Raw genomic sequence first — 72,089 nt, 5'->3', positions numbered from 1 at the left:
AGCCTTCGGTCAATGCACATTCACTAAAATAGTATGAACGGTTTCTTTAAAAGATCACGAAAATAAACAAGGGAGATAATTCTCACGATGCACAACGTGCCGAAGGAGTTACTGTCGGTCATTCATTGTCAGTCATACAAACTAAATTCAAGTGATAAAATACAAAACAGTCGAAGGGCGATATCACAATTGTATGCAAATCACGACTGTATATTGGAGGTGTCTTTATGGAAAGCACTGAACACATGACAGAAGGTAGAGGGGCACCTTGCAATATGTTACATCCATGCGTAACAAATAAACGGTGACATTTTTAAGACTTAAGAGTCACTTATCTGTTTCTGTATCCCACATGGTGGAGAATCAGGGCATAGAAGCAAGCCACAGTTGGAAAAGTTACACCGAGCAAAAGAACGTACAGTGCAGTGCAGTGCATGGAGTCAAGAATGAAGGTAAAAGTGAGGCTCAGTGGCAAACAGTTCATCCGTGAATTTCAAAGAAATTGTAATTAGTAGTGGGAGAACCCGACGTGTATAAAGCAAACTTCACGAAGACGCATGTAAAATTACGGACACAAGCAGCTCCGACAACGTGGCAACGAAATGAGATAGCTGATCAGCGCTAGCGTAAACCAGACAACGAAAACAGGTCGGGTTCAGCAAGGTGTGTACATCATTGACCTCTTCAGAAAAGGTAACAGTGAGTATCGTATCGGAGTTAGAAGTGTAGGACTTTGTGCAGGTATTGACTGACGAACTCTCGATGAAGTCTAACAATGATCTAGCGACGAACACTACCTTTAATTGATTCATACGACGATATCTTAGCGATTTGTAATATTATATAGGGCTCAGCCCTTGGTGTCGCGCCAGCGGTTAAGATTGGCAATGTTATTTGTATTGATTCATGATAAACTGTAATTGTTTCTTCATAAACTTTTACTGATATATATGACAACTATGCACAGTTTCCCTCTGATGAAAGCAGTTCACGTACGTACACGACGTCAAACCCTGCAGCAGGGCAGGTATAGATTTTCTGTAGCGTGTAAAAATTTTGGAAAAAAATTGGCAATTTTTACAATGATAACAGCCTATTGAGTTAAACAAGGGACGTATTATGCAATCATTATCATTGCAATGGTAACCGCACTGCCCAATTTCCACTTGCAAGCTGAAAACTACACGGAAACTATAGTGTTCCGTCTAAAAACTGGCTAATTATTGACACAGGGGGCGCTCTTCTATAATTCAATCCCAGCATTCTTTGCGTATGTCCCCGTTCATATGCACGACAGTTTCTCCCCTTATCTATATTAACGATATTTTGTATAAGCGACAAGGTGCATAATAACATTTACTGGCTAATAAAAGAGGTATATTTTATAAAAGGCATGTTATATAATAGTAATTTGTTTCGTATTTGTTTATTTACGAGTATTCAAAAAAAAACATGGCGGCGCCCATGAAAGAAGGGTACACTTCCGGTTACTCGCATAGTATATTATGAATAAGCGCATGCGTAGTCAGTAAGCCGCTGGCGCGACTATTAATGTTTCATGGTTACGGTATGTGAACTCTCATTCAGCCGAACATTCGGTTTACCATGGTCATTGGTATGTCATGTAAGAATAATCATTTCCAGCGTTCAGCCAATTGTGACAAAATAATTAAAATTCAATAAAGACTTATCTTTGCTTTTGTAATCTATCTTGTAGCAAATTTACTAACGTTTTTAACTTTCAAACCAAATAAATAACGTCTCTATTATGTCATAAGATAGAAGGACTCACATGTGTGAATGCAATGAGGCTGGCTCAGTATAAATGTTGTGTGTGCGTAATCATATCAGTCGAATTAATCAGGATTTCTTCGGTTGTAATTCGCTGTTTTGCTTTAGGCTGCATTCGAAAAAATGGCGAGGGGCAGAGGAATTCAGGGGGGATTTGAAAACTCTAGGGGTAGTGGAGAAGGGGGGACTTCAAAGTTTTGCTCTGCCGATAGGGGGGAGACCTGAAAATATTTTGGTTCCCAACATTGTGACGTCATTCATTGGTTCTAATGTTAGTAATAATTAAACAAAATCTAGAAGTGTTTTGTTGCATTTTATGACTTTAATCTCGAAAAATCTAAAAATGTATGAATGCCATTAAATTTCGTAAAAACAACAAGTTGGCCTTGTAACGGGGCAGGAGCTGCAACTGTTGATAATTTTTTCAATATTTCTATGCAATGTTACAACACAGTTTCTTGGTGTCTCTCTACAGCATGCTGAAAAACACAATATTCAGTTTGTCAACAAAGCCTGTTTGTCTAAATATTGGTGATAATTGAATTAGAGTTCAGACTGAAAGTTATTTGTCAATGATACAAATGCACGGTACACGTAGGCTGTGTTGGCAAGCTGAATACTGGACAGCTCAGCATGCTGTAGGGAGTAGAACAAGAACGCAGTTTTATACTGGTAAACTGAACAAAATATTGTCAAAATATAAAGTTTATGCAGCTACTGCCCTGCTGGCCTACAGGCATAGTCACTGTCACTGCATGCTGGCAGTGACAGTGATAGCTTTGAATCTGATGTAGTTTAAGAAGAGTTTGGGTCACAGGACACTCAATTGACAGTGAAACATAAATGTACGCAAGATCAGGCAAGACAACAATAGATAGAAGACTAGGAGACTTAAAAGTCGGCATTTATTTTTGAATTCTGGCATATGAGAAATAGATAATAATCAAATATTTAAGCCGAACAAAAAAAATTGTGCTGTTCCGATAACCCGACCTACCTATTTTTTACCTGCCGACCCTAAACTTTTTAGGGCTACGTAAACACGGAAGTAAAAAAAATGAAAGAAAAAACCGTAAAATCAAGGTACTTCGGCCGATAATTCTAAAGATATTGCTGAACTCTTCAACAATTATTTTCAGTCTATTTTTATTAAAGATGTGGTGACAAATTCACTTGAATGTCATCAATACCCATGCGATGTTCTTAACACTGTCATCATATCAGCTGATCAAGTACTAGCTACATTGAAGGAGATTGATCCGACAAAAGCGTGTGGTGCTGATGGCATTTCAGGAGTTATATAAAGAGGTGTGCTGAAGAACTGTCTGTTCCACTCACAATAATATTTAACAAGTCTTTACAAGAGGGTGTTTGTCCAGCTACGTTAAAGCGGGTAAACTTTGTTCCTATTTTTAAATCTGGGGACCGAACAGAGGCTGCAAATTATAAGCCAATCTCACTTCTGCCTTTATTTAGTAAGATTTTTGAGAAACTATTTAACAATGAGATTTTTAATCATGTTAAATGCTTCATCAGTAAAAGTCAGCATTGGTTTGTCAGCGGCCGACGACAAATTTTATATCATACACTAATCAACTCAGTTGTGGACAAAGTTAATTCATAAACTTCAGTCATATGGGATAGGTGGTACTCTATTGACCTGGTTCTCCTCATATCTTAACTATAGATTACAGAGGGTAGCTTTGACGGGGAACTGTCATTATGGGGACATGTTACATCAGGTGTACCCCAAGGATCTATTTTTGGCCGACTCCTTCTTGTACTGTCAATTAATGACATGTCTGAATTCTGAGCCATGCTGATTTGTGTTCGTATGCTGACGATTCTATGTTATTTATGTCCATTACTGATACGTCTGATTGCGTCAGACTGCAACGAGATATCAAAAAAGTTGTTAAGTGGACAAGCAAATGGAAGTTATCATTAAATGTTCAAAAGTGTGCCTGTATTTCATTTACGATGCAACGAAATGTCAATATATTTGCTTACAAATATGGTAAACAAACATTCTTGAATCGTAGAAACTGTGTGAAAGACCTTGGTGTATTTTTAACAAGTAAACTTAACTGGAGTATGCATATAAATCACGTGGTTTCAAAGGCTTTTTAAAATGCTTGGATTTATAAAGCGTACTTCTAAATATTTTAACAGTATCAAAGTTTTAAGAACATTATATGTCTCGTTCAGAAGCCAGGTTGAATATTGCTCATCAATCTGGTCCTCATCAATCATATTTAATACGGAAACTAGGAAGAGTCCAAATTAAATTTATCAAGTATCTTTGCATCCGTTCATCGCAGGCTTATTCAAAGGATATGTGTAGTAATTTGTGTTATCAATTTTGCCTTCCTACACTGGAGAACAGGCGAAAATTTATACACAGTGTTATTTTTTTTTAAAAACCTACACTCTTATTATAGTGTACCAGATGTGCTTGCACGAATTAATTTTAGCGTTCCTACCTTTACATTGCGTCGTACAGTTCTTTTTAGACCAGTGTCAGCACGTACGAATATTTGACACACTCTTTTATCAAGATCTCAGACATATTTAACTTCATCTGTGACATGCAAACTTCAGATATTTTCAATAACTTTATTAATTTCCGACATGCATTACGCATAATACTGTTTACTGAATAATTGCTTTATTTTATATGGATGTTTCTTTGTCTTTTTGTCACGGTTCTGTTGATTTTTTATCTCATGTGACATGTCTGTTCGTCTTTGTTTCTTTTAGTTGTATACTTTGTATTATATTTTATTTCAAACGAACCTGTTATTAGAGCGACCTGTTGGTTCGTGAGTAAATAAATAAATCGTAACAATTTATGTTCAATGCATTGAACATTCTGTGTTCATTCAGTTCATTGTTAATATAATAAGGTTCTCAAAACACACATTAGATCCTAACATATAGGATTTCATGTTTGAATTCAAAAAACATGTAAAAAGTGGATGAATGACAACTTCTGTGTAATTCTTATCAGAATAAATAGTTGAGAAACAATGAACATTTCAGTGCAGGTGCACTCCACTCTAGACTGGAATGTATGCATATCAAAGTTCACCAAAGGACAGCCAAAATCAATTACAGCGGCATTATCATTTGTCTATAACGTTAGCTAAAGTCTCACCTAGCAATTCAGTCTCATTCGGGAGATAGATCCTAGTCCTACACCATGTAAAGTTGGCCAAATCCCGGAAAATTGTAGAGTTGTCCCATTCAATCCGTACAAAGAGGTACAAATACAGACGTCAACCTGTCACAGTTCGTGTATGTAATGTAGGCGGGCCGGGTTCAGTAATTTAGGTCAAGTGATCAGCTTTTTTGGACAGAAGTTAGTTTCGGTCTCAAATGTGTTTGACACATACTCTATTTATGTTCGCAGGCAAGGTTCAACAAGGACTTTTGTAAATATGTGATGATGAAACACATCAACACTGTAATACACTACAGTATTAAATGAAACAAAAACTTGAAAACATGGGTTCTGTGTACCTCTGTTGTCTTTCTTGCCATAAATTTAAACAATAAAAAGAGAAATGGAGGCTTGATTCATCCAATAGTATGTGTTTGTTTATTTGGGTTTGCATGTTTATTTAAATCAAAAAATGCTCTACAGTCTGTCAACTTTCTTACAACAGAAAATTAAAACCAAAGTTTTTAACGATAATGAGTAAAAGGGTGGGGTTCTAATGAAATTTTCATTCATCATTCTGTAGGGAAGCCAGTCTGTAGAGGCAAATCTACAGAAAGAGTGCAGAACATTATGCTTACAACTACAGGTCTTACAAACATTACTTGTCATCACTCTCTATTATATTCTGCTGTCTCTTGTATCAGGTGCTAAACCTACAGAGGACACATTACACCAGGAGTACAAATGCAAATTTTGATATAATGTAGTAGCAGTAACCCCATACTATAATAATCAGACAGGTATACACTGAGTATACACTCAATTTGGGTACACCTCACTCCATGTAACATTCTCCCAGCAGCTTGGGCTGATTGTACCCAAGTCTTGTAATCTTGATGTATAACCAAACGGTTATACTTCAAATCACTAATCCAGCATGTAGATTCCAATCACCATAAAGTAAATACAAAAAAAACATAAAGCACAGTTGTTCTACACTTGTATAGATATTTTTTATATAATTTAGAGATCAGAAGTAGTTGCTAATATTTTTACAATTCTTCAGTGAACTAATATATTTCTGGGTTTATTTCCAAAACTATGTAGGATAGTCTACTTTCAACCTCGAGTTTGTTAATACAACCAGCCAATGTACATAGCCCACATTAGGACTTGACAACTGAGACAACTGTATTTAAGGTTGTATTTAAATTTATTTCGTAATGAATTAAAATTGCAGGATTCATGTCAACTGTCTAAAAAACAATACTTAGTCTACAAAGTGTATTCACAAATCAATTGATTTACATTTCAACATAGACAAGGGTCACATTCACTGCAAAAGCCAAAGTCTAGAACACCTTTTTCATATAAAGCTCAAGGCTTTCTTTCTTAAAATGTCTGGTTACCATACAAAATATTGACTTTACAGGAAGAGCCAAATTTTCTTATACAACTAAGTGGCCACAAATCTCTGTGTCAATCTTTTTGATTTTCATAAAAGATTGATTGTGATAACCCTACTTCCTTCTTTGTTGTCAAAAACACTCCTCACATATTTGAAGATTCAGGACAATCATTTCTCTTCAATTGTCCCTAAATTTTGTGCAAACTTGAAAAGGAGTGAAAAAGAATTCGTAGTTGAAGTACAGAACAAAATAACAACAGAGATCTACCAAAGTTTGACAGTTTTAAGTTGCTAAGTGAATTGAACCATCTGCCTGCACTGATGTAATGCACTAATTATCCCCAAGCAATGAAATTCGGTACATACAACAAATTCTGCCAAATCCCTGGGCAATGTATTTAATTAATAAGAATGTAATTTAGGTGACCTCACCTAAGAGATTTTGTGAGTTTTTAAATTTGATGATAACTTTGACAAAGGGTTTAATTCAAGCACCATAAAAGTAAACATTCACACTTAGCCCAGCTTTAGTCAGTACAAGAACTTCATATCACACAGTACATACAACTACGGCATATCAACCATTTTGATGTCACAAGGAGGTACAGCAAGAGGGGAAGGCCTCAGACTAATTGAATGATAAGGATACTTGAAAATTTTTCTGAGGTGTCAAGTTGAATCGGAAAAAAATCTGGGATCTATTTCAACACCTCCCCCTTTGGGGTCTCCTCGTAACTTTTGGAAAGAATACCATTGAATGATGATAAAGAGTTTTTCAAAATGTTCTGAAATCAGAATAATCCTACTTATCAACATATGAAGCTTATCTGTGCAAATATAAATGCAGCTGTCATAAAATATATCTCACTCTGTAATGCTTAACTATATCTGCTGGCAACAGATTTAAGTAGATGAAAATAAAACATCATTATTGATGACAAATCATCTTCGTTGTTATTACACAATACGGAACAAGTGACCTAACAGTCAATAGAGCTTCGCTGTATATGTACAGACAATAAACAATTTGTGACACATGTTTGATGATGGTGGAAATCTTTGATAGCTCACTTCAGAATGGCCAGACAAGAAATGCAAAAATAGCTGCAAAAATAAACACAAGTGAAGATTTCATAATAATATGAACATACCACATCAAGATTATCCCTAGGAACATGTCTACCAAATATCCAGGCTATCAGATGAGAAATTTTTAGAAACAAATTTGTTGACCAGAAATGGCAAAAATTGCCCTAAAAATACAAAATTGAGGAAAAGAGGGCAAGCTTGTGGACACTTTATCATGTACTTATAACTGCAACATAGAAAAACAGTGTGCTTTATATTGGTAACAACACTGTATGGTCCAAGAACAATCACTTGATCAGTTTTACTGACTTTGCCTGAATAGGGACTTCAACCCAAAGCTGTGATTAATGTTTTTACTTGTAAACCAACAATATCATGAAACGCATAATGTTAATGGGCTACCTAATATGAATGAAGAAAACAATTGGCTATTGAATTTTATTCCAAATATGCAAATGAGCTTAAAATCTGTAAGCCACACCTACCAAACTTTTAGCATAATTAGACCAGAAAACATTTGAATATCTGCATAGTGTTATCAAATTTGGTGATGTATACCTTGAAATATAGCCTATTGCATAAATTCATTCAATTCATAAATTCTAATCAGATCTACATCTCTCTGTGATGATGCTACTGACCAAATTGCATGCATGACATCCTAATCAATGGTTGTTAAGTTATGATTGGAACAAAACCTGTCTATGGACAGACAGACACTGTGACAATGTAGTATATAAAGGACATTATCTACTTCCAAAGACACAGGTAGCACTAAGTTAATGTAGTGGCACTGCAAGTTGACATAAACTGATCCTGCAGCTTGGTTATAGATGGGCATAGTGGGGGTCAAAGCCTCAAGAAACACTCTTGGTCGGCAAGTTTGTTCAAGAAACTACTGATAAGTTTGTGACTCTTTTGTCTTCACTTCATGAATTATACTGGCTTGCACATTTCATGCCTATCACAAGTTTTAAGTTTACCATTATACTTGCACCAGCTCTGAACTATATAACATTTTCAAAGCAGCAGGAGGAAATAGAAATTAACATTCTCTCCGTATACTATCCCACCTTTTTGATGACACAGTTTATATGGTCAGACTAAACTATGTCAAAAACAAAAAGCCTGAACCAGGAAAAATTTAGAGCTCACATTGAAAAATAATGATGTAAAACCTATCACTTGTTGCTTGGAGAAGCTATAAACATTAGAACAGTACTGTCTACAGAAGTTTGGGACATTAGAACTAAACCCTATTGTGTACGGAAGAGTAAATATTTTAATCATTTTTTCAACATATAGTTAAAAGTTGGTTGAAAGTGAAACACATGAGATAAGCTGGCGTTTGTACCTTGCTTCTGACTACAATCTCATGTAATTCTGCTTAGTCAGATTCTACGTTTGGTTAACTTTCAAAAATGTTCACTGCTACATGATTTATTGCCATGTGTAAAAAGGTTTAAGATCAATTGCCTGGTTTTGAATGAATGTCAAATCTACAAGAGCTAGTTGAAATTTCCATGGAATATACAGATGCACATACTGACACAAAGGAGTTTGATTTTAATGCATTTGCCAAGTTAGGTAGGTGTCAGGCTGGGTTGTTTTTTTGTAAACTAAGTTGATTTTAAGTCGAGTTGACCTTTTATCAATGTCACATGATAGTTTTAGATCGATGTAGTTTCGGATCCACCTTGTCAGGTAATCAACAGCACCGGTAGCACTTTGTTGACTGTGTTAATGGTAACTTGTGTTGATAAATTCTCACAGACAATCAGAATGTCACAGGGTAAGCACAGGTCAACGAAACAGGGACACAAGTATTACTATATTTATTTATAATAACTTTCAGTACCTTCTCTGTAATATAAATTAGAATTTCTGAAAAAAATTCTTCGCAGTCTTGCCCTAGCATAAGTTAAGTCATATGTGTAACTTTTTCATAGTTCATCATCAAGATGTCAGTTGGAATGCTCAAAACATTCTTGCAATCACAACGGAAATAGTTAGGACCAAATTTGCCACATGATAAGGACAGAGTTAGAGTTCCAATGTAAATGAAAAGTTTGCCATAACTATAACATACTCTTGATAAAACAACAACAGTGCCACTAATGCAGTACAAATAGGAGTACAAGGTAACATAGGATACCAATACAATTCACTGATTTATGATTTTCTCGTCTTTCTTCCAGTAAATCATATTACATTATCAAATTATAATGGCACACTAATGCTACCAAATGAACACCCTGTGAAATGAAGGGTTTCTATACCTTTAGCTATTAATTAAACTATCATTTCAAAAAGAGTACTTTTCAATTCTTGCAATAAAACTATTTCTTAACTTCCTTCTGAATTTTTTGTGGATACTTATAGAAAATATCATGTGATTACTTATTTAAAAAATTAATTTTAAAATGTTCATAACATAACATAATAAGACAGTACTGCAAGTTTAGGTTCTCTATTTAACGTCACATATCAACATGCAATTTATTTCTAGATACCAACTTTGTACACAATAGTTAAACCATGATATTAAAATTATGATGATTATATTTTTATAACTCAGAAATTATGATGATTATATTTTTATAAGTAAACTCAGCTCACCAATCTGTTATCTTATAATCACAATATTTTACAGGAGATTCAGCGAAAAAAATATAAATATTAAGATGTGTAAAATTTTGAATGTAGCAAATTTTTACTTCTTGAGTCATGTGTGTTAGGTACGCTGCACCTAACACACCGTATTTTGCTCAAAAATCCCTTTTTTTGCAAATATTCATTCAATTTTCATTAATTTGTTACCCCAAGATTAAATATTGGGTGGGCTCACCTTTAAGCTTGTCAAGAAGTCATAAGTTGCATGATAAAGAAGTGTTAATCTATGCAAATGTATGCAAATCACATGATTTACTGGGTTATTTTTCCTCCCAATTTCAGAATTTCCAAAGAATTTAATTCCACTTTGGCTGGGTCAATTTTCTGAAATTTTCACGTAATGTTCTTTAAATGCTATATAACAAAACGACTATTTTATTTGACAGTACAGTTACTACATTTTGAATAAGAGGCATTTTAATTTTGCTAAGTATGATTGTAAGCACTTTTTTGAATGTCAGCCTTTCATCCCTTGCCATTTTAGAATGAGGATAGATAATGCAAAATAAAAGTAGTTTTTTTCTACATATACTCTTCTTTCAAGTGAAATATTCAGTTTAGAAAATAGCGTCAAGTTTTTTACTTAAATTAATTTTTATCTTTAATACCAAAATTTAGGTTTTATACCCCAAATAAACATCCACTTCATCCTTGAGTAAACTACTGCTGCCATACTAAACTTAGAGTCTCTGCTTTTTGAAAATATACAGTATTAATGGGTTTCCTTGTTATCTTTGATGAGAAATATTGTTTTGAAAAAGACTGTGTTGGCAACATGCAGCTCCACCTTTAAAAAGCTGAAATTATTCTTAGAGAACTTTTGAGAGAAAGCCTTCTGTGATGTTACCGTGACAACATGAATGCTTGTAATCACAATGTTTTCATCACATTCCATTGACCATAATGTCACTGGATCTACATCACAGCAGGAATTTTGTACTTTTCATCAAGTTTAACAAAATTTTCACTGATTTTCCAAAATCCTATTGCAATCTCTTTGTCATAGGATTCCTTTGAACTTTCCTTCTCTTCAGTATTTACGTAATACTTTCCGCTCACACCTGGAATGGAAAACATAGGTTTGGTGAAATTGTGATCAACAAATTACTTCCTAGCTGGCGTGATTCTGGCACGTGATTCATGTTTGCTGCAACCCTTATACTGCAAGTTACTATTTCAATATTTGGTCAAGTTTGTTAAAACTAGTGAAGTACAACATTTTCCATGGCATTCATTTTAACAATAACTTGAAGTTCTGTAGGCCCCTTAAAACATAGATACTGTAAATATAATTTTTACCAACGAAAGCTGCTGTAACAGACAAATCTAAGTGAGTGAAATGCATAATAGTTCTTGCTCAATGGCACATTTTACTGACTTGGCAGATGGGAAGTGATACTGTATGGCAGGTAATGGGTTAAAGGTTTATTCAAACCAGCTACATTACACCTGCAGTACACTGATAATCTTCTTGACAATGAAAGCCATAGGGACTTTCTATTCCTCTGGCTTTGTCAGTTGATATCTCTCTCTCTCTCTCTCTCTCTCTCTCTCTCTCTCTCTCTCTCTCTCATTCATTAACTCACCATTTCACAGTAAGTGAAGTCACCCTCAATGCTGCTTGAATTCAGACATTGGTTGCTGAAGGGTCATTCAATTTCAATCATTTTTGACAATTAAAAACTTAAAACTTATTTTCAAGATTATTTGTTAAAATTGAACTCATAAATTATCAATTATGTTACAAATTCAAGAAGTAAATTGAATTAAAAGCCAAAGTTTGTAGGTGCTACACCTTACACACTTTCCAAGGCAAGTTGTAAGCCTCCGAAATGGTTTCATCATACCTCCTGTTTAACATGTATATTTCCTTTTTCATAGAACATTATAAAGAAATCAATATCCTTTCTTTTGCCAACACAGGTGTAACTTATCAGTATTCCTTGAAAATACAGTATTGTGTGTGGTTGTCAAAATTATCTATTGACAAAATTACAAAATTGCTATTTCCTCCATAGAAAAGTGCTTGATCTTCTCATTATTCAAAGTGGAAATCAGAAAGACATGATCATTAAAACAATGCTGTCAGAATTTGGAAATATGTCCGAAGTTGTTCTGTGTATAGAGGTTATTTACTTCAGTTGAATGAGCACTGTCACTGAGTACAAATGAAGGAGAATTGTGGGTAACATTACTGACTGTGCATTCATGATCTTTAGATTTTGGTTATTTCAATCTGTTCATCTTAGCCAATGTTTCATCGTCTAATCCAGCTTAATTCTTCTATCCTTTTACCTTTCTCATGCATTTTCTTGCCAGCTATCCTTTGAACCTGCTGCTTTTTATCTCTGATCTCTACATCTCTTCCCATGTCCCTGACTGCATTTGTCAATGTATGTGTCTACATCTGTCCTATTTTAATCACCTGTTCCTATCTCCCTTGTCTATAATTCTGTCTGTCTGTTTGTTTCTGCTTTTGTTTTCTTCTCCAGCGCAGCATCCACAAGATCACTATACAAGCTCACCTTTCAACTTTTCATCCGTGGCTACCATGGCAACAGTCTCGCCCCCATCCTTTACAGTCCTCACAACACCTTTCCATTTCAGTAGTGGCAGCACTAAATATAATGCAAACCGCCTCATCATTGAGATGTCGCGGAGTAAACCTGTTTCCGGAATGAATCCTGTGGAATTAAACCAAGGAGAGATGGAAACCATCTGTTACAGAAAAATCTATGAAGATTTGACATGCAAACCCTATATCCCATACAACCAATATTTACGAGTGGAAGGCTCAGATCACAGCATATATTTGGAAAATTAAATACATCAGGGTTTTCTCTCGACTGCGCGATTGCGCAAATTGCGCATTTCGAGTCATTGTCTGCCCTGTAAAAGTCACTGACTGCGCGAAAATCGCGCACAGAACACAGCAAGCAAAGACGTCCACATATATTGATATATGAGGGTGACCAAAGCAAATAGTATAGCGAACTGTGTGAATCAATGATGGGAGATGGGAAAATTCGAGCGTTAGCATTGTGTAGGCACGTGTATAGCAATGCAACACTATCGTTTGATCGGCGCATGGGGATCGGTCGTATTTTCATGGATTTAAGCCCCCTAAATTCGGACCGAATCGTATCCGAGGGAACATGTATGTCAAATCCTGAGTCAGGGAAACTTGTAGGTGACAATTAGACAGAAGATAGACAGCAGCCGAGCACATCAAAAGCTGACAAACGTCATCATGTCGATGTTTATGTATATGTGCTGCATACGACATGGACGACGCAACTGAACTGGGTGACGACCGTAATGATATCAAGGAAGCGCTTCATAAGAAGGCAAAATTCACATCAAAAGTGACTGCCCCTAAAATGTCAAGTCTGCCCCCTTATTTTGATTAATGGGGCAGAAAGTGCCCCTTTCAATGAACATGCAGAGAAAACACTGATACATACATACAGGGTCAACACACTAGAGGCCTTTCAAGCATTTTTTCAGCCATTTTCCATGGGTTTTTTTGAGGTTAAAACATTTTCCAAATATAATAGGACATATATAATATCAAGTATAATTTTTCAATTTACATATCATTTTCATAATATCACGCTAAATCGCTTCATGCCATTAAAAATTTTTTGCTAGCTTATCAATTTTCCAGAACTTAATTGCAAAAGACCTATATGGCATCAGGAAAATGTTTTCATCACCTGCAGTCCCTTCTTACCGTAACAGAAAGTCATTTGAATTCTTTGCTTCTTTTGACTTTACAGACATAAGATTACACAGATTACATACATATGGAATGTTTCACAAATTATATCTGGTAACTTTTACTGTTAAGAATGTTCGCACTTCAAAACTGATAGACTTAAACCTTTGCTCAAACTTTCCTCAACTTTCAACCATTCTCTCACTAAATCAAGAATAAATATCTTGAGCCTCTGTGCAAATCTTGGTATAAGACACACAATTAACATAGTATGATTTACCTATTTGAAATTCAAAATGGTTGCAATTCCTTTGTTTACAACTCTATGGGGGAAAAATTTTATTTTGAGTTTCACAAAACCAAGACATTGATCACTTTATTAACTCTAAGAACTTCATAATGAGCCCTAACAAGTGGTGGATCTGAACATTGTTGTAAAAATTTTAGAGCTCAAGTGTCTATCCCTTATGCACATTCTACCTTAATATGTCTGTGCCCAATGTGGACTTTTGTTCAAGGAGTATCAGGTAGATCTGAACAGAATTCATACAGTATCTTGACCACAACTCTTACCTGGACAGAGACAGTTGGCTGTGATTCCACTGTCTTTAAGACGTCTTGCCAACTCATATGTAAATAGGACATTGGCAAGTTTGGAGTTCTTGTATGTAAGCCAAGAGTCGTAGGAATCTGGATCAGTTACCATGACGTTGTCCAAGTCAATGTGAGCAGGCACACCTATTTGGATGAAAACACATATTAACGTTCAATGACACTACATGTACTGCTGGTTGATTAGCATTTACATGTATACAAAGAATTAGATGTGCATGCGTTTAAAATGTCACTGCAGATATGCCCCTCAGCCTACCTAAAGCAAATAAAATGCCGTAATTTTAGGGGCATTATGAGCATGCTTCTAATCATATCAGCATGTAGCCCTTAGTGGATCCATTGGCATTGCTTGAGAAGCCATGTTCTATATTTGGACACTTCTATGACTTCTAACACTGCCAGTGATATTGATCCAGCCATAGAAAAGCAGGCAAGGTGAACACAATTTCAAAGAACACAAAAAGGCAGCCCCACTTTATGAATTTCTGAAAGGAAACGGAAACCGAGCAAAATCCTTTTCTGGTTTGCACACAAACTTGCCAAACATAAAAGGTTACCCTAAAACTGATGGTGAATCCATTTGTATCTATGTGCATGAGTTCATTTGCATCTGCCTTTTTATGACAAGGACACATCTTAAACATGTGCTCAACTGTTTTTCCATATGGTAGAAGGATGCATGGCGGTGGTGAGAAGCAATACAAGTGGGTCAAACCATAAAAGTTTGTCAAACACTACCACTCGATCACAGCTTATCAGCACAGACACAGAGCTGTATCTTGTACCTGACAAACACTGTGAACTTCTCACATTTACAAAGGTAATACATGAACAGATTGGTATTGAGGAAATACAGCTAAGAAATGCATCTCCAATTTGATTCAAATAATGGAAGCTCTCTTTCATTACAGTAACTGTTATTATCCAGCTGCTTGTAGGTCTGAGCAAGGGTGAATGACATCCTATGTGTGAATGCACCTTAGGCAGTGCTTCAGAACATGACAAAAGTGGAAAAAATAATTAACTTAAAGAACTCATCCACTCCCTACATGCAATTTCCTATCGATGACATGCTACAACTTGAAATGAAAATAACTGATCTTACAGCTGTGAAAAATTGATTTTCACAGTATGCTACTGGGTGTTTTTCATAGACACTTTGATAAAGTGACACTGTCTGCATCTCAGTGCACACTATAACCGGTCAGTCTACATGTCTGTTTTAGATGCTGTGATAAGAAAAGTTAGGCAAAGATCATCCTAAATTTCATAGTAACGAATTGTTCTTTCACAGCAAGCTGTCTTATGAATCCAATCTGCCTGGAAATAGATATGTATATAATTAGTTTTGAGTATACTGAAATGAAATGTCTCAGGGTGTTATCTCATACCAACATACAGAAGATTTATAAATGCTGGGATAAGTGAAAGATGAGGCAATGGGTCATTCCTAAATTTGGAGTAAAATATGGGTCCATTGACCAAATTGTCACCCACTCAGCTCTTATCATCAGTCTTGAATTACATGTGTTAATTATTAAGTACATATTCATGGCAGAATGTGAATTAAAGATGTGTGGCGGTAAGTCTAACATCTAATGTTTGAATAACATGTGCTAATTATTAAGTACATATTCATGGCAGAATGTGAAAGATGTGTGGCGGTAAGTCTTACATCTAATGTTTGAATAACATGTGCTCATTATTAAGTACATATTCATGGCAGAAAGTGAAAAATGTGTGGCGGTAAGTCTAACATTTAATGTTTTTTGCATCAAGTTTAAAGGCCCCCACCAGTAGTGGATGTAACATTTGATGATTTTTTTCACTATTTTTGTTTTTAATGCTTTAATTGTCAAGAGCATTTTGTTGTTCTACTCCCCAAAAACATGTTGGGAACATGAAAATATTAAGCTTGTCAAAACAGTATGTATACATATAAACATTATACACCGCAACATACTTCAACAGTTACAACATCACTGTATTAAATGGAGCTTTAGTGTGAAATGAATTTAAAAACAACTTAAATCAACTGCATGCTGCACACAAAAAGGTCAAGACTGTGGTCCGTTCTACTATTTTCAACAGCTTAATTTATGGAGCCTATCATTTCATATAATTTGATAAACGAAGACACAATTCTGACAGACTTACCTCTGTCACCGCCTGGTGATTTAGGGTTGTGCACCTCTGATGCTGTTACTACAATTCTGACATCCTCCCCTCTCTCTGCTGTCTTCTTCAAGTCTTCCAGCAACAAATGGGTTAACAGAAAGTGACCTGAAATTTTGAAATATCACACACTTCTGTTGGTCAATGCATTATGATAATTCAAATTTGCGTACCACTATGACAAATTACTGTTCCACACGAGTGAAGATATGCACTGAAGTTAGAGTTTTTCTATAACTATTATCCTGTTTGAGCAATAGCTCTTACAAACAGTAATGTTGACTCTATGCTTGACTGAGAATTTTTAAACGGGCTTTCTGAGTCAACAGGTGCATTCTCTGTTTGAAATAGTCTTTGCTTTCTGATATCATTTTTATATATTATGTGAACATTTCATTGTAAACAAGAATTATCAAATCATCAGAATACCAATCTTTCCCTTCTAGCCACAATTGACTTTTTAAGTGGGGGGAAGGGGGGCAGGGAGAGAGAGAGAGAAGTGTTACTGTGATAAAGATAGTGTTAAGAGTGTAAATCATTATAATAATTCATTTCATGACCAACAAATCAAAGTTATGAAGATCAAGGTTAGCTGATGATACATTATTGCTGTACCATCATTGAATTGTAGAACTCCTGACAAAAACTGTAATATAAACTGCTGAACTGCTGAGAGTGAACTGATTGTCTGCTGCTCCATTAACCCCTTACACCCTGACCCCCTGGTACTCTATGACGTCATCGGACATTTATGTCCGAGCCGGGTTCAAAGGGTTAAGCCCTAAGTCTGCAGACTGTTATAGACAGCCACAAAAACAAGCTGTATATGAAGGCTGCTCACAGTGATAGCTCTCATAGATCTGAATCAAATCAGAAACAGCAAAGTACAGATCTGGTGAGGGGTGACTCAGGGAGAAAGGCTGCCAGTTGTCATGGAAACATACAACATGTTGATGAAATCTATCCTTGCATGAGCTTACATTCTGGATATGTTATTATTAATAGTATGAGCCAGCTAAAAATTTGACTTCTATTTCATGTTCTCGTGCCATCGGCACCAACAATGAGAAAAAGGCAAATACTGAAAGATATATTGTACTGACAAAGAAAAAAAGGCAGCAAACCAAGGGTCACACAAATTATCCTCTTGGACTAGTCTGTCTTGCATATGTTAAAGTATGCACTTACCAAGGTGATTGACCCCTAGGGTCATTTCAAAACCGTCCTCTGTTTGCTGGTAGCCACTAGTTTCTAATCCAGCATTGTTACACAGCACATGCAGTGGTTTCCCAGTGGCATGGAAATCATCCACAAAATGGCGAATGGAATCCAATGACCCCAGGTCAAGCTGTGTGTGGTAGGTAACAAAAATTGTTATACAGTATGTGAAAAAAGATCAAAGGTCACCTCTAAATTTGCAAACAAATAATGTTTTGTGTAAAAGGGTTCAGCTCAGATCGTCACATTGAAGTTCAACATGGCGCAATTAAGGGGCACAGTAGCCTTTTCTGTCTTTTGGACTTCCCAAGTCAAAATCTAAGACAATATCATGCTACACTGTACATAACCATACAAAAGTCACATGGTTCAGACAAATATGAACCATGCTGTTATTTGTGAAAAAAGTCAAAGATCACTCCTAATTTGATAACAAATATTATCCCACAATGGTCCGTGGCTAATAGGAACCATACCACTAGCCCTACCTAGAATTATTATGCACATAATGAAAATAGGTACACAAAACAAACTGTACTGTATCATTGGCACAGCATTAACCCTTAACTGCAAATCCATATTTCACCATCAGGTCAAGATGGTTAAAATGAATGAAACACAACATATTCTATATGGTGTATTTTAACATAATACTGTACATTTGAAGGCTGTTGAAAACATAAACACTGTAAACTTAATTTCTTTGGACTAACCCATACCAAGTCAAGTGGGTGAAAATATGTCATGTTTTGGCTCAATACAGCTTTTTACTGACTTGGCTGATGGGGAACTGATACCGTCTGGCAGGAAAACGGTTAAACCTGACCTGCCCTTCCATTCTCCCCTATGTATCTTTTTGTCTGTCACACTGAAAATCAAATGTTGACCATTAGTTAAAACACAGTGTGGTTAAATGCAATAATAAAAGTTAGTTTGCTTTTGGTATGCACACTGTACATATACTTTTTCATACATACAACAAGTGTTTGTTTGCTTAACTGTTCACCATTTTTTGCCTAACTGCTTACCATTTATACCATACATGTACATACAACATAGCCAAACATGCATGCATGCGCACACATCAATTACTTTTGCCTAACAACTCAAGGAACATACAATGCCAAACATCTAAGTGATCAAATTAGTGGTTTTGTGGAAAAGTTGAAAATATTTATTTTTACAAAATAGACGTCATTAAAATTAAACACAAGCACAGAATACCAAATTACAAGCCTGAAACAGTAAAGACAAACACACCTTCATGAACTTTACGTTGGCACTTGGGTTTAAATCTTTTATATCATTCTCCGCTTTTTTTCCACGTGACTCACTTCGACAAGCCAGGATAACTTCATAACCCTTGTCAGATATCTGCTTGGCAGCTTCAAGACCTATGCCAGAATTTGCACCTGTTATTATACAAACTCGTGAATGTTTGCTGGTGTCGTCCTGGTTATCTGTAAACCTAGAGATAAGAGGGACATGTCATTATATTTTCCAGGTAAGGTTTCCACCATCTGGCTCCAAGATGAGCCCCTACAAGGGGTAGGCCAAAATAATATCATTAAAGTTTGAGAATACAAATATTTGTCCCTGAGGCACATGCATTCTCCATAAATAGATACAGTAAATCTGAGTGCAGATTTACATTGCACCGAGTAACTCACAGTCTCCTGTTTCCAGAAACAGAGCTTCAGATGTGCCTTTTTACTGGTTAATGTGTGTTGTCATACACTTACTTTATAATGTTTTCAGAGTATTATAAACTATGATATTCAAGATGCATCTTTGACAATGATACTGGCCGTGGCCCTCCATCGCAATTCAAATACAGTTGCGGTAGAGGGCACAGCAAGGAGTTACACAATCGATTGATAGAGCATTTCATTGATCAATCAAGGGGACTACCCAGCCCACGAAGGCCCGAGGTAAATAATCGATAATCCAAATTAAACATTGTACTCACAATATGCGGCACACTCACCTTCAGTAAATTCTAATAAAGTTATGAACACCGTCTGAGATGCATGTAAAGCGATGAAAAGCAACCAAGACACATGTATCAAACAGACGCTATGGAACACGGCGTTCCAGCAGTGCTGTCAAATGTTGTCCATTTTCCACACCATATGTGAATTCATCACTTCACCATGTGCATTTACCACGTCAATACGTGTATTCACTGTACCAAGGTGTTTATTTAACTCAAATGATGTGTATTTACCACATCAATATGGGCATTGAATATATCAGCATGTGCATTTATCACATTGCGGTGTGCATATTACAATATCATTATGTGCATTTGTCATGTTGTGGTGTGCATTAACTATACCATTATATGCACTTATGTGTGCATTTACTATTATACTATTATGTGCATTTGTCATGTTGTGGTGTGCATTTACTATATCATTATGTGCATTTGTCATGTTGTGGTGTGCATTTACTATACCATTAAGTGCATTTACCACGCCGTGGTGTGCATTTACTATACCATTATGCACTTATCTTGTTGTGGTGTGCATTTACTATATCACATTATGTGCATTTGTCATGTTGTGTGTGCATTTATCACGTGTGCATCTATAGAATCTATAATGTTCTGATGTGCTTTCATGACATAAATATGTGCATTCATCCCATCATGATGGGCATTGACTTTTATCATTATGAACAAGCCTCATAATATGTATACTACAGTGCAGTCACTTTTGTAGTAAAGCTGATCATCAACTGAGCAGGTGCAGTAAAGGGTAAGTAATAACCCACTCATCATTCATATCTTGATTGTTTGCGTTTCTTGCATCATGGGAGTGATACCAAGAAATGAGCGATGTTTGGAGTTGCTTTCCCTTTATTCCATTTCGGTAGATGCTTCTACAAGAGAATACTTCGTTCAACACACAATGAGAAACCGTACATGCAGAAACTATATACCACATGGATTTATGGGATAATTTCTGGGAGCTGCAATCAGTTAAAAAAGCCCATGATGTTGATGAAAAGCTCTGCATGTTGAAGTAAAAGCACAGGTACGTGTGGTTGGATACATAGCGGCCGCCGTGTGGTATGCATAGAAAAGTACTTTTCTATGCATACCACGCAGCGGCCGCTATGTATCGAAACACTCGTAACTGTGAGTAAAGCACCTCACATTACCACAGGTTAATTAGACATTATGTGTGCTGATTTTTCCAGTTATGATCAAATATTAATCATGAGTATTGATAAATTATTAATTTGAATGTTACAGAATAATAAAATCTTGCTTTTTTCCAAACAATGTCGTCTATTTTGTGTAAATACCTTCTGGAAACATCATTGTTGTTAATATTATGATTATTGATATATTATGATTATGATTAATAAAATCATATTTTACATATTGTAATCCACTTATGTAAACAACGCTCTAGAAACCCTTATTTAGTTCACAATCTATGCAAAAATCTATAAGTGACACCATTATACCAATGTTCAGTCTACGGCGAAAGAGATCGACTCAACACAAATATTGTCTAATTTAGCCTGTGGTTGATGTACACGTAATGAATACTCACAGAGTTGTAAACACCGTGATGAAATGATACATCAATGAGTCAGATGCACATGATGATAGAATAGATGCGCGCCATATTTTGATAGATGCACATGACGATAGTCTATAGACTATATTATAGTCTATGCATGTCCAGCATGATTTGCTGAATACACACACACACTATCATTGGACAAATGCACACAGTGACTTGATCAAATGATGATGTTGTAAATGCACATTGCGATTCAATAAATGAGCACATCGATATGATAACTGGCGCGGCGTTCATGGTCTAGGAATTAAGAGTAGTCAAATGAAAATTGACAGTGTAGTTTATGTACCACCTATCCCCGACAAGCAACGTACGGCATTCCTTCGTTTTCAGCAAAAATGAAACAACACCATATCCCTCACTCACATACATTGTAGTAAAGATGACCTTGACCAGAGCCCAGACAGCCGACCCTGAAGTTCAACTCGAGTTGACAGCTAGCTGCACAAGCCAGGTCATACGTCCGTACGGAAATGTGACGTCAGGAATACGGTGTCGACGATGTTTTATCTGGGTCTCATAATGGAGATGATGTTTGCCTCTGTGGTCTCATCACGAAATGTGTGCGCGCCCTCCCTTGAAAAATCGCACAACTCAGGTACTCGTGTAGCGCCCTCCCAGGATAATCTGACGCACACATTTCCGAAGAGCACTCGATTAGTACCAATAGGCCTATGGGTCGGTCTGTATACGCTGTCGTATTTTTTCCCGGTGGTTCTCCCCTCACCGCAGAAAAGATGACCGTTAGGCTGCATTCACAAATACCTCTGGAGGGGGGCGGGAGATTTCAAGGGGACTTGAAAAAATTAACAACTCGCCGGAGCGATCTGAAAAAAAAAAATTGACGCTAGCTCTTCCATTTCCTGTCATTTCCATTTTCGGCGCGCTCTTTTGGCGCAAGTTTTAGGGTATATTAAACAATTTATTTATGATCTACGCAGCCACATTGAGGCAAAAGATTTAGGTTGTCATGATTTCTACTTACCCAACCCCTCTGTTGTGCAAAGCTGTTCTCTTTAGGCCTAATGACTAAAAGTTTCAATAACAATTTGGGAGATAACTTATTTGATATCATTCTCCCATTGACAATACACTTGGTATTGGTCAGTGTCAAACGTTCATGTTGCTACATGCCCTATGTACATTTTTATTTTTGAGGACTTTGAAAGAATACAACTATTTAGAATAGTGCATAGAAACTATTTAGAACAGTGCATAGTGCCTCCAATAACAACTGGAAGCTTCAGGTCAAACAACCTTTGAATAACAATTTGGGAGATGATAACCTACATGTATGCATCATTTGTATTTTCCTCATAGCCTACAATGTATGGTGAATCAACATTTTCGGTGAAATTCCAAAATCTTTTTTTTTTTCTTTTTTTGCACAAATGCATTTGTATCCACCTTGTATCGAGAACCTCTGAATCTTTTTCTCCATTCCTGAGAATTGAGTAGATTTTCGATCGGATTCAAACTCACAGTCACCTAGGGCTGGGAATGAGCAGGAACAAAGCCACAATGCCGCGACTTTTGTTCTCTACGCGATCATAAAACCGTCATCTCTCACAGTTTTACTTCACAGTCCTTATACAGTTAAAAGACTTAATAGTTAATTTAGTAGCAAAATCGATATCAGAAGGCAGCGATCTCTCTTGCCAGAGGCATTCGCTTAAATGTGACGCGCCGCTACTGACACGAAGTAGAGAGAGAGAGAGAGAGAGAGAGAGAGAGAGAGAGAGAGAGAGAGAGAGAGAGAGAGACCTTTGCTTTGTGCACTGAAAAAAAAAGATTTAAAATAATTACACATAAAATGTGTTGGTTAACAAATTATACTATATACACACGATCTTTTTTACTGAGACGGGACGATGTGTTCACAATGACACTTTATGTGGGTTTTATAAGTCAAAGGTCTCAAAGAAAATGGCCACTATTCAAATATATCCAATAATACTGTCGTGCTAAAAGATGCAAATATATTCATTTAAAAGACAAATTTGAATATTCCTTTAAAACCCATGTGATAAAAGGAAGATGACTTAAAGTACAGTCGCAGTGTGCGAGAACATATTTAATCCAAAATTTAAAATAAATAATCAGTTTGTCAAAATATGTAGCACAATGAACACAATTTCTGCAATATTACAAAAGTTTTTAAATTTTGCGAAGTTGAAATTCCAATAGGAGTACATTGACAGAATACGTCTTATGTGGCATTACTGCATCAACACACAGTATCACCACAATGTGTTCAGATCTAGGCCTACATCACAGCAGCAAGTTTGTACTTTTCATCAAGTTTAACAAGATCTTCACTGATTTTCCAAAATCCTGTTGCAATCTCCTTGTCATAAGATTCCTTTGAACTTTCCTTCTCTTCACCCTTTGCGTAAAACTTCCCGCTTACACCTGGAATGGAAATCAGAGCGTTGGTGGATTGTTGTTGATATTTATCTCACTTGTGATTCTACGCAGAGATTTATCATTTCTTAACTATACTTGAGCCACACCATAGACCGTGTAGCGAGTGGATCCCAGTCTACGTGGACTATGGGTGTTCATAAAAGCGTAACATCTCTCTCTCTCTCTCTCTCTCTCTCTCTCTCTCTCTCTCTCTCTCTCTCTCTCTCTCTCTCTCTCTCTCTCTCTCTCTCTCTCACACACACACACACACACACACACTCTCTCTCACACACACGATTTCATCGATAGATGGGCTTTATTTTATTTTATTTGCACCACCACTCTTTGACCACACTTTCAGCAACCAACTCTCCTCGTCTCATTCCTCTCATGGCTCTTGCCTGTGTTTCCTCTCGTTCAAACTATCTTCTCAGTCTCTCATATTGTCCCCTCTTCTATTTGTCTATCTCTCTCCATTTTTGTGACTATGGTTTTTATCCTTGTCTGTCCGCTCACTTGCCTCTCTTTCCTCATCTTTTCTTGTTTAATTCTTATTCTGAAATCACGTGTCTGCGCTCTTCTTTCTACTCCAGTCCAACCACATCTTCATCAGATTAACAGGATAGTCCAAACTCACCTTTCAACTTTTCATCGGTGGCTACCATGGCAACTGTCTCTCCTCCGTCCTGGACAGTCCTCACAACACCTCTCCATTTCAGTAGAGGCATCATCACGAAGAACGTGACCTTCATCATCATTGAAATGTTACGGAATAAACCTGACTCTGGTATAAACCCTGTAACAGAAAGAGACGGACACTTCCAAAATGAGTTGGCACCAATACACATGTTGTGAATTGAACGTGGAGTTCATAATGGCGACAATCATGGTAGGGTTAGGGACCCTCAAAATCAGAATTCTACATGAAACCGCCTGCAAGGCAGTTTACTTTTGACGAGAGAATTTTATAATACCATTTTTGTACAAACCTAACAGACTTCTTGCCCCAAGAAAAAATGATATGTTTCCTTGAATCAGGGCAAAGTCAGGCGCTGAGGCAATTTCTATAGTTTTGCTTCAGAGTTTTCCATTTTACCGGGAACTGAACCAGTGACATTGACTGCAAAATACTTCCGAGGGGTAGGTAGCTTTGTATCTGCCTCATCACATAGAGTCTATCACTTTATTGATAAGCTATTGCAAATTGTTTTGTTGTGGTTGTTAGGCATTTGCAAGATAAGGATTTTGTTGAAAACACCTCAATCAGAAGTTTGGAAACATCTTAAATTACAAAATATATAATTCTGTTTCGGCACGACCGGTTGATTCACATTCTAGATGTATAAACGTATTGAAAATTGACATCTCACTTCAGGTATGTCTTTCAGTATTGAAAGGAGATCTTCACAAGTCATATCATAATCTCTAGCGTGGAAGTACCACACATTGAAGCATTGCACGACCTGACAGGGATGTGTGATCATTCTTGGTGTGTATCTACTCGACTATCGCGACATTGTATTTGCTTAAGGTAGTAGTGCCTCGAAATTGAAAGGTTTAAACCTGTCATGAGAAAGCTTTAAACCATACTGTGCTGTTCAAATCATGGACCAAAATCAGGGTTCACCGTACAAACTTTGGAACTAGGGAAACAAATTGCCCAATATTATCCCATTGATTTTAAGGTGGTGAAAACATGTAATTCGTGAGCTTCAAAATGAGCCCCCACAAGTGGCAGTTCAAAAACACACTTTTGAAGAGTCCGAATATCTGTCCCCGAGGCGCATCCTAAAGTCAGTGTAAATCAGCACACACAAAGTATTGAGAGAAGACAACTTTACCTGGACAGAGACAATTCGCTGTGACTCCACTGCCTTCAAGACGTCTCGCTAACTCGTATGTAAATATGATATTGGCCAGTTTAGAGTTCTTGTATGCGAGCATCGGGTCATAGGACGTTGGATCAGTGACCATCACATTGTCCACGTCTATGTGAGCAGGCGCACCTTGTTGACGAAAAGATACAGAATATCCATTGCCGCTGTGGTGTTTGCATGAGAACTTGACATATTCGTGACAGCGAGACTGACAACGGGGAAGAAGAAAGTAATTCCTGTTGTCGGTCAGCAAAAGTACCGTGGCACGATAAACTATCGCCATCAATAACTGCTTGATAAGCTACCTTGCCTGTCCATTACTCGAACCTTGGAGGTTTTTCCGAGCTGATGCCAGTGAATTTGAAGATGTAGGAAACATCTGGGGCCACAATGCTGTATCGAATACATTATCTGAGGATATGACTTCACAAATTTCAGCTGGTATTGACAAAGCTATATTATGTCATACCAGTACATTGATGGTGCAAATACAGCGATCTGGTTGGTCGAGACGCGAAAAGAACCGTGGTATATTTGCGATAAACCACGGATGGCATACTCGCGAGCTCTGAGCTTGATCAAAAATCCGTTTATGACGTCCCATGCCAGAATTTCAATATTGTTATTATATAATAGCAATAAATCACACTCAGTGACGGTATACCACTTGATTTTGACCAGTTCACTTCATATATGCACTCGCTATCGCTCGTGCATATATGTCGTGAACTGGTCAAAATCTCGTGGTATACCATCGCTGGGTGTGCTTTATTGGTTAAATATAATATAATACATTTTAATGATTACATATTTCAAAAAAAAACAGTATGGTATAATGATAAGAGTTCATATCAAACGTTGCGTAAACAACCAAGATCGTGGTTCAGTATAAATACTGTTGTTGAGGCTGCACACGTATGCATGGATCCGATAACGTTTCCACAATAGTGAAAACGAAGACGTTACAACGCCTCACACCCTACCTCTATCACCGCCCGGTGATTCTGGGTTGTGCACTTCTGATGACGTCACTACAATTCTGACATCCTCTCCTCTCTCTGCTGTCTTCTTCAAGTCTTCCAGCAACAAGTGGGTTAACAGAAAGTGACCTGAAATTTTGTCACATGGAAAATAAACAAAAGGGGCGTGAAAAACGGTATGAGAGAGAACTGTAAGTCATAGCATCATCCATTATTACTACATACTTCTACTTAATCTCAGCAACTTATTGTAGCTCTTCAGTTCCATATGAGTTTCAAGGAATACAAAATTTAGTTTGTCCCTTTCAATTCTACAAGCGCAACTCAAATATTGGTAGAATGAGTATTGCAACGCCATGATGATCAAAATGTTTGAAACAACAGCAACAACAAATCAGTGTTCCGCGATTTTGTTAGCAAAAAATAATAACACAAAAACAAAAACAAGCTCACTAAATTCCCTGTGGCAGGACATTTACTTGATTCTTGCTGAACGATACCCCCTGGTATACGGACTGTTACACCCCCTGACACTTACTGCCGAGATATGTTCCATCCACCAGGTGGGATGGGACTGGGATTTCGATAGGTACTAACAGGTCCAGGGGGTGACGGTCCCAAAATATAACCTACGTCCTCTATTGTTTCACCCTTCCAGTTAATAACAAACTCTTTAGCTCTGCATGGCAGGGCTGTGTGTTACCGTAGCTCTGCATGGCAGGGCTGTGTGTTACCGGCGTTATACGGCCTTATATGTGGTGGGAGACCGTATAACGCCGGTAACACACAGCCCTGCCATGCAGAGCTAGGCCTACAAACTCTTCAACTACTTCAACCGTGCCATTCAACTCAAGCACTCACGATAGTGAATCCTTGTGAAGACATTTCTTTTGGAAGATAAAATTTACATAAATACCACAGTGAAATAGGAAGCGGGCCGTGCTCGGGCAAATAACCAAAGTAATTAAATTCTTTGTTTTGCGTCCACTCAAAATAGGAAAAGGTACGCGTCTAAGCGGCTGAAAAACACACACAAGAAAATTAACACAATGTAATTTGATTGCAGCAAATAAAAAATTGTAACAAAATTTTAGTTCAGAAAAGCTAAGCGGTCATGTCCTAACATTTCCTATCCAAATACATAGTGTGTGTTTTTCATGAAAACCTTAAAAACCTACGCGGGTGGGGACGCAAAACAAAGAATTTAATTACTTTGGCCTAACCGAGCTACTAGTATACTGTGAGTGCACAATGCGGACTTACCTAGGTGATTGACCCCTAGGGTCATCTCAAAACCATCATCTGTTTGCTGATAGCCATTCACACCAGTTTCTACTCCAGCATTGTTACACAGCACATGCAGTGGTTTCCCACTGGCATGGAACTCGTCCACAAAATGGTGAATGGATTCCAGTGACCCGAGGTCAAGCTGTACGAGTCGCAAAAAATGCGATGTTTTGTTACTAATAGGACGTGAAAGCAATTTTCACTACCTCTCCCTTACAACTTGATTTTAGTTTTGTAAATACTTTTTGTTTGGTGCTGGCTTATTCAGTGTTTTTTTAACCGTTTTCTTTTGAGCTTTTGAGGAACCTGTTAATTGGACTTGGTCCCGTAGGATTCCCGAATATATAAATAAATAAATAAATCTTTGAATTCAAAACGAAAAATACAAGTTCTGCTAAAGCATTATTAACCAAACAACACAACAAAATGTAAATAAGACCAGAGAGAGAAAAGATAACCCCATCTTATGATAAAAATTAAAATTACTTTCTCTTTTTGTTGAAATACAGAACTTATGGGCGTGTCATTTTCTTTTTTGGGGGTGTTCTTTTCTTTTTCTGGAGGGGCTGCGAGGAGGCTGTTTTGAACGGAGTATTTTCCATGTTTGCATCAGAATGCTGCATCAAACATCCTGGGATACATATGCTATATTCAGAATTGGTCTGCTTGTGTGTCTAGATGGGTTAGGAAGAGATATCGGTGTCAAGTTCAAGGAAGAAAAATGTATTAGAATGTCTGTTACCGGTAAAATATTTCAGTGAAAAAACTGGCCATGGGAGTCCCATGCAGAACCTCCAAAATAGTACAGTATAATGCCGTGTTTGATAATTTAGTCATGAGTTCCTGTGCACAGCAAACCAGAAGATTTCGAGAAATTGTAACATCGATTTTCTGCGAATCAATATATTTTAAATTTACGATTATACGTAATTTAAATATCATAAATTAGCGGGGAATCGAAAGCTGTTCGCAACTGTCCTTCCCCAAATGATTTGAAATTATTCCAATTCCGCCGTTTATTTTCCCCACAAGGAAAGCCGTCCCCCGTCCCCCTCGAATCTCATATCATGTTTGGAATTTTCTTTGTCGCTTCCAATAAATGATACATATTTTTGCAAGGTCACTGAGAAAATAAGATTGACAGGGCTAGAGTTCGGTAACTGTTTTAATATTCTGCGCATCTGATGAGTGAGTAACGTTTTAGCAACGTTAGTTATCAAAGATGTATGATGTCTCCCTGGTTTATTTCCCGTATGTACTCATTTGAGTCAGTGTACTGATGAGTGTATGTCTATTGGTTTTATTTACATCTCAAGGAAAATTAATTCATTGGATATAGTCTGAACTGATAAGATTTGATGTCTATGGGCTTGCACGATCATGAAGTTATCGGAGCTGAAAATGTTATCTACAAGGGTAGCCTTGGGTGGTAGAATTGCATAGGCACTCAAAACATTCCTGAGTACGTCATTGTAGGAAAACATTTCAATCGATTTAATAAAAGATGGCATCTACAATGAAAATATAATGATGCGAAACCAGCGGGTATATACGCGTGCCACAGTCCCTCAAGCTATATTATACGGGACTACGGATGCGTCGAGCATGAATCGTTCAGCTCGCTTACTCACTGGAACTGAGAAGAATTTCAAGTGCCTGTGCAGAAGAGCCTATACCGTTTTCTTTACCATGTGTGAAGTACACTTACTTTCATGAACTTAACTTTTGCACTTGGATTCAATTCAACTATCTTATTCTCCGCTTCTTTTCCACGTGACTCACTTCGACAAGCCAGGATAACTTCATAACCTTTGTCAGATATCAGCTTGGCCGCTTCAAAACCTATGCCAGAATTTGCACCTGTTATTATACAAACTCTTGGTACTTCTTCTGACGTCATGGCTGTCTGCAAACGAAAGATAACATATCTTTGTTAGATTAGGGTTTGTTGTTAGTTAATGCTTAAAGTCTCTGTTATTATAGTATTTTAGAAGGTCTCCGTGATTCACGATCCTTTGTTGAAAGTAAAATATTCAAATAATTGTGTCAACATATTCGAAAAATAGTTTTAATTCGCAGAACTGTGGCTCATCTTTGTACAAGATACCGCTATATACATTTCTTAATCCTTGGTCAACTTCTTAAGAATTATATAACTTCGAGAGATAAATTTTCGACGCCGTCGACATTAAAAATTTTGAACAAACACTGGTCATACATTCAAGTGCAGCCATACTGAGCTCGTTTGACGTGCAAAGACTTGAATTTGGAAGTGTTATTTGAACTGTGCGACCAAAAGAGTATAAAGAGGACCTAGGGACCTTCCAAGATTGTCGCATACGTCACCTTAGCGAACGAAGCACGATCTCCAATGACAAAGAGCAAAGTTTTGATGACCGACGGGAAGGGGGTTAGAACATAACACTTTTGACATAGCTATCGATGTAGTACCCACACACAACCACACAACGACGTCAAGATGATGACGTTCTCGTTGAATTCTAGTGATAAAATGTTTTACTCTGTACAAAAATTGTCTGATCCAACGTTTTGACCGTACCATTTTTGGGTAGGGGCGGCCTCATCAAAGTATTAAGGATAACTAACTCATGCCGAGCCATCCCATCTTTCAAAAACCAACTTTAAGAGTTTTAAATAGTTAAAATCCCCTTACAATGTGCTATACACGTGTTGCAAACGGCTATAACTCTTAATTAACGTATTAAAATAAATAAGGTCCCATACCATCACATGCTATTGGTAGAAACCCTTTGGTTGTAAAACTCTTTTGACATATACCAGCCTATGTTTCAGAACTATACAAAATCTTCGTTTCCCACTTTCATTATGAGGTGGTAGTTCTATTGCGAAACGCTACATTCCGTGTTCCTCGCAACATGTACGGTAAATTTCGCACGTAAATTTTAGCTACAGAGACCAAGTTTCCGGTGATTCAGAACGAGACCTTCGAACTGGTGCGAAAACTAGAGACGTTCCCTTAGTTTCATCACGGTCATTCCTTTGTGCGTGATCGTGATCGATATCCCGGGTCATTCGTTCCTATGTACCGACCATTACAACTTCAAAGAAAAACATGCAGGTTTTCGATTAACTTCACGTACCTATAATGCATTGACGTTGGTGTTAGAAACGGTGTTCCGATTAACGCTATATTCTGCCCAAATTTCACCTCCGTTGTCTGGATAAGCCAGTTTCCATGGAGCGTGGCACTTAAATGATTCGCTTTCAAAAGACACCAGTTACTTAACCTTTATCTGCATCGCAGTTCAAAGGTGACGACCATGTGTATTCGTTATGTATGTGTGGCCCAGTGCTCTGTTTGCACGACTGAGGCATATAAACGTCCTAATTGACACTTGGTAATATGAATAATAAACACCACCAAACACTCTGTGAGCTCCAGTTAAAGACCATGAAGAACTCATACCTTCATGCAAACACAATGTGCTATTGAAACGAGCTGATCTTACACCACACACACATATATATATATATATATATATATATATATATATATATATATATATATGTATATATATATATATATATATATATATATATATATATATATAAAGTAAAATTAAAAAGTATGAAATGCAGATGACACGACATAAAATTTGATACTGAATGTAAAAGGTATAAAAATAAACCGATTTTGAACGTGTTCAACCGTTAAACGCAAACAGTGCAAAGTTGAACGTGAACAACCAAAATGTCAGTGGACAGGGAGTCTGAGAAACTGCACTGGCTCTATAGAATATAGTAGAAGTAGTTTTGCAAATACAACAGCGCAAGGAACCCAGTGATAAAATTAACAAACTTCCAAGATTTAAAATACATTAACTTGCCTAAAGAAGTTGGCGCCTCGAAAATGAAAGACTTAAAGTTTTCTCAAACTTTCCTCAAGTAAACTTTCAAACACTCGCTTCAAGATCAAGAATGAAAATCTCAAATTTGGGTACAAAAGAAACAAATGACCTAACATTTACCGATATTTAAATGTCAAAATTGCCGCCATCCCTCTGGTATCAATATGGGAGAAAATGTTACTCCCAATTTTCACAAAATTAAGTTCAGCTTCAGAAACCCCCCCCCCCCCCCCCACAAGTGGTAGACTAAAAACAGGGATCGTAAAAATTGAAGATTCCTAATATTAGTCCCTGAGGCGAATTCCACCTTCGAAGGTGGGGCAGAAGTGCCATTATGCAAGCTGCGTAAAAGTTGCAATTGCTTTTCGCGTCGATCTGGTTATGTATCCTGATAAATAATCAACGAAGCAAACATAAAGTTTATGAATTTCAATAAGAAGAGTAATTTCATTATAAAATAGTAAAAATTGCTGAGAGGGCGCCCGCACACGTCAATGCAAAGTAGTATGTCAACAGTTATTATATTAGGCTCGTCCAGAAAGTTGGCCTCAGGAAGTATTGAGAATTTGCTTTAAACCACAGAGAAACATGGACATAGTGGCAACGCTTGCATGCCTTTTGTTCCATGGTCGTCTCGGTAGACTATTGGCTTTTCATATTAAAATGAGCTTCAAAGGTGTTAAACTTTTTGGAGGCTTTGTTTGTGGTTGATAATTACACGAGATTATGCAAAAAATACGACGAGATGGCATCGTACTGCCAGTCGCGTAGCAACCATAGTTACTTTGTGAGCTGTCAGGCCAGAAACACTGCTTCACGCCAATCAAAACATAACACGCCAGCAGTTTCATAAACATGTCCTTCCTTGACGGACGTGTAAAAGACGGTATGACTGACCGTAAACCATTGAGTAAAACCAGACAGTATCGATAAAAGACTTTCAAATTTGGTTCAAACACACTCATTATATATTCATAAAAATATGAGAGGAATTTTTAAAACGGTAAAACTCACTTTCCTGAAGCTCAAAACACTCCCGTTTTCGCCAGCACGTCAATTCCGCTCAGCGCCACACGACAACAACAACACAGACTTTGCCGAACATACTTTCACTTAACAATTGGCGAAAATCCGAAAATTACCGAAGGATGCATGGTCGGCACTCTTCGGAAAAGAGAGGCGAGAGCAACCTGAGGCGAGGCGAACATGGATGGGTTACGTAACCGCTTCACGCCTTAAACAATACCCGTTGCGACTCTGTCTATGTTCCTCTGTGTTTAAACATTGAAATTCAATAACCAACATGCCTGTTAGGTTTACATTTGTTTCGGATCTTCCTGAAAGCTAAGGACATTTGTGCAATATCTGACATATACGTATTTGACGCAGTTCAAATATGAAGTGAAATATAGAAAAATACTTACCTCAATGGGAAAGTTCGATGACGTCACGTTTGCTCAAGCTCTATCCGAGTTAAACCACATCTTTACTTTTTATAAACTTTGCAGCGTTTCCTTATCCGACTAGTCTTTGGTATCAATGAATATGTCAGCGTATTCAGGAAAGCAAATTTTTTTCAAGAATAATTAGTTTAATAGTAGATATGTCTGACTCAACATGTCATGTCGTCATGTCTACATAATTAAGAAAACCAAACGAAAAATTACAAAGAATGATTGGAATGACAATGTGAAAATAACATGATGTCAATAGTGCAGATTAAACGTCAAAGTGAGTTCATCACGCATCCTTTACCACTACGGATCTTACCAGACCTACAATTTACTATCATTAAGGAAAGTAAAATTTAAAATTTAGAAAAGTTTTCCTCTACCAAAACTGGCACCCTCTGCTAGTGCACACTCTGCATAGCAGATAAATTTGACAATGAGGCTGTCTGACCGTCAAGCTTGAGGGCGCGATGTTACCTTGGTAACGTTTGACGTTTGAACAGTAGATCTTCAAGTTTAGGTGCCACTTACAAATGAACAACGCAATATAGTACATCTGTCGTATAACAATGTGCAATCAGTTGAATTAAGATGTAAAAGAGCCAACCTTAGAAGTGAGCGAATCCAAAATGGTCGAATGCTGATAGTACTTCATCAGCATTTCACATATGATATCGTGAACTACTAGGGCATATCTTGGGGACTTGGAAGATTTTGGAAAGAAAAAAAAGGATTCAGATATGTTGCTTTTTTTAAAAAAAGCGAGCCAAGGATGGCAAAAAATGGAAAAGGTTGCCAGCAGATATACAGTAAAAGACGATGATCGGATCCTTACTCGAAGTCTTCACCTACCCCCTCCCCCGCCCTATTCTCACAGCATATTTCATCGTCACAACATTTTGATAACAGCTGAATACATTACATTTCATTTAATGAATGCCCTGATTTGATTAATATTTAACTCAAACTTTTGCTATACTTTAACACATACCCAGTGTTTCAATTGGAAACATATAGTAGCATGGTTTATTTGTTGTGCTTCCCTAAATTTTCTCATCCCAGCCTGAAAATATCTTGAATACTCAAAGCAGCTTGTCCACAAAACCTGTATCGGACATTGTGTGTCCTTTTTTGGGGGTCTTTACAATGATGTGCCCGGCTTATCATTATGACTTGCCGACAAAAGTATTTGTTGTACATAAAGTGGTCCTCGCACTCACCACAATGTCTTACAACTTTAAAGGTAGGGAACTCGATCCCAGGGATCAAGTTTGTTCTAGTCTGTAAAAGGATCATGGCGGTGCTACAGCCTCTATTTCCACTTAAATTGTAATCTAGTGAGTAAATTTCTGGCAAGACAATCTGACGTGCCTGATATTTGCAATGCAACGTGATGAGGGTATGGACAAGGATGAAAGAATTTGCTGTAAAATAGACGTAAGTATAAATGTCATCATAATGTATGATTTATTTTGTCTTTCAAAGCATGTTATAGGATACACCTGTTAATATCCAAATAGAAGCTGCATTCCAAGATAAATAGCCATACCCTGAATTTGAAACAATGTATCGCATAAACTTTTGAAAAAAATTCAAAATCCAAACGCTTCTGTAGCATAGGCAGACTCGGAAGCTGTATTTTGAGTTCTCGGTGTTGATTTACATTTCTGAAAAATTGATTTGTTTTAGTCTTCATGGACATTATGTGTGAAATACTCAAATGACCTTCAAAATTAATAATCATATCATTCCGATATGGTAAATTCAAACTTTCCTGTATCAGGAGGGGGACGCCCAATCCAAGACGGATCATAACCACCCCAAATAATTAGATTAATTGTGTCATTTCAGTATTCAACTACCCGTCTATGCGTTTGCAGTCTTTCAAATCCTCAGTCGGTCAGTGCCACTTTTTTAACCTACTACCTGGAAAAAACTTAATCACTAGTCGTGGGAGTGGTTTTCTATTGGTTTGAGGCCTCGATGACTTCTTTTCTCCATCAGTAATTTTACTGCAGTAAAGGATTCCATTTTCATTCCTAAGTGCGAGCTTCCTGTATGACATGCCTTTGATTTTTGTTTTGGGTTTTTCGTATTTATTCCTTCACCATCAACACCGGGGGGGGGGGGGGGGGGTAACTCCCATAGATGGCTATACGGGGAGGGTCCGCGCGAAAGGGGTCGTTTTTTGCGCTGTTTGGTATCAGAAAGGGTATACTTTTCACGAGGTGTTGGTATGAGAAAGGGTCCGGTTTTAAACACAAACTGACATTTGTTAAAAAATCATGCTGTCAACACTGGAAACCCATGTATCTACATCCCAGATCTACCATCAATATTTCCGATCTGTCGGTTTGACTGTTGGTACCCCTGGTACGCAAGGCGAGTGAGTCGTATCTGTATACGTATGGTATTGTACGGTATCAGATAGGGCGCCGTAAAATAAATTCTTTGTTTGCCGTCCGCGTGCGGATAGGTTTTTGGACGAAATATGAAAAACAAACACAGATCGTATGCTCGAAAATACGACGCGTTGTGTCCTTCCTTTGTTGGCAATGACGCAGCAACTTACTCAAATGTCTCAAAAACGCAAATGTCGTACGATCGTTTCGATACAAATCAGATTACCTATCGTAAAGGGTTACATCAACCGCTGTACGTATTAAAAGTGTACATGTGCACCTCCTGTTGTAGTGGACTGCAGTATACCGTAAGTGAAGATCGATCGACCGTTTCACAAGTTTATTTCTCCCTCAAAGTTTCCAAATCGGCGGAAGTGCGCTGTATTGGCTTGGTCTCCATACAAGACGGATCGAAAACAATTCTTGACTGGTTTAGCTTCGAATAAGGAATGAAACTGAATTTCCATCAGCTTCTGCGCGATCCGCGATTGATCACGAGGGGGCAAGCAGCCCGGTGGTGGGGCAAGCAGTTACCGCCGGTGAAATGTTCGTTGTTGAATGCTCCAAATAGTTCGTACGCAGTATAAGTTGCTTTCACTTTGAACACTGTTTTTGTGCTAAAAACGATGTGGTCATTTTATAAGTCCGGATTAGAATTCAGTTTTCAAAACTAGCAAAGGCTATTCGGCATTGCTCTCTTGACAAACAGAATATTCAGCATTTTAGTATGCAATAGCGCTGATCACTTAACGTCATTTTTCTTTCATTAATGTGCAAAAATTTGTCCGCATTTTCGGCAAGAACGATGAAATCAAATTCTGCTAGCGTCATAATGCATACAGAAAATCACACTAATTCATATGAATTTATGGCTCAGACTACAAGTCTGAGCCATAAATTGCAATGTCAATTGGAAAGTGCAATGTCCTCCACTTTACACGATGTAAAAATTTTCTGAATTTTGATTATATCATGAATGGTAATGATTTAGCATTAGTTAAAAAATACTGTGATTTAGGTGTTGATCTCACTTTCGACTTGAATTGGAATACTCACATTGATCGTATTTGCATGAAATCTCATAGATTGCTTGGCATGATCAAGCGCACTTGTGGCTACAAATGTGACTCTAAAACACTTAAAGCTCTTTACTGTTCACTAATGCGTAGTCATCTGGAGTACGGAAGTGTCGTTTGGGCAGCCCAGTCTAAGCGCAACTTAGTAAAAATTGAAAAAATCCAAAGAGCAGCAACAAGGTATATTCTTAATTATCCCACTGACATTGATTATAAACAAAGATTAGTTGCTGTAAACCTTTTACCGTTGTCATTTCGCAGGGAGATTCTTGATCTGATTTTCTTTTATAAATGCACTACTGGGAAATACTCTTTAAATGTTCATAAGTATGTCAAAACTCACTATCTAAATTAATACACGTTCTAGTGCTGATACAAATGCACTGGATAGAAACCATTGTAAAACTGTCACTTTCCAACACCTTCTCTTTAATAGAATTGCCATTCTCTGGAACAATTTACCGGCGACAATTAGAACCACTGCTTCACTTTGTACATTTAGAGTAACATTGACGAAATGGTATTTCGATAAATTTTATAACTGTTTTGATCCAGACAACACTTGTACGTGGATTTCTCGTTGTCTGTGTAGCAGGTGTAGACCTATGTAGATTTTATTTGATTTGTTTTAGACTTTCTTCATTTTTTATCTCCTGTATGTTATTGTTGTTTGCTTTTTTCATTTGTACATATTTCATTTCATTAGGGTGACTGGCTTTGTATAGGTGGTTCGCACCTGTTTCAGTCATCCTATCCTATGTCGGTACACGTATCGTGTCCGCTGTGGATGAATATTATATTTAAAAAAAAAAAAAAAAAAAAAAAAAGTCGCAACAACGACCGCGCATGCAGTAACACAATTTGTCCGATTTTCAGGCAGCGGTGTTCGAAGTCGCGCGCGCAGCTATATATAGTAACAAACCTGACACCGAGATCTACGCTATTAGAATTCGGGTAAAAGACTAGTTGATACACAAAATTCAGAATAAATAGCCTTTAAAGTTACAGCTAATGGAGCATTTAACTTAACAGAAACAGTGCTCAGACTTGTATTTATTTGACACTTAAAAATGAGGATTTGTACTCGAGGCTGTTATGATTTGCTCAGCTATATACCCACTCTTCTTACTGCAAAAATTCTAATTGTATGCACAGTCCCTCTATCCACTATGGATAGAGGGACTGTGTTGTATGGAAGAGACAGTAGTTTCACCTTTTACCAAGATGTTTAGCATTTGTTTTCTGAGTGACATCTATACTTTGTTATACTCAGTAACTTTTGCAGTTTAATATGTGGAATGTTCAGGTTTTGCAAGAACACCTTTTTGTTGTAAGCTTACCCCAACATTTCGAAATAGTGTTTCGTTGGTACTATATAGACTTTACTTCTCGGTAGACAAGCTTGACAGGTGCCGTCCAAGCTACGCTTCTCCAATTGTCTAAATGCCCTGGACTACTCTTTGGTCGTTGTGTCCTCCTGCCCTGTCTGTTGTGTTTTTCTCTCTTGTCCTTTCCCGTATTATTTTAGAATGGGATTTTAAACTAAGTTTAAAGCTTGGTTTTGATCATGATAGATATAAATTAAAGATAAAAATATACGTCCAATCGTAAACATCAATACAGGTCTTGATCTTAAATTTACGTGTTATAATTAATATACAAATGACACTTAGACACGTTGCAAAATTGAACCCATTACGTGAAATTCTTAGGTTCCTTCATTAGGTGTTAATTCAAACATATTTTGTTTTCTTCAACACTTCGTAAACATCCTCGTAATACGTAAGTTGCATCTTTTTATATTTGTCGCAAATGTGCTTTTTTATTCATATTTGCGATCTCGTTATTTTAATTAATAGTTTTACTGGCACCTATGACCACCTAGTGCATAAATCTCCGTCAGAGACAATCTGTAGATCTTCGTAACACAACCAGTTGATTACTATCACACTGTACATGTTGTACATTATGTACTGGTATAGTGTTTATTGCCATTGTTTATTATGGAATTTTTGTTCAGACTCAGAGTCACCTAACTCTAAGTATGCTTGTTGTATTTACACAAGTATAACCTTTGTTTCCACGCATTGTTTTCAGCGTGCTAATGAAGAGCATAAGAAACACTGCATTGTAAATGTAACAGATGATTTTTTCATACTTGTGACCCATAAACCGATGGGAAAGTTAGAGTTTATGCGATTGATCTGTGTTGTGTTTTTTTCTTTGTTTGTTTTTTTTTTTTTTTTGCTGGCTGGCTGGTAGGTTTTTCAAAAATCCAAGGACGGCAAAAAAAGAATTTTATTTACACGGCCTAGCTGTGGAAACGCAGCTATCTGTTGGCGGGGTGGCGTGAGTTGCTATGGGGTCAAAGGTCACCCCCGCCACTCACATAGCAACTCACGCTACCCCGCCAAGAGATAGCTGCGTTTCCACAACTAGGTATCAGAAAGGGTAGGTTTTTTTGCTCAAAACTGGTATCACAACAGTTTGGGTTTCCATGTTCGTGCGGAGCCCCCCCCCCCCCGTACTATTAGCCATGGAGTTACCCCCCCGGGCATCACATTGAAGAAATCGTCTGCCTGACTCACAGTTACGAGTGGAGTGATACCACAGGCGCTCCTTAGCTGGGTCGTCTGCTAAGTAGATCGATTTTCGGATCGATCTATTAATCCCGTAGTCGATATGCCCGCCACTGCAACCTAAATACTCACAAGGTGTGCAACACAATCACTCAAAAATCACACCACCCGATTTGTCAACTGGTCGTGCGCTCGCACAAAACATTCAGAACTACACTCCTATATACCTAGTTGGATCACAAATTTACACATCTCCTCAAAAATCACGCCGATGAACGTGTTACTCGCGTCATCTTGAAGAAATCGGCCGTGTTTTGAGACCAAGCGCAGTGAAATGTGGCCTGCAGAACGATTCTACCATTTGACGTCATTTTTTCCACTGCTGATTGGTTCAACTATACTACACCAGTGACGTCTTGCCATGACCTTTGTTTTGGCCGTTGATTAGCCAATCAGTAGTGGAATAAATTACATCATATGGTTCTGCAGGCCACATTTCACTGCGCTTGGTCTCAAAACACGGCCGATTTCTTCAAGATGACGCGAGTAACACTTTCATCGGCGTGATTTTTGAGGAGATGGTTAAATTTGTGATCCAACTAGGTATATGGGAGTGTAGTTCTGAATGTTTTGTGCGAGCGCACGGCCAGTTGACAAATCGGGTGGTGTGATTTTTGAGTGATTGTGTTGCACACCTTGTGAGTATTTAGGTTGCAATGGCGGGCATATCGACTACGGGATCAATAGATCGATCCGAAAATCGATCTACTTAGCAGATGACCCAGCTAAGGAGCGCCTGTGAGTGATACATAGCGGTCGCCGCGTAGTATGCATAGAAAAAAGCCCTTTATTATATGCATACTACGCGGCGGCCGCTATGTATCACTACACTCGACACTGTGGTAATACTAGTATTCCGATATTCGGTTCATAGCGGTGGGGTACTCAGCCTGCCACTAGCCGCTGTGTTTGTCTAACCAATTTGCCCTGTGTTGGCGCCCTCTAACGACTCCTTTACAGTGCATGATGGGTATTTCAAAATTGACCACGTGATTCAGTCTCTCCTTCCACGCTTAGTTTTACCCGGTATAGTATAATATACTAGCTGCTGTGTAATCGATTCTTTTAACCTTTATAAATTCATGAACTGTCGCGAAATACTAATCTAACGTAAAATAAGAGTTTAATTTCACTAGGAAGACACAATACTACATCATGACACCGTCCAAAAGCTGTAAATTCAGCGTCGTTCTGTCGCGACAAAAAACAAAATGGTCGAGTGCTGTTGTGTTACCATTACTAACACTGTAGGTGAATCACGTGTGTGTAGCAAGAAGCCATGCTCGGTTTTGTGGCAGTGGCAGTGTTCTACAAAGGCAAGAGGAAAATTTCGGTACCAACTGTTTAGCAGACAGTAAACTACTTCAAAAAGTGCAGTAAATCGTATGACGGGTCAGCAACTATTACTCAAACTGCAGTTTAAACTGTTTGTGTTATGCTGTACTGACTAGCGGTGGCATAAATAGTTGACACGACTTCGTGGTACATGGCTGTTTCGCAACTCCATGCAAGCCATTCGCAGCCCTTTTTGTCGCGATATTAATCACGTGCTTTTCTCGTTCTGTGTCGTTTCTATCCGTAGATTTGTCTTTAAACCAGTCACCGGAAATCCTTGATCACTCACCAAGATGGTCAGGGAAGACAAAGCTACGTGGAAAGCAAACTATTTTATGAAAATAGTGGTATGTACCCCATAATTCCATATTGTACTATCATCTGAAATTAGTATTGCAGTTGTGAACGGTTTCACTGTAATTGCATTGAAGTTTGCATCGTTGCATCCAGAAATTCAACAGTCACTCACTACTTGAACATTGTCGTCTCTAGTTCGACAGTATGAGTATCATGTTCTTTTTGTATTCTTTCATGTTTACGGGTCCTGTGAAAAGGAATAGGGTTATCTGGCCTTATAGCTGTTACCTGAAATCATGGATGTAACCATGCCTGAAATCATTTTAATTTGAGAGGATCTTACCTCACTTATAGCTGCAAAATTGTAGCTCTACGGTGAGGCGGTCGGTGAGTTTTGGTTTTTGCGACATCGCTCACCAGTAGAGCTACAATACCGCTTATTTTGCACAGACACGTCGATCGCGTTCCATAAACATTGAGCGTGTTTCTGGGAGCCGCGATTACCGGAAGTTGGTAATGGCGGCTCCAAGAAATGTTTTTGGAACGCGATCGACGTATTTGAACAAATACCAAACCCCATACACGACAAGGTTAGTGTAGTATAGTGTTTAATCTTCATTAGTGATAAATCAGTATGACCAAATGCAGTAAATATACGGGATTTTACATCAAAATGCCGTGCCATGTGCAGCGTGCTTATTTTGTATGCTTCAGGGCCTTCGGCATTGTAGCTCTACTGGTGAGCGAGGTCGCAAAAACCAAAACTCACCGACCGCCTCACCGTAGAGCTACAATTTTGCAGCTAACCTCACTTAGTGAGGTAGCTGATTATTTTTTTTTTTTTTTGGGGGGGGGAGGGGGTGTTGGTCAGGGATAGCTGTACCCCATTAGCATTTATAATCATTCAGATATTGTATTTATCCTACTAAAAACAGCAAAAGGTGGATGGAATTCATTTTAGAAGTTATTTGTATGTACTATCCCTAGCACTTTGGTGGCCATTCTAGGTATGAGGGTTTGTACAGGATGGAACTGCATTTCACATGTGTTGTGCAATGTGTGTGATCTATGATGTTGCATATATTTGAGCACAATTTATTCATTTTCTGTAGCAACTGCTGGATGAATATCCAAAATGTTTCCTTGTGGGCGCTGACAATGTAGGCTCCAAACAGATGCAGCAGATTAGAATTTCCCTTCGTGGGGAAGGAGGTAAGATTTTTGACAGATTAATTTTTACTGCCTTGTTGATACCTTTGTTGAAGAAGCTAGAACTTTCACTGTGATAAAACTATCACATCATCTTCAAGACATAGCTTAAATTTTTAAGTCCTCCCCTTACCGAAATTTTAGGCCTCCCGCAAACTGTTACTGCAAATTTGCCGCAAGCTTTGCAGTAAATTTGCAGCAAACTATTTGCCGCAAATATGCGGGTGGTTCATTTTTCAGATGCAAATTAGGTTTCTTGTGAACTTGCTGCAAATATGCAGCAAACTCCCTGCCGCAACGTTGCTGCAAACTTTTTGCAGCAAATTTGCGGCACAATCCTTGCAGCAAACTTGCGGCAAATTAATTTGAATGTTACTGAAAATTTGCCGCAAACTCCATACAGCAAATTATTTTATTTGCGCTGACCAGTGTTTCTCGTGAAACTGGTATTTCAGAGTTTAGTTGGATAAAACACATCTTGTGCTGTCCACAGTCAGTCAATATATAAATATTATTTATCCAACTTAACTCTGAAATACCAGTTTCACGAGAAACAATGGTCAGCGCAAATAAAGTTACATGTATTATAAACAAAAAGATGACAGAGAAAAAAAGGTTAAATTCAATTGTGGTACAATTTATTTTACATGCCATGTTCATTTCATGCCACATAAGTGTCATGATCATGTCAAATTTTCTTTTGACTTGAGAAGTTTCATGTAACATTTACATTACTGTCAAAGGCTGCGTATTGGCTTTCTGTTCTCTGAATTTCTTGTCCCTTTAGTGTACCAGCAATGGATTCTGAAAAATATAAATCGTTCAGGGAAGAGTGTAAGTCTTTACCGTTTGACCAAACATTGTAAATTTCATGAAAGAAATCGATAATTATTTGAAAATGAGACAAAATCAAGTTGAAAAATTGAAGCAGAAAATGCATAAATATTCATGATCGAAATTAAATTAATAATGATTAAAATGTCCGACAGCGGACAACTCGCCGTATGTTGTTTACATACACGACGGCGACAATCTGCAAAAATCTCAGCACTTACTCTAAGTAACTATTGTGAAACGAAAGTGAATTCAGTATGAATCAGTACTCAACGAAAATTTATCTTTAGGTAAAGATTGCAATACAACGATTACAGAACATTATCGATCGATGTACAGACGAACGGTACATTGACTTACATTTCTGAACGGCTCGCAGACGCTGGACGATTCCCGGTCCGGTTGCAGGTCTCACCGTGCTGTGTAAATACCGTACTCAGAAAATATAGTCGGCATCTTTACTGTCGCTCGTGTTCACAAATTTAGAACTCCGCCTGTCCCTTGTACTGTATACACGTTTTTGCAACTATGTGATATCATTTGGCTGGCGATTCCATAGAAAGATCACTAAATTGTCCACTAGAAAACTCCCTGCTCAAAAGTACGGAGCCGACACTGGCCGATGGTACTAAAATCTAACTTCGCGCCGATCAAGCCTCATGACGATAACGGAAGTGCGATCTATAAATCATTACGCGATTGATAATGTAGTCCCGTTTTTAAATGCTGGAATTGACTCTACATCTGCATCAATCCGTTATATTTCATACTTAATATAGCATTTAATTTATTAGTTTAATGAAAATGGTTATTTTTATCATAGAAAGACTAAAAAGAGAGTAAAAATTCTTTCAGCACGAAGAATCAATATCAATGCGCGAACTGACCTTGATGAACCGTGACCGGAGAGTGTAAACATGTCGGCTGCTCGCAGCTGATACACAGGACGTGTTGGATGTTGGTGAAGCGGCGCTTTGAATTTTCGTACAGCGACTCGGGATGGAGTGTAATCCTAAATCTCAAATTTGTGCTCGGCAATACAACTCTAACGCTGAAAACATGGACAAAAGCCTTTTACCTCGACCCATGTTATCAGAAGGCGAGATTTTGTCAGCGGCATCGATGGGACAGACTGTAAGCTGCAGTGCATTGTACGTACCGTATACATGCGGTCCTACTAATTACTGCCCGTCACTGCCCGTCAGGAAATTAGCCTTCAAATTAGTGTAATCTGTCGATATATCAATACCAAAGACCACTTAAACAATAGAAAGCTACAAAATAAGAGTCTGTTTTACTCCAAATGCCCAAGTCCTGTCACAGAACTAACGTGAATATTGGAGCGCTAAAGTTCTCTACTCGACGGGCAGTGATGATAGGCAGTGTTCGGACATCGATTACGATCAGCGTTGCCACTCGTTCGCAAATCAACGTTGTTGGAGTCTGGGACGACAATTTTGTTTGGTTGTGTAGTAAGTAATGTTTTTGATATGAGATATCAACTGGTTACAGTCGTTGAAAGGTAAATTTCCCGACGGCAGTGACGGGCAGTGGTCGGACGTCGACGGGCAGTATGTATGGCCAATGGTGATGCATGTACGATCACACGATTAGCGTTGCCACTCGTTCAAAATCAACATTTTTCGGATCTTGGAATATTATTTCGTTCCTTTTTTACAAAGAGTAGTGGTCTTTGGTATTGAAATATCGACTGATTACAGTAATTGGAAGGCTAATTTCCTGACGGGCAGTGACGGGCAGTAATAGTAGGACCCGTATACATGTACTATATTGATGGGATGAATAGCTTGGAGCACAGCCACTACTCTGCTTGGAGGTAGTAGCGGAAACATTACTGTACAGATTTGCAGTAACAAAAGTCTACGACGTGTCCTTACAGACCATCATCAAACGTACATTTCGTTCGAAACTATTTGCATTATGGTATCATTCGCAGAAATACAGGGTGTAACTTGCAAGACAGACAAGTCCCTGTTTCAAAATTTGTTTCCCTAAAAATTCAGTTTTCGATCCAACCATAATTTACCCAACCAGATTGTCAAAGGGTACTTTTATTACATCATGTCACTACAGTATACACTATAGATGCACTCTATATCCATGCAATGCTTTCACCAGCATAACTGAAGCTGTTCATTATCTAGCATTACCAGTTATTATAATTAAAAAGTGGATTGTCTGTTATGAAATAAAGGAACATAAAATATAAATGAAAGATCAATTTTATGTTGCTACACATGACTGGTCACAAAGTGCAACAGTACTCAGTGTGTAGTGTGTACTCCCTGGTAATGAAATAGTGGGAAATATGTCAATCATGTGTTGCTGCATATTTGCAGCAATAATCTGGTTTGCCGCAAATTTGCAGCAACTTAGTCGTTTACCGCAAATTGCTGCAAACTGACTTAAGGGTTTGCAGGAGGGTCACATCTACCTGCAAACTTCTGCAACTCCTTCCTGCAAGCTATATGCTTGCTGCATATTTGCAGCAAACTTACGGCAAATTTGCAGTGGAAATAATTTTCGGTAAGGGTCATGACACATCGCAGGACTTCTCTGTCAGTTCAGTAACGTCAACTCAAACTGTGTTACATGAGGGCCCTGTATGTGTTTAGTCAGCTAAAAGACTTATAGCCTTTTAAATGTGTAAGTGATGTAATTCATCCTATGTTATGAAACATGTCCTGGAAATGTCACAACCATTGGAAGAGTCCTGTGGACTCTCAAGTGGCAGCAAAAGAATGTCATTGACCTTTCCATAGAGAATGTAAGCAAAGGATTTGAACCAGAGCTGCAGTTCAATATAGTCTTGGTATGCACATCAAAAGTTAGGATGCCTTACATTTGCAGAAGAATGTCATGATGATAGCTTTAGTTAAGTGAGATGTTACTTCAGTGTCAGAGCCAGCAATGGCTGAACCCACTGATACTGGTAACACACTCTGAACGCTCAACTGCTGTCTGAACATTCCTTTATTCTAGAAATAGCCGAGTGCGAGCATCTACAACTGAGGGTATTTTTATGTAGTTGCTCTATACTCACCCTTCTAGTCTGCATCCAATGTTAGCTTTATCGGCATTGACTATTTGTATGTACATGTGCAGTGCATTATATCTTTGACAAGTGAATTCTCATCTTGAATTTTATCATCAACAATAACAATTACCTGTTATAAATAAGAACTGCGTTAACAAGCCAGGTCACTGTGTATTATAAAAAGTCTAGGAACCAGACCAAGATATTGCCCTTTGCAAGTGATTCCACTCCAGCCTGTTGATAAAATTTTATAGTTGAAGCTCCTTTGGTTTCAAATGTCAGGCTAGACTGCAATAATTTGCATGTAACCAATTGTGTCATGCTGTTGACAAATCACTAAAACGTATCAAAATGTGGGCTTATTACGTTCTTTTTTTATGTAAATAGCAGTGATTTTCAAACTGTTTAGAGCAGATACAGAATGGAAATTTATGATCCCCACATACGTCTCAGAGTCTGTTTTCATCTTTTTTTCAGTCATTCTGATGGGTAAGAACACCATGATGCGCAAGGCTATTCGTGGTCATTTAGAAAACAACCCTGATTTGGAAAAGTAAGTATTCGACATGGCCATGGATTTATCTGTACAACTGTTACTGCATGAAGGATTTCACAAGTTGGAAAGATCAAAATTATCACAGGACTACATAGGGAATGAATAAAGTGCTTTTCATCTTTGTCAGTGTGTACAAGAAATTGATCATCATAGGTCATCACAGTCCACCCCAAGTCATATATTCTTAAAGACTTTGGCAAATTATAGGAAATTTTTCAAAGTTTGTGTAGTACTCATGCACACCTGTGCAGGCCAGGATATGTTCATTTTAATGATAATAGTTGTGGTGATGACAAAACTGTCCGTACCAAATGACAAGTCTCAGGACACGCTGATCTCAACACTTTGTCTGAACAACTGATATCCATATTATTAGTGCATGAACTCTACAAATGAGATATGCAAAACAGAAACATTTGTCTTCGTACTATGATTGCACTGTTTGTCATAAAATCTGATCAACAAACTCCATTCAAAGCTGTGTATGACATCATGTTTTGTCAATTCAGCATTGTACAATTTCAATAGTTATGTGTGCTTGTACTAAGAATTTCTTGTGCATAGGATTACTTTCGAACCCAACCCAGGAACTGACAGCTAATTTAGGAATTTCAGTCATTAGATATACAAAAAACTTAATGGTTCTCATAAAGGCACCTCTCTTTTCTACTTTTTGGAAAATGTTACTTCCATATATATATTCGTACCATATAGACACTCTGCTCATTTAGTGCAGTGTAACCTTTTTACCCCAATTCAATGTAAACTGGTCCATAATCACCATTGATACAATGGGTTTGGACCAAACCATGCTGGTGAAAGGGTGAAAATATATCTTGTATCCACAAATCTCATGGTTTTTTTCGTTTGATCATTTCTGCATGTTGACAGACTGCTTCCCCACCTCAAGGGAAATGTGGGCTTTGTCTTCACCAAGAGTGATCTGATCCATGTCAGAGACAAGATCCTGGAGAACAAGGTGGCGGCTCCTGCTAGAGCTGGTGCTATTGCCCCTGTCGATGTGAGACTGCCAGCCCAGAACACCGGTCTTGGTCCTGAGAAAACATCTTTCTTTCAGGCTTTGTCCATCCCAACCAAGATCGCCAGAGGTACCATTGAAATCTTGGTGAGTACAATGTATCAACAGATTACATTGAAATGTTTGACTGTGGCTTCTGATGTCAAGCTATTGGATGAATTCTGCCTGTTTTGCAGTTGTTATCTGTGTGTAGTTATCTGCTTTCTTAATTTCTTTTTCATCATAACATTGCAGGGCTCTCCACAAGGGGGGTGGGGCGGGCCACCCCTCTATTTTTGTAGCAGTTATTTTATATGTTACAAACTGTACAAAGGAAAAGAGGAGGAAATAGGTGCATGAGCAAATTTTTATACAACAGTAACAGTAGGGAGTTTAGTGAAAATTTGAAGTCATTAATTACCAGTTTTTGATCCCATAATCTTGCTAAGCAAGGTGAATGAAGCAAAACAAAAAAAAATTTTGAAAATCCGTCAAGTAGTTTTTGAGTTACAGTAGTCGCAATGTCTGAAAAAACCAACATTTCTGGGAAAAAGGACGAATAAAATTGTGCTAATAACACAAAAGTGACTCTTTTAGGTGTGAAAATTACCCCTCAAACCAAAATAACTAGGTATAAAATATTAACAAACTCATAAACTACTTACTTATAAGTAAATTAGGAGAGTTCAGTCAAAAATGAAGCTTTTTTGCATGTGAAATAGATAGAGAAAGTTGGAAAATATTTTCTATGACTTAGATTTTTTCCGCGCGGCACCACTGAATGTTTGAATATCTTCCATATTTGGAGAACTGTAATTTGAAAAGTATGCAATGTAGCTTGGTAAAACTTGGTCATTTTTCTTTGCTTTATATGTTAACTCAAAAGTGATGACTAGTTAATGAAATGAGTGGCTACTTTTTTCTATAGAAGCACTTAAAATACAGAAAAATGTCAATTTTGTCCAATTCGCAACAAATGAAGAAACTTTGAATTTTGGCGACATTCAGAGAACCATAATTGAAAAACTATTCATAGCATCTTGGTGAAATTTGGTGTTTTTATTGTATTTTTTATGTTTAAACAGCAGAAATAATCAATTCTTATTTTTTTCATTCATATTTTTATTAGAGAGCTCAAAAAAACAGAAAAATGTCAATTTTTCACAATTTCGGCTCATGCGGTGAATTTCGACTACATTCAGAGAGCCATAGTTCAAAAACTATACGTAGGATCTTGGAGAAATTTGGGTTTTTTTAATTGTATTTTTTTATGTTTAAACAACAGAAATAGATACTGCTTTTTTCATTCATATTTTTCTTACAGTGCATAAAAATCAGGAAAAAAGTCAATTTTTCACAATTTAGGCTCGTGGTGGGTTGAATTTCGGCCCGGCTACATTCAGATCACAGTAATACATAAAGTTTACACGGTATCCTTTGAATATGTCGCACTTAAACCTTACATTTACATGTATGTATATATCTAAGAGACAAGTCATTTACTCTAATTAATGATGTGTTCCTGTTGTGAAATTGTTAAGAAAAAATATTTCATTGACCGTACATAGCTGGATGCATATGCAAGTGTGCATGTGTGCCCATGTCGTACTCCCTTTTGCATGTCAATGGCTCAAGCGTGTTCAGATTGCTAGTATTCCAGTTTTGTCATTGAAAAATGTGTAGGCTTCAGGAGTAAAATTATCTATTTAAGGCAGAGATGAAGGTACATTGTATACAATTTTATCAAGAACAAGACCTAAGCTGATCACTTATTAATGGCGGCAAGGAAGATAAAATTTTGTGATCACGAATTAACGGCAAATTCCTACAGTCAACACTAGTACTGTATTTACAAAATTCCTACAGTCAACACTAGTACTGTATTTAGAAAGTTTACGATTGTACTACAAGTAGTGATAACTACAAGATAACATGACAATGAAAACTCCTACAATATCTTACCTGAAACTATAGTCAAGCTGCAAGTATGGGTTTTTTTATGGTTCAATACAAATTGTAAACTAACCATAGCTTTTCATTTTTTTTTAAGTAGAGTCATTAGAGTCAAAAGTACTGTTCACGGAATGCTGTATACAAGTTTTTTACATCAGCAATGTTTGCTACTGACCAAGCACGCAGTAGAGAATCCCTTGGAGCCACATAGATTTGTTTTAAAATAAACTTCAAGTCAATAATTGCCACATCATCTTTGTTTGGCCATTTAAATGATTTACAGCAGCACTATTTCTTGACAGAAACTTGACTCTGACACATGAAGCAGGAATACTCATTACTTCACAAATCTCTCCAGCAAACCACCACTTTCATATGCAACAGCTACATACATGCCAATCTCCACAGTTTCTTTTATCCCAAACTGCTGCTCTGTAAACTTTGTCTTTCTCTCTTTCCTGTTCCTCCTTTTTTGTGTAGTTTTTGTTGACACATTTGTCTGAGTTGTCAAATTAGCATTGATTTCATAAATACATTATTTCATTTACAAGACCGGAAAGGTCACCACTTGCATGGATAAGTGTCTTTAAATTCTGAGCTAGTTGCAGTGTTGTTAATTGTTCCTTGTTCCTGCCACTTTCTTAATTTCTTATCATTCACCTTGACTTTCAGAACATCAATACGATAGAGAATTTGGTCTTTTAGTGCTTTAATTTGTTGTGCTTGACTCAGTTGTTTCAACTTTTCATCTACTTCTAATTCATTTGTCCAGACTCCCCACTTCTTTCTTATCCTATGGTCAATTTGTTGTCTCTTCTGCTGTTTTCTCTGTAACTGTCTCAGTTTCTTTTCCATTCTCATTTTCTGTATTTCCAGGCGTTTCATTTTCAGATACTTTGTGTGTGCTTGTTCTCTTTTTTTACGTTGTGGAGCTGATTTTCTTGCAATTTTTAAGTATTTATTCCTGATTTGATGTGGTAGTTGCCTAAGGTAAGATGTGGTTTTATTTCTGCTAAAGCATATTATACCTGATTTGGCAAGTCTACTCTTTTGTGGTGCCCTATGGATTTGTCGGTCCAGATCTGAGAAGTCACTCTCAGATCTGACATTTGTGAGAGGTGCACCTGCAACCTGGCTTACTACTGATGAGTCAGGTTGGTTTTCTGACCCACCTGGCAACTGATTTCCCAGTTGACGTTCTACAACTGGTAACATGGACTTGCAAAAATTTTGCAAGACATTTGCAGTCAGTGCATCAAAAGGAATATTGCGCTCAGTTGGGAAAAGCTCAAAGTACAGTTCATCTTTTGTGATTGTTGTGTCAGTTAAATAAACTGTCTGATTAACAAGTGGTGATGCATCAATGGCATTATCAGCTACAGTGTTCATTCTAGGACGTAAAAACAAGGGGCCACTGTGGGCCCCTACTCCTGTCCCAAGGGGGCCATTTTAGAAAATCGGGGGGCCGTCATGATCACACATGTAAAACCCTTGAATTTTCTGCTGAAAATACTATAGTCTATCAAGTCAAGAAAAGGAGAATACTAGAGATCGGGCCACCTGTAACCAACGAAGCCTACAGCAAAGTTGTGCCCCGTACGTACGCAACAGGCCCAACAATGGCAGCAGCAAACTAACCGGTTTGGTTTGATTCAATTGTTTACGTAACTTATGTGATGAATTATTGATGTCAGACTTTGAAAACTGTATAAATTACTACGGACTGTGATTTTGACTGTGAAACGATCATGATCAAAGCTTAGCGCACCGGTAGGATTTCTCCGAGTGGCCCCCGATTTGCACTGGTCGACAATTATCACACTGATACAACACGAGAGTGTAACCCGTACGACCTACATAAAGTGATCGATACATCAACTTTTAAACATAACTTGTATGTATTAGCAAATTTACGATCATTGGTTCTGACCAAAGGGTTTTACACAGCGGTGTTGTTCTATGCATAGACCTGGCTACTCTGGAAAACGAGATATGTCCGACCTAAAGAGACCTAAACTGTGTTGCTCTTCCCCAAAACGATCATCTGGCCGGCCAAGCATGAATGCTTTCCTTGCAGGTTTCAACGTTTCGCTGGTATGGACTATAGGCGTGCAAACGCTTCAATTTAAGGGACTTCCCGATCATCCTGGGTTCATCAAGTATTATATACCGTAGTACTGGCGTTAAAAATCTGAGCGGCGACTAGCTTTTCACGAGGGTAACGCGGCGGCCGGAGCCATTGTTTACATTCATCGATCGTACCACATATGCGCACGGCTCCAATACACCATTGCCCCTACATCAGTCCTTTCTACCCAGCTTCCTATGTACCACCATATATGCCGTAGTGGGCAAAGGTCGAAGGGTAACTGAATCGTTTTACATGGCACACTATGACTGAGGTAATGACCTTCGGGGAGCTACGTAAATGTATGTACTAAGTGAACTCTGCGTGATCGACCGACCCATTCATAAAATGTTGCGCCCCTAGTGGCGCATCAAAGGTGGAAATGAGGGCCATTCGAGATTTTTTTGCGCAAATTGCGCAATGGCGCGTCCTAGAATTAACTCTGCAGTTAGACATGTTTTCAACTCCAACCAGTGGATGTTCATGTTATAGTAGCTGATATCTGTTCTCTCCAGCAAACGCATAAGTGGGCCAGTGACTAATTTATCGAGTATGCCCAGAGCTCGACACTCTGCCATGACAAGTTCCTCATCTAACACAGCAGCAACTGTACTGATCATCGGTTGGATGACTGACAACGTCCTGATTTCAGAAAGTCTGCGATGTGATTTCTGTGATAATACACTGCTGCTCCCTGATGAAATGCAATATTAAATCTGTGGTGCTGAAATGTAGTAAGAAATTTTTTCTCACTGACTTCATCCAAGTAAGGGGAAAAATCTGTATATACCCCAGACTTTTGACACCCGGCATCAGTGAATCCCTTGCCAGCTTGGTACAGAAGTGCAAAACAGTGTGATTCATTTCCAAGTGATGTGTTGTCTGTTTCAGGAGAGATTTGTTTCAGATTCAAACACTTTAGTGGATGTACAAACTGCTGTTGCCATATTAGTGAGCACATGCATACCGCATAACAGGTGATTTACTCCTTGCATCTTTTGTTTCTCTGATTCATTTAATTTGTCCCAGTTCTTATCAACAATTGTAGTAAAGTCCCCCTTAATTCTTCTAATTTGCTTTTATATTTTCTGTTTACTATGTGGCAATCACTCATTATGTTCTTACTGTGCAAAAGAAGTTCAGCATACACAGATAGCCTATCAGTATCATCCTCACTGATAGCTTCGCTGAGCTCTTTAAAAGTTTCAATGGTTGCTGACATGTAGTCATCAGCACTCCCACTCAGCAATTCCTGGAATCCAAGTGAAATAGATTTTTTATTGGGGAGGGTCACTTGAAGTCCGGCATAGTCAACAAATTTCTTGCGTGTCCCATCTGTGTGCAAGGTATTGTTTGGTGACTGTTCAAGAATTTGAGATGCTGCCTGTGCTTGTGCTACTACCAGTGCCTCAACTTGCATCATGGATATCAGAGATTTACTTGGTAGTCTATCAATGTCAACATTTAAAAGATTTTTAATGACTGATCTAACAATAGCTGAGCAGCTTTCTATCGACACGTTGTGAGACAGCAGATCATAACATATTTGACGAATACTGTCAGTGTATTTGCCATTGTCAAATGTTTTGATTGTTGGTTCATTTCAATTCTCTCGTCAATTTGTTCCTTCAGTTCTTGATTTTCATTTTCAAGTTCATTTATTTTCTCTTTCACCTGTTGCACTCTAGTGTCATTCTCCTTCATTTCCATGACCTTTCTTTTCCAGAAGCTTTTATTTTTTTGGAGGTTTTTCTTTTCTTTCAATATATATTCTAATGTCTTGTTCAGTTCATGTGTTTTCTTTTTCAATTCACTTATCACTTCATTTTTCTCTTCCACTTGTCTATTCAGCTCTGATATTTTGTCATCTCGTCGCCTCAATCTTTTATTAAAGTTTCTGGGTGTTAAAGATGCAAGCTTTTCTTTCAACATTGTAATATTAAAGATCTTCTGTCTATACTTAATGTTTAAAGTATCAATTTCTTTAGCCTTCTCTTCTGCAGCTAATTTATCCTTTGACATTTCTTCCATTGCCTGAGTTAACTGACTTATTTCCCTGTAACTATCAGCTAAACTGCTTGTTATGTTCCCTAGTAACTTCTCCATATCCCTGTTATCATATTCCACTTCATCGGTGTTTCTGCTGGATGACCTCTCACTAGCTACATGTATTCCTTCATTACTGACTTTTCTCACAGGTAGTTTGTACGGCTGACCCAAGGAAGCTCTCTACATCACTTTCATTTTTCTTTGTTTTAATAAATTGGTAATGAAGTCTCGACCACTGCTGTCTCACTGCATGAACATTTGTATTTAACTCATTTCCTCGTATGAAAGCTTCTAGCCAGCTCATAGCAAAATTCCAGGGCAAGTTCTGAGTTACTAGAAGTCCTCAACTCGAGTATATGCTTAACTTCCAAATTTGTGATTGTGTAATCTTTACCCTCAACAAAACTACATGTTTTCAAAGTGTCAGCTGTGATATCTTTGTCTAAGAAAACAGAGCATAGCTGAGGCTGAGAGTATGTCACTGGAATGCTACTTTGCATCACGTCAGCTTCATGTCCTTCCTTCCTAGCACTATCAATCTTCTTTCTAACTTTCTTTATCAAGTTACTAATTTTAGATGGTAAGCTGATAGTAGGCTCAAATAATCTGATGATCCCTGGCAATGACTGCTGAATATTTCTACCTGTGGCTTGAAGACTCTCATGAATATTAAGAAGGAGATCGTTTGTCAAAGGATCTGCTAAACCTAATTCTGCAAGAGTAGTCTCTCCTGACAATAAAAGGTCGATGTTGTCAACTATTTTATATGTAGTTTCCATTGTCTATATGAAGAAAAAATAGCATGTCAAATAATTAATCACTGTCTTTGACTTTACATCTTTTTATAATCCAATTATCTGAAAACATTTCTAACGAAAAGAAAAGAAAAACCTCTGAAAAACTAAAAGCTTTGGGAAAGAACACTTTTTACATATTACTGTACATACTGTAGTACTCCAGTATACATAACATTACTTCCGGGTTTGGGGATCGTTGACAGTGAAGTTTGAAAAAAGGGTTTCAAGGGAAAAACACCCTTTTCAGAGATTATGGTTTCAAAAACTTTATTTCTTGTAAAAAATCCGACATTTCAAGGTTTCTGCCATTATTCTGTGATTTCGCTAGCAACCATGACGATACGATCGAGCCGCTAAATTTTCCCGAATGCCATATGATTGTAAACAAAACGGGTACCGACCTTCTCTGTACGCGTCGCTAATATTTCTTATCGCACAATCAAAAATTAAACGTTTAATAATTTCACACTGATCAAAAATACGTATAATCGGTTCAAGTCTTATAATTATGCACTTTGATGACGAATTTTCAATGCTATAGCGAACGATCGCCAGGACATCGACGCACACTAACTGAACTATTATTCATCGGCCGCCATGTTCGACCGACCTCTCGAGTGATACCGTACCGGTGCACTCGCCGATGTCATTTTTGAAATTCAATTCGGAAGTTTAGCTCCTCAATTAAAATGAACAGGAATCAACTCAAATGATAATTAAAATGCTAATTTTTTCAAAATTGATCGTTTAAAAAAAGTACATACCGGCTATGAATCTCAAATCGATCGGCAAAAAATTTGACCTCTATTTTCCCACAGCTATAGCCGCCTGATCTATATTAAACAGGTATCATCTTACAGCTTATCTTATTGGCTATCATCTAAGCATGGTTTAAAAGCTCTTAGCGGATTGGCTACCCCTCCGCTTTTCCGTTTTATATCAGGCACCCCGCAACCAGACGGTGCCGTGCTATACAATCGTATAGCGCCGCAAGCCATGGGGCGATTTTTCCACGGGGAGTGAGACTTCAAAATTGCACGTACGCCCTATTTTTAGCGCGAATTCAATGTAAATTTGCTTTCATTAAAGAAATATCGTAAATTGAAGGCACAATAGTGACCAGAGTTGCCAAAAAAGACTTTGAAAATTGACATCTTTTACAGTGTGCTTTAAATTCGTACGGCCGCCATATTGGTTTCTGAACTCCCTAGTAACAGGAAGCTTTTTCAAGTGATTCTTTGAATCCAAATTTTGTTTGTCTGGTTTAGACAAACCAAAAGAACCATGCAAACTAACAGAAATATTGTACACTTGAGCTTTTAAACATTCATGTAGCCATATGTACTGGTTAATTATCATATATTGTCTTCAGGAGCTTCGCTGTCATTGTTGGTAACTCTTTTTGCATGGAGACCACTATCAGCTGTGACATTTTATGGATTTTCCAGTATTTGATTTCTGTTCATAAAATATAATTTCCCTGCTAACAATCTTCACAAGCAACCATTGTGTGGTGAATATGCTACAACTTACAGCTCATGTTTATGCTCAGTTGAGTTCGGAGTTGCTGTATGATCAGATTAACATGATAAAACAGCATGATTTTGTCAATTTGTCATGTCATATGTATGACCTGCAGTCAGGAATCTGAAAACGAATACTAATCACTTTTTCTTTCCACAGAATGATGTCCATCTGATCAAAATAGGAGAGAAGGTCGGCGCTTCAGAAGCAACACTTCTGAACATGTTGAAGATTTCTCCCTTCTCCTATGGTCTCAAAGTGTTCCAAGGTAAACGCAATCCTCATTTATCAAAAAGTATGCTGTATGTAATTGCAATTCAGTACATATACACCGTCCACTGATGTGTTGAAAGGTTGTGTGTCTGTCACCATGAACTTGCCGAAATTACAGTGTATGGTGCAGTATACGGGTGAACAAAGTGGAGCTCATCTTGTTTTGTACAGGATGCAAGGTGCATCATCGATCAGGATATTTCTGCCCCAATACAAAAAGCAGTGGTTGGTCAGAAGAAATCAACACATTTTCACGTGTCAAAGATCATGAAGTGACAAGACATGGAAAAATTATTATTCCAGTGAAATGGGTGCTCTTACACATAAAGCAGTTGTCAAAACTTTAATCCTATCACTACTATGAGCAATGGTAGTTACCCATCATTACCAATGGTGACAGTGGTCTTCCTAATAGGCAAATCCAATGAACTCTGAACTCCTCAGGATATCTTTTGTGTACTCTGTAGATCTTTGGACAGATAATCCTCAACCACCATCCACAGTACTGACAATGTCTTGTTTGAAACTGTAATGTATTGGATTTTCAAAACAACTGATAGAATTGGACTTATTCTGTTTTAAGGTTACGAGAGCGTACAAGTAAGGGTGTTGATATTTGAACAAGTTAGAAGACCAGAATTTCCAATGTAAACTAATCCGCTTTCAACAATTTCATTTTTTTTTTCAGTCTATGATTCTGGTAGTGTGTTCGAACCCAGTGTCTTGGATATTACTGATGACGATATCGCCAAGAGATTCGCAGAGGTGGGCAACCATTGAAGTACAAAGCACTTCAGGAACAATTCGCCAGACACTCAAATATTTACAATACTTTTCTGGTCTGACACATGTTTGAACTCTGTTTTCCTCAATCTTTAGTTTTATCTGGAAAATCAAAACTGTAATTTCCCCCCCCCCCCCCCCCCCCCCAATTAACACTGAGAATGGCATCTTACGGAATTTCTAATGTCAGTACATTTTAAATATACGTAATTTGTTTGCAGTTCCTCTTCTCCAATAATTTTATTCTTAATAATGAACGAGAATTGTTTTGAGTGTCCCTGAGTAACATTGTGTTTGAAATTTTTGGTTCAAAAAGTGTATGACCATAAACCCCCAGTTGTTTCACACTTTACTAAATATAAAAAAGACTCAAAGAATTTCTTATATCAATTTATTTATTCATTTACAGTGAAAAAGGAATGTTTAGCATGCAACTCAATTCATGAGTCATTGTCGATGGATAACGTTTATTGGCCTAGAATAGTGCACTTTGTACTTGACATATCACCAGCTGTATAGTGAGGACAGGTTCACAAAAATGTAGACAAAATGACCAAATTGTTGATCTCTAATGGATTTAATCATTTGTGTCTTATTACAGGGTATTGCCAACATAGCCAGTGTGTCACTACAGATTGGCTACCCAACTGTCGCCAGTGTACCACACTCCATGGTCAATGGATTCAAGAACTTACTGGCCATTGCTGCTGAGACTGACATTGAATTCAAAGAAGCTGATCAAGTGAGTGATCAATCCTCTTCCTTTGGGTAGTCCCTGTTGCAGTGTGCCTCTTCTTCTTTACATAATTTCTGCTGTCCTCTTGACATTTTTTGCTTCAGTGAAATCACAGTGAAGTACCTGGCTTTGCACAGCATTTGATCAAGACTCCTGCAAATACATATCAGGTCAAAATTTGTTTTCAGAAATTTGCCAGTGCTTTCCATCCTTGGCAAGAGTATTAAAGAGGTCATGGTTGTATGCCCTTTGTAGCATTTCAGTCCTGTGTGTGTAAAAGAGTGTCTTGTTAAACTCCCAAAGACATGAAATCATCATCAAATCCTGCATTTACATGATGTACAATACTGTTGCTGTCATACAACGTCCAACCATCTCTCTCCCTGTAAAGAACCTCCCAGAAATGTTACGTTCAATGATATTTATAACTGTCATTTTTCCCACCACACCTTTCCAGATGAAAGCTTACCTGGCTGATCCATCTGCCTTTGCCGTTGCTGCCCCAGCCGCTGAAGAAACCAAGGAAGAAGTCAAGGAAGAGAAGAAGGAAGAATCTGAGGAAGAATCGGATGATGACATGGGCTTCGGTCTTTTTGACTAAGAAACATCCCAATATGCATCATCCACATCGCATACAATAATTCTATTCCATTTATTTCATGAGTTAAAATGATATCCTGAGAGGAATACATGTTATCATGCAGTGATTACAACAGAAAGAGCTTAGCATGGGAAATACAAGATGAAATGCATTGTTGTTGAATGCTCATGTGAATTGTGGAAATATTGTTGTATGTGATGAGCGCCCTCATCAGTCAATGCATTCCTTAAAAAGAAGGAAGCAAGTTTGAAATAAAAAAAATATGGTGCCAGAGATATGGTTGTCTGTCGTTGATTTGTCTTTCAAATGTGTCATAAGTTTATGACACAATGATTTCACCACCATCACATGATTGGCATATTGTGCATGTTGGGTCATTTCAACATAAGTTACAAGAGAGTGCAGTGTACAACTTGCCATATCAACACTGATGCAGTTCTATCGTAGCATCTAAACACGACCAACTTATGCGAGTTTATGCCCCTTGTGATATTACTTAATTGTTGATTGGGTTGAAGACCATATAGCAAAGACCTAACAGAAATTGGCGCTAGAGGGGGCCCTCATCTCTGAAAAATGTGTCCTGCAGCTGTGTTGCAGCCAGGAATTTGAACCAGGGGGGACACTGTCCTTCTTCAGGGTTAAGCAAGAGGCTGGATCACTGCTGCCCTTTTCCCTCAGCGAATAAGACAAAGATATTGACCAGCATTAGGAAAGGAAAATTTACTATTATGAAATTGTAACCTTGGTCAGATCTAGGTTATGATGGTTTCTCTTTAACTGAGATGTATCTTAACATCCCTCCCCTTCTGAGGTGGTTTGCTGATAATAATTGTCTCTAAATCGGAAAATTTTCCGAGACTGAGCAACGTGCAGCATGTGTCAGTGCATCTACAATGGGCAACTTTCTTAGACCACAAAACTGAAATCTTTAATTACTCGTACACGTGGTAGACAGGCATATGAAGAGGTCTCATGGATAATAACGACACTGTACTGGTGAAGATGCGATGTTTTCTCGACTTTACCCGGTCCGTTAGTCAAAGTTGGCCATCACAGAAAACAACACGTGAAAAAATCATTTCGCAATGGCTAGCACTCTTGTGCCGCCGTATATCCAAAATGACAGTTTTGGCCCAACATGAACGATTGCACTGAGGTGCATCGACTTCATATTTGGAAGATAAATAGACTTGAACAGTAGGGGGAGGTAATATACTGTAATGCAGCGAACATTAGAGCTACGAGATATTTTCCGGGTTCTTGGGCAGGGCTCGAAATTAACTTTTTGCCCTGGTAGTCCACATTTGAATACATGGATCTGAATATTCAATCAAATAATGAAACTATTCATTTGATGGCTGTATATAGACCACCATATTCGCCGAAAAATAAACTCACTATTTCTCAGTTTTTGATTGAATTTGGAACACTATTGGAAAGTTCAATACTATCTCCCGGTCATTTAGTCATAACCGGCGATTTCAACATTCATGTGGATGATCCAAACTGCTTAGATGCGACAAAATTCAAAGATCTTCTAATGTCATTTGGACTTGTACAACATATCCGTGGATCGACGCACAAAAATGGTCACACACTGGATTTGGTGATCACCCGTGCGGCTGATACATGTATGTCCAATTTCAGAACTGATTACTGTCTACCATCTGATCACGCGGCTATTCATTTCACGTCAAATATTGTCAGGCCAAGCCCCTCAAAAACTGTGAAACAACACCGAATATTAAAGAACATTGACCTGAATCGATTGAAGGATCTGGTTACGTCATCAATCCAATCATTGGATGACAATATGAATGTTCACGACTTGGCCGTTTTCTACCGTACTACGCTTACCAACGCACTAGATGAACTTGCCCCATTGAAAACCAAAGTCATGCGTGATAAACCACGAGCTCCATGGTTTTCCAATGAGCTTCTTGATGAAAGGAGGGTTTTGAGATCATTGGAACGTAAATTTCTAAAGAGTGGCTTGGAAGTTCATAGACAGTCATTCGTGACCGTCAGGGCATTGTATAATATTCATCTTAATGAATGTAAAGTTGCATACCATCGTAACCGTATTGAGAATGCTGACTCTAGATCTCTGTTTGCCATTGTTGATGAAATTGCAGGTGGTAAAAAGTCATCAGCGAATATTTTACCTGAAATGGAAACTGCCTTGATCCCAGATGCTTTTGCAGATTTTTTTGTTCGCAAAATCTCTTTGATTCGTTCGAGTCTCGTCAGCAGCAGCCCTTATGATGACGTTTCGACACCTTGTCAGTCAAAGTTGATGAATTTTACTCCATTGACCATAGCAGATGTTACTCGTGTTGTGAACCAGATGTCGACAAAAACGTCGGCAATTGATCCTATGCCTACTAGTCTAGTTAAGGATTGTATTGAGTCTTTAGCGCCGTTGTTGGCGAAGATTGTTAATGAGTCATTCGCGAGGGGTACCTTTCCACAAGACTGTAAATCAGCCATAGTTAGACCTCTTATTAAGAAATCCGGTCTTGACCGAAACGAACTGAAAAACTACCGACCAGTATCTAACTGTCTGTTTCTGGATAAATTTATTGAGAAATGTGCGCATATACAGTTCACAAAATATCTTGGTGAGAACTCCTTGTTTGGCAGATTTCAGTCCGCCTATCGTGAGGGCCATAGTACTGAGACGGCACTCCTCCGAGTGCATAACGATATTATGCTCTCTCTCAATAGGAGGGTTGATGTTGTTTTGATTTTACTTGATCTATCAGCTGCGTTTGACACCATCGACCATGATATCCTGATCGAAAGACTGCGCCATAGGTTTGGTTTTGAGGGGCCAGTACTTGACTGGGTCAGATCGTTCATGGATGGGAGGACGCAGCAGATCTCGATTGGTGGCTCGATGGTGTCAAACGCGCACGTGCTAAAGTACGGTGTCCCACAGGGGGCGGTACTGGGTCCCTCTTTGTTCTCCTTGTACGTGTCTCCACTCGAAGACATTATTGTCCGGCATGGACTTCAGACAGTAATTTTTGCTGATGACTCGCAACTGTATATCACTTGCGATTCCCCCACGAGCTCTGTCGCCGCTTCTATTGAGGCGTGTGTGGACGAGATCCGTCATTGGATGCGAGCAAATTTGCTCGCACTCAATGACTCGAAGACCGAAATAATCTGGTTCTCGTCCAAAACAGGAAAAGCGAAGTGCGGGGGCTTGCACCTGATATACGGATTGGTGAAAGTTTTGTGAGACCATCTGATAAAGTCCGTGACCTTGGTGTCATCCTAGATTCTGGTGCTACTTTATCACCACAAGTGGCTAGTGTGTGTTGTGCTGCATCGCACGCCCTATGGAGAATAGGAAAGATCCGTAAGTTTTTGGACCAGCATTCTGCAGAAAAATTGGTTCACGCATTCGTGACGTCTCGAATTGATTACTGTAACAGCTTACTTTTCGGTCTGCCTGATTATGAAATAAATAAATTACAGCTCATACAGAATTCTGCTGCTCGGCTGGTAGCCAGGATTAGAGTGAGGGATAGGTGTCACATGACTCCTGTCCTGCAGGCTCTTCACTGGCTGCCAGTGGAGCAGCGAATTCAATTCAAAATTCTTTGTCTGACATTTAAAATTATTCATTGTAATACAGCGCCGCGTTACCTCTCTGAACTAATAACTGTCAGGATGCCGATACGTGAAAACATGAGGAGCAATTCTAGTGTATCACTAGTTCAGCCAAAAATTAAAACGATTAAGAGTTATGGCGATAGAGCATTCTCAGTGTGTGCTCCTAAGCTGTGGAATAAGCTACCAGAGGCCATTCGATCAACCAACATTTTTAATAATTTTAAATCGCAGGTCAAAACCTACCTTTTTAAAACAGCTTTTTAGACTTTTTACTGACAAAATGTTTTTAAATTTCAAATTGTTTTACTTCTGTGTATATTTTTAGATTAGTGAACAAATGTATTGTATGTATTTTTATTGTGTTGTGTAACTATTTTTTTCAGATTTTAACTGTACAGCGTATAGAGATGGTGTATTCTATGTTATACGCTTTAGAAGAATAAATTATTATTATTATTATTATTGGGCTACCATTTTCTGAGTTGGTAGTCCAGTTACAATGGCTGGTAGTCCATGCATATTTTAGTTTAGGGATATTGTTTTTCATTAACCAGACAAGAAAAAGCAATTTTTCAAGATTCTGTCCATGAAGTAAATTTTCTAGTCATTTGATGTGGATACTTACACACCTAGTACCAAATGGAAACAGGTATAAGCCCCCCCCCCCCAAAAAAAAATGTTTCTGGCACTTAACAGTGATGCAAAGTGACGCGGTTTTCTTTTTTCCTTTTTTTCCTTAACAATGCTGGTTTAGCACTATTACTGCATAATACATCGTTTTCTGTTTAGCATTTTTGGACATGCAAACAGGGATATCAAGGATAGCTGTACTGATCAGTATGTAACCCAATAAAAATGCCATGACGCGCAGGTTCTGAAATGACGCACGCGGTGACCAGAAACGGTCTTTTTTAGCGTAATGGACAACAGTGATACTAAAAAGTTTAGTGATCTATTGGCAACTTGTTTCATCCTCAGACAACGACCACGACCTTCGAAGCACTCGAGACTTGACATACTGTAGCAGTGCTAAAAATAGGCCATGGACTTTCTGTAGGGAGGAGGCATATTGCCCGTGATTGATACATTATGATCAAAATGCAATGAAAATGCGTTTTCATTGACCATCACTTCCAATGCCTGTCATTCAAGTACGTCAGTTCAGATATTGGACATTGCACGCCAAGTACTGACTGAATTTTATGTCCCGGTCTTTGGTAGTCCGTGTGGGCTACCATTTCATGGATTTTGGTAGCCCCAGGGAAAAGATGGTAGTCTGTGGACGCGGGACTACCGCTAATTTCGAGCCCTGTTGGGGATTCTTGGACAGGATTACGTTTGTGTCATTGCTACTTTTGTATACATATAGGCTTTGCCTCGTGGCGAAATTGCATCGATTTAACTTTTTCATGACCAGGTTTATTGGTAGAGCTATGAAGTGTAATTTACAGTCTCACTTTGCAGTCGTGACATACTGGGATCTTTACGAAAACATCTCTCACTCTGCATTATTTCTCTCAATCGTGTAAAACATTGGTCCGAAACTACAGAGGGCGTCCTATTCGGGCAGACATAGCCAACGTTGCGACTGAACCAGTTTCATCATGTTGGCAACTTTATGGTTTATTTGAATAGTTTGATCAAGCAATGAAGCCTTCCGAGAGTCAAACGTATTTAGTGCGACCTAGTCGTCGATAATTGTACCATGAGAAATAAATATTTTGACATTTAGTACGTGTGAACACGAAATTTAAAGTCTCGATTTTTTTTGTATATTTTTTTGGATATTAATTCAATGAACATCCTTCAGTCAGTTCAATGAATTCAGAACCGAGTTGAGACACTCTGTCGTAGTATTTCAAAGAAAAAAAAACGGGTATGAAAATGTACCCATTTAGCACTTCAAGTCATCAGGCACTATCCTTATCACAGATGAATTTCTTAATGTTTATTCTCATTACCTGAAGATTTTTAGACTTTTAGTACAACTAGTCATTTAGACTTAAAGTGGCATCAAGTGAACGTTTTTAAATGTTTCCTATATACTAGTTGTTAATCATCTAGCGCAACATTTTGCGACAAAGTTCAACTATCTTTGTTACTTTAATCTCATTTCTTGATTCGACTTTGTGGTACTATTAAATTGGGGTATGATTTTTTTTTATTCTGAAATAAACTAAAATTGCCCGCGAACTCAGTCCTTAATCTTTATTTTACTTATCGTGAACGTTCAGACGGGAGCAACTGGAAAAGTTTTCAAGATTCACACCTAGTATAAAGGATGAGAGAGAGAGAGAGAGAGAGAGAGAGAGAGAGAGAGAGAGAGAGAGAGAGAGAGAGAGAGAGAGAGAGAGAGAGAGAGAGAGGATCGCCCTTTGACGGGAATAAAATAAAAACGCTAGGAGGATGATGTTAATTTCAACTAGTAGTGACTTTCAATCGAACCTATGAACGAAGTTACTGCGAAAGTTTTAGACTAATTACAGCTCAGACGTTCTACAGCTTGACATACCTCTACTTATCTCATCCATGACAACTTTGATTTGAAACATAAATGAACAAGCAGGTAAACGGAAGAACATGAAATTGGACAGGTGCTGTGAGTGCGTGGACGGTATCGCCTATCAATACCTTTGACGGGTTATGTTTACTCTGTGCTGGGCCAATTGATTTTGAAGTCGCCACAAACACTGTACCTTTAGAAGGCAGAAACCACACAAAGACAAGGCATAAAAAAGACACCAACACAAAAGTTACATTTAAGAGAAACTCGCCACCAAATAACACCTGCGACGACATTGGACGAAACATGCTAATTTCATTACAATAGCCAATAATGGAATGGTGTTGTTGTCCGCGGGGCAAGTTAACGATGGCGGGTAGTTTTGCTGTACCTGTCTAACATTTTGAGTACGCATACATACTTTGTCGAGGCTCTGTAAAGCTGACGTCTTCCGCTGACGATATACCTTGCCTTGTCATGCTTCGTGCCAAAGTTAAAAAAAAATCACTGTTGTTATTTCAGCCAGTGTTAAGTGGGCTGAGCCTGGTAAACTTTAGCTTCGGCGTGTTGTTGGCTCCAATCAGAAGTGGTTTTCTTTGCCTAATCTAGCGTGCACAATCCTCGCCCTGGCCTCTGTCCGATTAGGATGGCATTAAGTGTTTTTTCCCCTGTGGACTTTAGCGTCCCTGTTCCACGGCCGAACCGTTTAAGATCTGACGGATGAACAACACTCTTTGAATGACCGACTGTCCCGATATACCCCATTCCCAACCGTCAATCAAAAATGTAAAAGTGATAGTCGTATATTAAAAAGCTATTGGAATTGACAACACGAGGTTCGTTGATTTCAGTTCGTTTCTCTAATGAATATACCGATGATACCCGATCAAATGTTGCACAACTCATGTACATTACAACACAGTCCCTCTATCCAGAGGGACTGTGATTACAAGTCTCATTTCGACCGACGACAATTCACTTTTCCGACTTTGTCCGTCACACATTTCGCCAAGCTCAGATGGCCATGCAATCTTTTAATTTTCTTCCAATTCACGCTCATTATTACATCAAAAGTTAAGTAGATTTCAAAAGTTGGAATTCGTTAGGCTTTGAGTAATCATCAACGCAGCTTGTCAACCGGTAAATACGTACTCCCCGTTGCCATAATTAATAACTAAAAAGTAGCTAGAGTTTCTTCCTAAAGTATCCCATATACAATCTTCCCAGCGGCCTCCCATATATTTGAGTAAAAAAATTAACCCCTCTTACAGAATCCAGCTCTCAAAATTATCCCCTTGCGGTAAGAACCTCTCCCTAGGCCTGCACGAATATGGTTTCTCGAAATTCAACACTTTTGCTCTGTTGACGTAGATTCCACAGGCTCCAGACAGTTCGTAGCCGCAGTACGCGCTCTATTAGCCGTACCACTGCACCGTTGCTGCAGAGCCAGTCTCCGATTTCGAGCGCACGGGAAACGGCTGGCAGAAGTCCCCCTTGCTTAATAGCGTCTCCTCCGTGTATGCGCATGGATATTATTAATTACCCTGCCACAGATATAACCGATGAAACATATTTTCGGATGGTTTGTATTATAATTTTACAATTTGCGGAAATACTTTCGTTTGTAAATGAAAATCGATTTCAATTACATTTCAGCGATACTACAGCTACTGGCGAAGTCTTAAATGTCCTTATTACTCCCAGGAAAGCTTGCTTATAGAGCTGCAACAAAGGACCCGTGTCATCTCCTTCTGCTTATAATACGACACAATTGTCGAAGCCTTTTTAAATCAACTTTCTTGATTTTTTTATATTTTTCTGGTAATGATCGTAATATTAAAGGCTTGCGGTCAACAGTTTGAGCTGAAGGTATTAGAAATCTCAAATTTCGCGTAATTTTGACGCAGGAAAGTCTAATTCGCGTCATTTTTTTGCTGCTTATCACCGTTTATCAATTTCCACTGAGCTAAGTCACGAATTTGTCCCTTAACTTTTTTTAAAACAAGGTGTTTCAGTGATTATAATGTGTCTCGCGGCTGCCTCGCGAGAATCCCCGTTTTAAACAACGAGATCATATTAACACTTGTAGAGGCGTGCGTGTGGTCGTTGTGTATAAACTCTCCAATGAAGCTTTCTCGACGTATGGATGTCAGGTGATGCTGCTGTCACAAAACACAACATTGTCTTGGCTTTCTTTTGAAAGCTGGGTGGATGAAAATAGCTGCCTTGAAGAGAGCAACAATTTTATACATCTTCTGTTGCAATGTTCGTCTAATTCCTCCGATGTTGCGTCACTCGTTTGACAAGCAGCAAGTTCTATAACTTCATTTCGCTAAAAGGTCTCCTTGATCTCGTGAGATCGTATGAAATAAACGCCAATCAGTGCATCTCAAGGTTTTATTAAACGCGCGGTTATCAGCAAAAAGAGTTGTCGCGAGCGCCATTTTGAAACTCACCGCTCCAGACAGACACTGTTTTCTGATATTTTAATCGGCATCACGACCACAGATGTAGGTCGAAGTAAAAAACCAAAGTACGTTTCCTTTTAAGCTGCTTCAGAATGTAAAGGACAGTCGGAAGTCGTTCGTTCGTTCGATTTGTCATTCGTTCATTCATTCATTCGTTCGTTCATTCATTCATTCATTCGTTCATTCATTCATTCATTCATTCATTCATTCATTCATTCATTTATCTATCTATCTATCTCTATTCATTTATTTATTTATTTATTTATTTATTTATTTATTTATTTATTTATTCATGTAAAGTTAATTTAATCAAATTCATTAATTCCTTATTCGTTTGAATTTTCTATCCAATAGACAATACCAAGTGTGACAAATTAGAAGAATGTTATTTTTTTACAATGCTAAAATCGGGTATTTGAGGTTATATAAGAAGTTTATGACAATGTTGGTCCAACAGTAAAAGTATAATTTATAAACAAATTCGTGTGACTTGTCGCTATGCATTAGAATGAAAGTATGGGTAGTTTCCCCTTTCATAGTTGTAGAGTGAAATGATAAGCGTTCATTTATTGCATAATATCAAATATTTGTTAAACTTTAAAAGATCATTTTAACGATGACACGTGCCGTCTCAGCATCTACACTATTATGAGTCTGTCGGTCTTATTTCAAATTTTAACCCCATTAATCTTTCAAATCAAACAGCGATGCTCTCTTCATATGAGCAGGACAGTTGATATAGTCTACTGACTGGCAATCGGCACGGAAGTCACTAGTGTTAATATGTGCACTGAAACCTAGTTAATCGAAACGATATCCACGTCATCTGATAATTATCATATTTGGCGCCATCATAGACAAAGTACACCCATATACGACGAGCATAACGTTGAGAGTCTCTGATTCAGGTATTATCGAGAAGATATAGAAACAGCTCTCAGCTGACTCAGGTACTAGTGTAATTTCGTCAGACAGCCGAGAGACGTTTAAGGCCCAGACAAGGTCTGTATTAAAGGTAAGGCTTCGTGTGCTCTTCCGCATTGAGTTTCGTGTTGACCAGGGGGTTCTGTTTATTTCAGTCGATGGCTACCCAATTTAGTCTTTCGGATTCGATAGAGCAACTCCGTACTGGAATAAAGTGGAAAATGCTGGCGAGGAAAACGTCGTGTTGTTGTACGAAAGTTACCAGTCATTTGTCAACTGGACTGACCGGCACACCAAACCGTCATTGCAGAATGATACTCTGAATGTACTGCAATGTCTGATCGGTGGTGGCCACAAAACCTGGACAAGCAGCGCCACATTGTGACCGTATACGCCACGTTCTTGACAACATATGATATCTAAAATACCTTTGTTACAATATTCTCCATGTCCTTCATTTTCTGTACTTTTGCATAGACAATGCAATATTTGCAGACTGGTGACTTCAAAATTCTAATATCAGTAAATATTTGAGCTGATTTGTAGACACTCCATATATCATATATCTCAATGTTTACTCGTGTAATTTCAACTCGGTCTAACACAGTGGTCGCGTCCATTTTTTCCAATACAACGACGCAAGCATTTAATAATCACCGCGGACTAGCCATGAATAAAGCACACCTATAACTCATATTAACCTGACCCTTATCCATCATTGTCGTCAATAATTAGCTTGTATCTCGATGTAAGGTTTGTGTTGGCAGTACATATCAGTACATATTGATTTAAAGCCGAGACTCTTACTAATGTAAGTTCACCGTCAATTTGACATATTTTATCATTAGTAAGGACATTGATATTAAACTTCGTTATGGTTGTTTCAATTCAAAAAATTATCAGCTGTCGTTACTGTGTTCAGCAACATTTGCACAGGTGTGAATGCTAATTTCTGTAATCAGTCGAGGTAAAAATTAGATATTTTAAAGGTTGAAGTGCAAGAAAATTTACAAGTTAAGTTTATTTTGGGTTCGTTAATACTTCGAAAGCATATGATTTTAAAACGCACTCGGCAACGATATCTATGAAACTTAGCAAGTTGGTTGCAAGTGTACTCTGCTAATATTATATGTTCATCATTTACAAATAGCTTTATATGTTTGAGGTCACTTTATGCCATATCTGAGTTCACATCCCCGTCTGCATTTCGTTATATTTGTACAATATCGCAATCGGCTCACTGGTTCATTGTTCTGTTTGTTTGATTTTGTCAGATTTCTTTGCTGTCGCAGAAATGGGTCAGGCAGCGAGTCAACATAACACCCACGTCTGGAACAACACTACTGATGTTATTAAAATCGTGCTCACTGATACGGATAATCGCGATACAACACAAATCGTGAAACCGAACGGTGTCATAAATATCCCAACCCCTCTCGGTAGAAACACTCTATCTGTCTTTTTGAAAGATGACGCTTTTCCGGATCAATGGAAGACTCAAGCAGAGGCCAACTATACGGACGACTCAGATCAAAGTTTCATCGTTCAAAGGGAAGAAGGCTTCATCAACATATTCAGAAGCAGGCCTGGTCGAGTGTACGAGATCGATAGCGGGCCTCGATGAGTTGTAGCATGGGGATAATTGCGCGGGAAAATCATTATCGGTTTCAATCAAAATTTATATAAACAGGAGCTGTAACCTTTGAACTTCTTTCACTATTTTAATATGTCAAATGAAAATTCTTGTTTTACTCCCAAAAGCATATTGAAACCAATGATTTAGCTTGACAAAACATCGTCGATAGGTATTTTTTGTCGTTTGACATTTGAATTCTAGTCCGGACCAGAATTTGCTTGTCAACAATAACGATGTTTGGTACACAATTTGTTATTATTTAGAATTAGGGAGAAACTAAAATGAAAGTTGAAAGTCTTTTTCCTGGTGCAATGCAATTATTCAGTGGTACGACTAATTTATAATATCACTACACTCAAAGAAACAACCTTTTCTATCGAAACTATAGTGTATACGACTTACTAAAGAAGCTACGAATCACTTTCAGTACGACGGCTGCGGAAAATACAAAGATTTACTTCAAGTATTCACAAAAGAGCAGTACGTAACATTGTTAGTTTTCACCACTGGCGGCGCTGTGCCCACTAAATAAGATTCGATGGCACAGGTAGAGTGAAAGACCCGTTGCTCGTGGACGCTCCCTACGCTCCCCTCGGATCGTACATTAGAAGGGTGTGAATAAAGTTGGACTTGTACATTCTGATTTTTTCGCCGTAATAACGATTTATTAAGAAAGCTATGAAGCTTTAAGAAAATGTTTCTGAGAAAGCAAGTAAATTTGACTTAAATAATTTCCTATTGGAGAAATTTGGATCACGAGAGCGACAACTCGAAATGGGTGAAATTGGCAGTTATCAACCAAATTGCATCTCGGTGCTTACAGTTTAGCTTCATCTTCGACATGTCAATAATCCGTTTTCTCTGAAAACAAACTTTTTACTCGGATGAGAAGGTTTGCATCTGTTCTCCGATATCCCGGTAATCGTCTTGCTGGTGCACACAGCGATAATAATAAATTATATTAGCCAATACTATCCCTGCCAGGACCAGACACCACTGTAATAAAAAGACAAAAACACAATCTGGTGCAAAAGATAGAATACACCTCGGAGAAGGGCTCATTTCAAAGCAATCTCAGTAAGAAAAATTTTCACTGTCTTAGTTTTTCAATAATTTTATTTTTACCCATGGAAGTAACACTGGTATGGCAGCCATTTTGATTATCAAATATCGGTAAATGTTAGGAAATTTGTTTTCTCTAGTACTAAATTTTGCGCGGTGATCCCTCATTTTTATTCTTGATTTGGTATGAGAATGGTTGCAAGTTTCATAGAGCAAAGTTTGAGCAAATGTGTAAGTCTTGAACTTTCGAGGCGCATTCAACCTTAATGTTACTTATATTAAATGTGAAGCGTATGAAGGTTGTACCACGGGCAGCATAATTTAAGCGATGTTGTATTTTGTCACGAGTTTAATGTTTGAAACATAATTGATTATGACCAAAAAAAATCGAGGAAAACGCATCGGAAGGAAGTAATATGCAAAATTGAAGACACTTGTTTGTTCTTCTGCCTTTCTGAAATATCCATTTTCAAGCATTTCGTAAATGCTTTGTTTAAAATTATTCTAATCCGCTTTGTTAATAATGCCTAATAATGAACGTTGAATAATGTGTGGCAAAATGCTGATGGACTAAGGACCTTAGTACTCAAGAGCCTGATCACGCAAAGTACTTTTACAGCACGAAACTTTGATAAAAAACAGAACAATATGCCTACCTTAGCTGTAGAAGACACGTCATTAGAGTTTCAACTCCTCCTACAGTATATACCAACTACTGTCTTTCAACACGCTGTACACGAAAAACCAAGCCAACAAGAAGACGGCCTCGGTAGGTGCCACAAATCTGTTCAGAGAACAGAGAGAGAGAATAGAGAACGAGTTCACATTTGTTTAAGACTTCAGCGTATTTGTGATGTTAAAAAGTACATACATGGCAAAGAAGCGAATACTTGCAATTTTTATTCAGCCACCTTGAAAATGTTACCCCCTGCAGTCCGGTGTCTGTTGAGCTAACCTAGCCGACGAAAATAACAGCCCATACAATTTCTGTACGTAAATTTGCTAAAATTTGCAAATTTGTTAAAGTGCTGTTACAGCTTACATCGAACGATGCTGTGATGATGATATGATGAATAAGAACATATAACACGTTTATTTTCCACCTTGTACCGAGTGACATAAAATCATTGTATGATGTTTATTTTCCAATTTTTTGTTTATATTTATACGTCAGCATCTTTTTTTCGGAAAATGGAGAGATTGTACAAATTTAAAAAGACTATAAAAACTTTAAATTGTAAGACTTTAGAAAGAACATATC

General features: G+C 38.0%; 3 protein-coding genes across 4 annotated transcripts; 1 reads left to right on the top strand and 2 right to left on the bottom strand.

The window, feature by feature from the left end:
- Positions 1-9,642: 9,642 nt before the first annotated feature.
- On the bottom strand, positions 9,643-22,036 carry LOC139116002 (uncharacterized). 2 transcript variants are annotated; one of them, XM_070678491.1, is made up of 7 exons: positions 21,820-22,036; positions 19,111-19,318; positions 17,821-17,980; positions 16,615-16,740; positions 14,416-14,580; positions 12,650-12,808; positions 9,643-11,185 (listed from the first exon to the last, which is right to left on the bottom strand). In XM_070678491.1, coding segments are annotated over exons 1-7 (966 nt in total). In that variant the 5' UTR covers positions 21,822-22,036; the 3' UTR covers positions 9,643-11,039. The 2 variants fall into 2 exon arrangements, with proteins under 2 accessions (XP_070534592.1, XP_070534593.1); XM_070678492.1 differs by having other exon boundaries at positions 10,904-11,185; positions 21,816-21,936.
- A 1,415-nt stretch (positions 22,037-23,451) lies between these two features.
- On the bottom strand, positions 23,452-31,273 carry LOC139116001 (WW domain-containing oxidoreductase-like). Its single transcript, XM_070678490.1, has 7 exons — positions 31,122-31,273; positions 29,708-29,905; positions 27,976-28,141; positions 26,716-26,841; positions 25,697-25,861; positions 24,493-24,651; positions 23,452-23,861 (listed from the first exon to the last, which is right to left on the bottom strand). The coding sequence occupies exons 2-7, from the start codon at positions 29,897-29,899 to the stop codon at positions 23,716-23,718; spliced, it is 954 nt and encodes a 317-aa protein (XP_070534591.1). The 5' UTR covers positions 29,900-29,905; positions 31,122-31,273; the 3' UTR covers positions 23,452-23,715.
- A 9,083-nt stretch (positions 31,274-40,356) lies between these two features.
- LOC139116000 (large ribosomal subunit protein uL10-like) lies at positions 40,357-58,883 on the top strand. The gene is made up of 9 exons (XM_070678488.1): positions 40,357-40,483; positions 41,040-41,139; positions 42,202-42,301; positions 46,668-46,743; positions 47,638-47,872; positions 56,375-56,483; positions 57,177-57,253; positions 57,873-58,013; positions 58,465-58,883. Exons 2-9 carry the CDS (start codon positions 41,086-41,088, stop codon positions 58,606-58,608), a joined length of 936 nt encoding a protein of 311 aa, XP_070534589.1. The 5' UTR covers positions 40,357-40,483; positions 41,040-41,085; the 3' UTR covers positions 58,609-58,883.
- Positions 58,884-72,089: the final 13,206 nt, after the last annotated feature.

This window comes from Ptychodera flava, chromosome 17 (assembly GCF_041260155.1).
Source record: "Ptychodera flava strain L36383 chromosome 17, AS_Pfla_20210202, whole genome shotgun sequence".
Lineage (NCBI taxonomy): Eukaryota > Metazoa > Hemichordata > Enteropneusta > Ptychoderidae > Ptychodera > Ptychodera flava.
Note: the sequence above shows the minus strand (reverse complement) of the source record. Positions and strands in the feature narration are given on the sequence as shown.

Bases quoted from the DNA above. Each gene is read 5' to 3' on its own strand.
- LOC139116002 (XM_070678491.1), bottom strand. The intron at 17,981-19,110 runs GTGTGTTTGTCT...TACCACACACAG, and splicing joins CCAACGTAAAGTTCATGAAG to CTTGACCTGGGGTCATTGGA. The intron at 12,809-14,415 runs GTAAGAGTTGTG...TTAATTCCACAG, and splicing joins AGCCAACTGTCTCTGTCCAG to GATTCATTCCGGAAACAGGT.
- LOC139116001 (XM_070678490.1), bottom strand. From the start codon at position 29,899: ATGACGTCAGAAGAAGTACCAAGAGTTTGTATAATAACAGGTGCAAAT. The intron at 26,842-27,975 runs GTAAGTCCGCAT...ACAAAATTTCAG, and splicing joins CCTAGGGGTCAATCACCTAG to GTCACTTTCTGTTAACCCAC. The intron at 23,862-24,492 runs GTGAGTTTGGAC...TTTCCATTCCAG, and splicing joins CACCGATGAAAAGTTGAAAG to GTGTAAGCGGGAAGTTTTAC.
- LOC139116000 (XM_070678488.1), top strand. From the start codon at position 41,086: ATGGTCAGGGAAGACAAAGCTACGTGGAAAGCAAACTATTTTATGAAA. The intron at 46,744-47,637 runs GTAAGTATTCGA...GCATGTTGACAG, and splicing joins AACAACCCTGATTTGGAAAA to ACTGCTTCCCCACCTCAAGG. The intron at 58,014-58,464 runs GTGAGTGATCAA...ACACCTTTCCAG, and splicing joins AATTCAAAGAAGCTGATCAA to ATGAAAGCTTACCTGGCTGA.